Raw genomic sequence first — 72,089 nt, forward strand, 5'->3', positions numbered from 1 at the left:
AATTGGCCTCCTTCAAGTGGATGCGAGCTCCATGTCCTTTTTCTCAAGGGCCTTGTTCATGGTGTCGAAAGATATAGAAGCCCCGAGCCTCTTAACAGGTTGAAGATTTTTTCTACGAACATCTATCAAAATGAACTCTGTCGGACACGGAGAAAAAAGGACTAAGGCAGTAGGTCAAAATGCACTTACCCCTGAGTGAGTGTTTCTCTTGCGCCAAATGCGCGCCATTGGCCTTCTCAACCTCCAGGCTCATATGTAGGTCCTGCACCTCCTTCTCCATGGCACTGTAATGAGCCCTGTGATCATAGACACTCTGACAATAGGAAACAAAGACATGGGAACGATTCGAGTCAAACATAAAAAAAGAAACTCTAAGAATCCCACCGACAGAAACATTCGACGGTAGTGTAGGGGACTACACTGAGTGGGTACGCTCATCACGCCCCCACTAGAAATATAGATGGTGGAAGAACTTTGACAAGCTAAGCAATAGGTTCTACACCATAATGGTCAATGTCGAGAAGCTCTGGTCCATATACCATCACCGCATCCTCTTCAACAATTACCACTTCGGCTACTTCAACAAGCTAAGCAGTATGTTCTACATGGCTACTATCACAAGCTCAACAATAGGTTCTACACCCCGACGACCTACATCAAGTTCATAAAGACTCTAAGACTCCCATTGACTTCAACAATCAATGGTACTCTCGGAGACTACACCGAGTGGGTGCGCGCCCCCCACTTGAACTTCAGAACACCCAGTGGGTGTGCCCAATGCAAACCCACTCAGGAAACAAAAAAAGAGATCATGTGGAGACAAAAACTCCCGACTGAGGCTGGTACTTACGAGAGTACTTACTCACACATTCTTCTTTAGAGTCTCCCTGGCATCATACGCCTCCTTCAGCCGACCATTCATCAGCTTCGGCTCGATCAGGGCCTCGTTTCCCGTGCCCACCTGATCCTCCAGGATTTGGTGGACCATGAATATGTTGGCCACTAGAGAAGCCGATGAAGGAGCAGACGAGATGGCTTCGGTCCTCGAAGTTGTACCCTAAACTGGAGTCGAGGTCTTGGTAGGAGAAGTCCCGGTCACTTGGGTAGGAGACGTGTCCTGCATCACGACATCTGCATTAACTGAAGGCTTCGGTCGGTCATCCTTGTCATCCTCGTCAAGCTTAATCACCTCACGTGGCTCTGTAAGCATTGAAGATCACTCGAATGTTGGTGGCAGGAGAAAACATGACAATTGAATGGAATCCAAGCGAGTACGAATATTACCTTTTGAAGACGCAACGTCAGCCTCGGTCTGGCCCTTCTATGGAGCCTTAGGATCGAGTGAAGTGGTTGAGGTATCAACACTGCAACAAAGTCATCCGGAAAGTCATGTCACATGGCCAACCATAAAACATATAAATTGGAATGGAAGTGACTGGCGACAAAAGCACTTACGTTGACGCCACGGACACACTCACTTTGTTATTCAGTAGAACGACATTCTGAGGTTTGACCGCCAGGATCATGGGTTGCTTGGCCACCCTCTCGGGTGAATGTCCAGGTTTTCCATGTCTCCACTTCAAGCTATCGGTCGGAAGGGCCCATGCAGTCAGTTTGGAAACAGTCACCCCCTTTGGCACTGCTGTCATGGGCCCCTGGGTCCTGGCGTGCCTTGGAGCGACTTTCAGTCAGAACGGTCTCGGATGGAGAGCACTCTTCCTCATATCCCTCTCCCGGGTCACCACCATCCCCGTCAGTCTTGTCGTTGTCCTCCTCGTCCTCCGAGCCATCCTGATGCTTGGTGTCGCTCGCTATCTCAACGGGCGCACGATCAACAGCCAAAATCATACTGATCATCATCGTGAAACTCTACTGAGTTAGAAGAACACATTCAAGTCAAGAAACAGATAAGTAACAACAACGAAATCACTCAGATAAACCGAACTCTGGATTACCTCAATCGACGGACTCTCCATACAAAAAGGGGGACCATCCGGGTCCCCCTAGGATTGTCACGCGTTGGAGTAACGACCATGAGCTTCACCTCCAGCACCTTCGTCTCGAGCTCCTCTAGGTGAGTTTGCGTCGGGTCACTAGGCCCCTCATACATCCACGTAGGATGGCCCTGGTCTGCAAGGGATGAATCCTTCGCTGGAAGAACACCTCCAACAGGTCTATCCTGTTGACGCCTTTCCGTACCAAGGCAACCAGTGCAATCACCAAGATATCTACATATGTGCTCTCCTCCTTGGACACAGTTAGGGAAGGCGCCAACTGCACTCTCTGCGGCAAGTACGGTGCGAGGACGAATGACCATCTTCATCTGGGACGTCTTGGCACTAGAACCAAGATTCTTGCCAGCCCTACAACGAATCAGTAAATGACACGTCTCAAAAGATGCCCTTCCCCTAAGCTGGATACCGAAGCCCCCGCATAGCTGGACTACGTTTGTCTTCTCCCCTGCCCAGGAGAACTTCTTTACGGTCATCACTCGGCACGTAAGGAGATGTTTGAATAACCCCCAATGGGGAGGACATCCAAGGAAGTTTTCACAAAGGGAAACAAAGGCTGGAAGATAGGAAACAACATGGGGAGTAAGATGATGGAGTTGTGCCCCAAAAAAGTCAAGGAAACCATGGAAAATGTGTGTGGAGGCAAACAAAACCTTGCTCGATCTGAGTCACCAGGAGGACTCACTAATTGCCCTGTGGAGACGGCTCGATCTTGCCCTCCTCCAGCAGCTGCCAGCTCCCAGTGGCCACAAGCCATTGCCTCTCTAGCTCCAACAGGCGGCTCTTGGTGATGTGCGACACCGTCCAATCGCCTTGGATCTACCCCGTCGGCACCCCGACGCTTGAGGTGTACCCTCACAAGCTCTTCTTTGCCCGCTCAGCCTTCGCAGTAGCGCTTCTCATCATCTTTCATGGTCGGGCCTGATCAAGGAGAGAGGTGGCGAGAGGTAAATCATCTTAGCGACCGACAGAGTAGTGGAGGGGACGAACAAAGAGGAATTTGATCTTCGACTCTCTCTGTCTCTCCACACACTGTCCTTATAGCACTGACCGGCATATCCGCAACCATCAATTAGCAAACGGAAGGAGATCCGCAAGATCTCGTGAACAACACAGAAATCCTAGCATGGTAATCAAGTTGACGCACTAGTTTCCTCACTAACTGCGATGCCAACGCTTTCGCATGCATGCACGTTGCCCACGTTTCAAATCCATGATAATTCCACGGTGTTTTGGCTCGAGTGGATCCCGTGTCCACTGGCCAAAAACGACATGTTTCGGTCTGCCCAATACCCCCCTATGGGACCCGGTTCACTTGGACACATACAAACATGATCAAAAGAGTTCCTCTAGGATGCGAGAAGGATCAATCCTAACTTTTGCCCGATCACTCAGAGCCCCTAGCTCGCGCATACCTGAGTCATTAGGATGTCTATCCTAAGAGGTGACCCAATGCTCCTGGGTGGTGCATAGCTTCCAAGATAGTTCGATCATTCGGAAATCTTCAATGCAAATAATTGTGGCTTTATTTTGAGACCGAGTGAGAAATCTCCAAGGTACTTTCTGGACACCTCTGAAGCACCAGAGACACTGCAAAGTGTCTTTCACTTGACCAATTAAACCTTAACCGATTCGGGGGCTACTGATGGGGTCACCTATCAGGGGTAGGGTCATGGACCACACATCTAGGGCCGACCTAGGGCCCCACACGGCTATTAAAAGTCCCATGATTACCGATGCATATCCAGGTTTCACTCAGACCCATGGAGTGACTCGGGCATCTTCCAGCTATTCGGACATGCGCCAACACTCGGACAGAGGCAAGCGTGGACGAAGTAGTAGATTCGATGGCCAACAGACTTAAAACCATACATGAAGTGCATTCAAGGCCAACGTTACGAGTAACGACCCTAGTTTGTGATGCATTTTCTAGTAACACCAGCAATTACTCTTACTTAATGCCCTTGTAATGGCGCTCGGCGGGTCCTAACACACCCTCTATAAGACTCCCTTGAGATCTGTGGCAAGGGTTCAACACCCTGTTGTAATCACATCCCTAAGAGAAAACACAAGCCTCTCGGCATCAGATGTAGGTTCTTTACCTCTCCGAGAGGGGCCCAAACTTGCTAAATCCAAGTGTTACCCTGTGCCGTAGCTAGGCTTCGGCCCTCATTTGTACCCCTAATACTATTGTTACGATCGTTCCCTAGACATTCATCCCTCCACTAGATAGGCCTTTGAAGGTTTTGTGTGCATTGCTTAGATTCTGGCCAATTCCCAATGTAAGGCTATCATGACGCCATTAGTCATTTGTAGAACTGAGGCGCCACTCGCGTAGTTTGCCATGCCAAATTCTTGATCTGTCTTGTTCTAATACCTATCACTCTCGTCTCCATCCTAATGATTCCTTTCCCAGAAGAGTTCACATAACTATGCGAGAGCATCACAAGTTCTTCTACACATTTCGTCGGTGTCCAAGTCTACTGGTGCTCTTGCTGCTTTATTCATGGAACCTTCCTCCGTCGACCACCTGTCCCACTCATATATGTCACCTTCTTCATTAGAGCCAGTGGTCCCAAAGAAACAACCAAACCTCGTTGTGGAGGAGGAACCGATCATAAATGTGGTTGCACTCGAGGAGGAGGAGGAGGATGAGTAGGAGTAGACACACACATCCAAGGCGGGGAGTAAGGGAAAGGGGTACTGAAGGCCCCTCTTGGAGTTCATCGATGCTCAACAATCACTAGATAAAGGATATGATGGTGGTTGGGGTGTTCCCCTCTACTATTGCATGATGACGCCCTAGCGAGGAGATCGTCCGGGTGCCTCAGAAAAGAGAAAGGGTCATTTCACCAGCTTCTTCTACATGGGATTCTCCCTTCTGATCCACCCCTTCCCACGGGGATTGCTTTAGTACTATATGTTGTTGCTTTATCACTTTAACCCCAATAGCATGCTCGAGGTGGCTAGTTTCATTGCCTACTACAAGGGGTTTCTGGGGTTGAGTCCCATTTTTTCCTTTGGAAGGTTTGTACTACACCAAGCCCAACTTCTCCCACGCAAACATCTCCTATGTTGGGGGTGCCTGCTTCAAGAGAAGGTCTTGCAAGCCAGGAGTCGGGCACCCAAAATCATTGCCCGCTCATTGAATAAGGGATGGCATCATGATTGGTTGTATTGCTCCAATCCGAATCCCTCCCTGTCAGCTTTAGATGTTGATACGTGGCAATGATTGATTCATGGAGTGCCTTGATCACATTGGAGGAGACAACCACAGTGATGGATCTGGATCATACATCTCCTCTTTAGAAGACCAGGGGCTCTTTTGCAAAGCAGTCATGGCTACATTTATCAGGTGTCGGTTCAACCTGCCAAGCTCAGATGCCACCTGATGTGGGAGTACTCGAACTTGACATATACTACCCAAGAGCTACCCGAAGACCTTGGCGAGGAGGAGGTGTGCCGGTGCAATCTCAGGCTAGTGGCACCTAGCAATGTCAAGATGGATGGGCATCCTCGCGCCTTGTGTCATGACCAACAACCTAGCGATGTAAGGGTGATGATGTTCTTTGCAACCGTTCCTCTGCATTAGATACTTCTTTGCCTCCCTTATGTCAATTTAACCAACACAACAGGATTTATGTATCACCAAAAATATACTTCCTCTGTAACTAATATAGGAGTGTTTAGATCACTACTTTAGTGATCTAAACATTCTGATATTAGTTTACGGATAGAGTTCATTAGATACTTCTTTCAAATATGAATTTAGCGGTATACTTTATGAGACATATAACTCATATTTCATTAGCCAAATTCATGGTCTAGAGCATTGATGACTTGTAAAATGGAAGAGGGGGAGTATGATTTTGACATTCAAATGTCAAACTTGTCATATTTTCTGTAGTTTAGAGATAAAATATATACTTAATAAGTCAATAAAGGAGGTACTCGTATGAAATGTTTATTCTTCTACATATATGACTTTGAAATTGTTCAGACTTTAGAGTATTTTTTTGACATGGAGGCAAAAGCTTTGCTTCATCTCATTAATAAAGAAGAAGAGAATTGCCCGGTTGATTAATGGAAAAAACGGGCGAAAATCGTTACAACACACTCACACAGGATACACACGGCGGCTTGGCAACCCACACAAGAACGCACACACGTTGTCGAGGAGAGAACACAATCGAGGTTGCAACCCGGTGCCATCGCCATCACACCTCCATAAGGGAGACTCCGACTCCACCATCGATGACCATCGATGTAGCCCTCACTGCAGCAAACGCCGAGGGCTGTGCCGACCGATGCCAAATAGTTAACCACACATGCCAACTACCAAGCCGCTCCGACTGTGTCGATGAGGATTGCAGGAGAAAAGCACTGAGTCTGCGCCGAGCCAGCGCTAGAACCAACCACCCGCCTCGTGGCATCCACAACAGTTCCGACTCCAGAAAGACAAAGTGAGGCACGACAACCCCTCGAACACGTCGGATGATACCGACTACCAAAACCCAGGAGCAAACCAACTCCACTCAGAGCCGTCATCGTTACCACACAAGAAGTCATACCAACCATCCACATCGCCAGTCGGCTACGTGTCGACCATGAAGTTGTGTGTGTCCTTCTCCGAGAAAGCACGAAGGAGACCGATGATCCTCAAGGCAACGCCCCCAAGGGCGTAGCGACGTGGGAGAACGACGCTGTCACCCAACTCTCTTTGGAGTCTTAGGCTTTCGCCCGATAGCCATGGTCCGAAGGTGTTGGGCTAGGACTAGGAGATGGTCCATAACGACCGCCAAGGAGGAAAAATGACATCCACGGATGGCGTGCCATCTAGGATTTTGCCTGGAGCCACCTTGCCGAGCACCCCCATGCAACCGGTAATGTAGCACCACCTGTCCACACGCCCGCTGTCCCACACACCTCCTACACGATGACAGCGCAACCCCCACACAGGAGCCACCAACCTCACTGCCAGCAATCACCGGCGAGCCGGAGCCGGCCAAACTGGCCAGATTTGGTGCCCACCACCGCTCCGTCTCAGAGACCACCAAGCTTCATGATAAGGAAGGTGGGATGACACCACAGCCCCACACGTCGAAGAAACACCCAGCCGAAGCCTTCGGATCATCGACGCCGATGGAGGCGCTGTGAGGAAGCCATCATGATCGCCAGCACAACCCACTGGGTCGAGCTTTCCCAACACCACCACGCCGCCAGCCACGCCGGTCCGGCAAGGCCGGCCAGAGCCCCGACACCAAGCCAGGGAGGGGCCCATCGTCCCGCCCCATCCCGTCGAGCAGGAAGAACGGCCAAAACCGTCCATCCGCCCGCAGCCGCCGCCCCCCGGATGGGCCTCCGGCAAGCGCTTGAGCCGCCCGCACGCACCGCCATCCACCGAATCCACGCAGCCAGGAACCATCGGAGTGTCGCCAGGGGCTGAATCTACACCAGAGTCGCCGGAGCAGCCTCAGATCTGCATCACCCGAGCCTCTCAACCAGCTGCACGCGTGGGAGAATGGATCCCGCCGCCGTCCGCTGTCGGGGGTTTTGCCCGCAGGCGTACGACGACGACGGCGAGGTAGAGGACGGGGGGTTGGTGAGCGGAGGCGCAGGTGCCTAGTGTTCCGCCTGTGCCGCCCCCAAGGAGCAACGTGGGGGCCTTTGCGTTAAGGAATTCAGAGCATTTTTTGACAAAAACCTTTAGCATATACAAGTGAGAAATTGAGATTCTAACATGAAATTGACAGAAACCTTCAGCCTCCTACCGCCCAGTCCCACATCTGCGCCGCGGGCCGCTCCGGCCGCGGCGGCCACCAAGTACGCACTCATGGCGGGCATCGGCGGATCCCGCAGTCCCCCGCGGGGATCCCCTAGGAGTGCCCGGCGCGGCTCCCCGCCCCGCGGTCTGAGCAGCGCCGCGCGGTCGATTTCCCCACCTCGGCCTGCTCCGGATCCGGACCGGGCGCCGCGAATCCTGCAGCACGGCGGATGCACGACGTTCCCCGCCGGTCCGTCGGTGGAGCTAGGGCCTCTGCTGCTTCGGCAGGAGTCGGGTAGCTCGGGTACGCTCTCGGATCCGGTCGCAGCGGAGCGTCCTTCGCCGTTTAACTCCGACGTGACACAACCTCAGCCTGCGCCCCGCATCAAATCCATCGTCGTCGCGCCTCCTCCGGGCTGTAGGCTTTCCACTTCGGGCACGGAGCCAGGCTGGACCGTGGTAAGCACGAAGCCTGCTCGACCCACCGGTCCCTCGGGCGCGCCGTCTGCCGCACCGCTTGGACCCCCCGCAGACATTCATTGCCGGTACGTCCCCCCCCCCCCCCCGCTATATCTATTCTGAGGACGCTGCTTCTGTTGCCTGAGCAAGCGACACCGACTAGCGGACTGCCGGGATCCAATTCACTGCATCACTTGTAGGAGGGCTGGCCACATCGCGAAAAACTGCCCTCGGAATCCCCTTGTCCGAGGTCGGGGAGGCCAAGTTAGAGACAGGCTAGGTCCGGCTCCTCCCGAGCAACCACTGCACCAACGCATCCGCTTCCCACCACCAGCCGCTTCCTTCATGTCGCAGCTCTCCCCTGCCATGCTCCGCCACCTTGACCACGTGCAACGGTCGAGAGCGACCCGCTCTGTCGCCGTCCCTTCCTCGGCTGTTGACCAGGCGATCTTCTTCCTGCGCAGCCACGCCGTCACCCTGACTGCGGCAGACGGGGTGAACGCCACCTCTCCTATGGCTGTGAGCAGAGCACTGGAGGGGCTGGTGTCGGTGCTGATGCACTCGCTGCGAGTCACCGCGCATCACCCAGAACACTTCCTAGTGCTCTTCACGCAGCCCGCGCATCAAGTGAACGCACTGCGGAGAGGCTCCATCCGTGTCGAGGGTGCCTCCTTCAACATTGCATCCTGGCACGAGCATGACCATGCCATCTTTGGCTCCCTGCACCTGCATGTTCGCGTCGTCATTGAGATGGTTCCAATGCAGTTCTGGTCAGTGGAGGGGGCGGAGGAGATACTGGGGAAGCGGGTACGGATGGATCGTCTCGACAATCGGACGCTCGAGCGAGGTCACACTAAGACCTTTGCTTGCTGGATTTGGACGAGCGACATCGCCAACATCTCGACCTTGCATACCATTGCGGTCCTACCGCGGGGTGCGGGCCGGGTGGACGAGATGGAGGGCTTCTCCCCTCCCGACAGACGCGTCGCGCCGCCGCCAACAACGGCGGACTACACCATGCTGATACACGTGGATTGCATCGAAGATTGGGCGACGCCCTCCCCTCATTCCTCCCACTCTGTCCAGAGTGGCCTACCCTCGTCTGGATCCGACAACGACTCCGCCCCTTTCCCGTTGATGGCTCCCGCCACCTGGTCGATGGGGGTGGAGGACGGACGGGGGCCAGGGCGAAACCAGCGCCAGGCTCGCGCACCGGTGGCTGATCTAGGCTGCCGTGGCAAGCCGTCGGGTGGACACGCACGGGACCAAGACGGCGACGGACGCTCGTGGGGTGGCAACCAGAGTTCTTGGAGAGATGTCCTCCTTCGCCGGGGACGCTCTGATGCTCCTCCCAAGGCTGCCCCGGCTTCTCGCCATCGAAGCTGCTCCCCGCAGCCCCGCCGAAGGTCCGGGCACTCTTCTGGGCGTCGTCAGGGAGCCGGGAGGGCCTCGTCGAGGGTGAGGCCCCAGCCCCATCTGCCGCGGGCGTGCCCGTCCACTCCGCCTCCCTCTGCCGGGAGGTATGCCCCCTTGGCCAGCGATAGTCGAGAGGCAGGAGGCCCTGACGCCGGGCACACGGGAAAAGACCAGTGGAGGCTTTTTTCAACACAGCGCCGAAGCCCTACAGCACCTCCGCCGCCGTCGACAGTTTGGCGGCGGACGTCCACGCTGCCGCAGAAGCATTAGTCAACTCCCCGCTCGAGTTCGACGCAGCGAGGCTGCTAACCGACCCATCCGAGACAGTACAACTCGACGCCTTCAGCCCAACTCTGTCCGCCGTGGCGTTGGACATGGGTCAGTACTATAGAACTACCCCGACTACGGCATGCACAATGGAACTGCAGCTAGGTGCAGTCACCGGGCGTGTGACCAAGATGCAACTGGGAGCTGCCGCTAATCGGCCGGAGGCCCGGGGTCTCTTCCGCACCAGCAAGCAGGCCCTCATCTCGGCGGCTCCAGCCCCGGCCGCTCCTCGCCGCCAAGATGCACCTCCCAAGAGCAGGGCTTCCTCGACCCCGACCAGGCACATCGCCAGACAGGCGGCTAGCGGCTCGACGGTGCCAGTAGCCCAGCGCGCCTCGCTGGGCCTCGTGAAGGAGCTGGGGCTGCTGGGCCCTCGTGATAAGATGACCGAAGAGGTGGCGAGAGCACTACTGCAGCGTTTCGAGGAACCGTTGTCTGACTGTGACTTAGGAGTGATCGCCAAGCTGACTCGCCTGGATAGCGAGGCTCTGCGTGTGATGGCCGGCATGATCGGCCCTGATGGAGTTGCCGAGGAGGTAATGGTGTAACCTATGTTAGTTGACTCATGTATCCCGCTTCGTCGGCAACTAAGGATAGCTCGGTTTAGGTTTGTTTTAGGTTCGTCGAGAATTAGTTCGGGCAGAGAGGAGGCAACTCGTCGCCGGCGCATCTTGCGGGCTGTTGGTGGGCGCCGGCGCGCCATAGTTAAGCTGGCTGTGTGTGTCATGGGCCTGAGGCCGTTTAGTTATTTCCTTCGGAGCTTTCCTACGTTTCCAAATGAGTGAAAAGTTCCCCCCAATTATGTGTTGGAACGTACGCGGTCTTAACAGCCCAGCTAAGAGGGCGGCCGTCGGGGAGATGGCTAACAAACTACGGGCGGCTATCCTATGTCTCCAGGAGACTAAGATATCTGCTTGGTTGCCAGAACTAGTTAGGGATATCGGAGGAGCAAATCTAACCGGATGTATCACGTGTTGGGGAACATCGCATGGGAAACCAAAATTTTCCGACGCGCACGAAGACCTATCATGGTGATGTCCATCTATGAGAGGGGATGAGTGATCCACGTACCCTCGTAGACCGTACAACAGAAGCGTTAGAGAACGCGGTTGATGTAGTGGAACGTCCTCACGTCCCTCGATCCTCCCCGCGAACAATCCCGCGATCAGTCCCACGATCTAGTACCGAACGGACGGCACCTCCGCGTTCAGCACACGTACAACTCGACGATGATCTCGGCCTTCTTGATCCAGCAAGAGAGACGGAGAGGTAGAAGAGTTCTCCGGCAGCGTGACGGCGCTCCGGCGGTTGGTGATGACCTTGTCTCAGCAGGGCTCCGCCCGAGCTCCGCAGAAACGCGATCTAGAGGAAAAACCGTGGAGGTATGTGGTCAGGCTGCCGTGGAAAAGTCGTCTCAAATCAGCCCTAAAACCTCCGTATATATAGGTGGGAGGGAGGGGCCTTGCCTTGGGGCTCAAGGAGCCCCAAGGGGGTCGGCCGAGCCAAGGGGGAGGACTCTCCCCCCCCAAACCGAGTTGGACTAGGTTTGGTGGGAGGGAGTCCCCCTTCCTTCCCCCCCAAACCCATTCGTCATTCCCGGTACATTCCCGGTAACTCCGAAAACCTTCCGGTAATCAAATGAGGTCATCCTATATATCAATCTTCGTTTCCGGACAATTCCGGAAACCCTCGTGACGTCCGTGATCTCATCCGGGACTCCGAACAACATTCGGTAACCAACCATATAACTCAAATACGCATAAAACAACGTCGAACCTTAAGTGTGCAGACCCCGCGGGTTCGAGAACTATGTAGACATGACCCGAGAGACTCCTCGGTCAATATCTAATAGCGGGACCTGGATGCCCATATTGGATCCTACATATTCTACGAAGATCTTATTGTTTGAACCTCAGTGCCAAGGATTCGTATAATCCTGTATGTCATTCCCTTTGTCCTTCGGTATGTTACTTGCCCGAGATTCGATCGTCAGTATCCGCATACCTATTTCAATCTCGTTTATCGGCAAGTCTCTTTACTCGTTCCGTAATACAAGATCCTGCAACTTACACTAAGTTACATTTCTTGCAAGGCTTGTGTGTGATGTTGTATTACCGAGTGGGCCCCGAGATACCTCTCCGCCACACGGAGTGACAAATCACAGTCTTGATCCATACTAACTCAACTAACACCGTCGGAGATACCTGTAGAGCATCTTTATAGTCACCCTGTTACGTTGCGACGTTTGATACACACAAAGCATTCCTCCGGTGTTAGTGAGTTATATAATCTCATGGTCATAGGAATAAATACTTGACACGCAGAAAACAGTAGCAACAAAATGACACGATCAACATGCTACGTCTATTAGTTTGGGTCTAGTCCATCACGTGATTCTCCCAATGACGTGATCCAGTTATCAAGCAACAACACCTTGTTCATAATCAGAAGACACTGACTATCATCGATCAACTGGCTAGCCAACTAGAGGCATGCTAGGGACGGTGTTTTGTCTATGTATCCACACATGTAAATGAGTCTTCATACAATACAATTATAGCATGGATAATAAACTATTATCTTGATACAGGAATTATAATAATAACCATATTTATTATTGCCTCTAGGGCATAATTCCAACAGTCTCCCACTTGCATTAGAGTCAATAATCCAGCCCTCACATCACCATGTGAATTACATTGTAATAAATCTAACACCCATACAGTTCTGGTGTCGATCATGTTTTGGCCGTGGAAGAGGTTTAGTCTGCGGGTCTGCTACATTCAGATCCGTGTGCACTTTGCATATATTTACGTCCTCTTCCTCGACGTAGTCGCGGATGAGGTTGAAGCGTCGTTTGATGTGTCTGGTCTTCTTGTGAAACCGTGGTTCCTTTGCTAAGGCAATGGCATCCGTGTTGTCACAGAACAAGGTTATTGGATCCAGTGCACTTGGCACTACTCCAAGATCCGTCATGAACTGCTTCATCCAGACACCCTCCTTAGCTGCCTCCGAGGCAGCCATGTACTCCGCTTCACATGTAGAATCTGCTGCGACGCTTTTCTTGGAACTGCACCAGCTTACTGCACCCCCACTAAGAATAAATATGTATCCGGTTTGCGACTTAGAGTCGTCCGGATCTGTGTCAAAGCTTGCATCGACGTAACCTTTTACGGCGAGCTCTTCGTCACCTCCATACACGAGAAACATCTCCTTAGTCCTTTTCAGGTACTTCAGGATATTCTTGACCGTTGTCCAGTGATCCACTCCTGGATTACTCTAGAACCTACCTGCCATACTTATGGCCAGGCTAACATCCGGTCTAGTGCACAGCATTGCATACATGATAGAACCTATGGCTGAAGCATAGGGGACGGAGCGCATATGCTCTCTATCTTCATCAGTTGCTGGGCACTGAGTCTTACTCAATCTCGTACCTTGTAAAACTGGCAAGAAACCTTTCTTGGACTGTTCCATTTTGAACCTCTTCAAAACTTTATCAAGGTATGTGCTTTGTGAAAGTCCTATCAGGCGTTTTGATCTATCCCTATAGATCTTAATGCCTAGAATGTAAGGAGCTTCTCCTAGGTCCTTCATAGAGAAACTTTTATTCAAGTAACCTTTTATGCTCTCCAAAAGCTCTACGTTGTTTCCATTCAGTAATATGTCATCCACATATAATATTAGAAACGCCACAGAGCTCCCACTCACTTTCTTGTAAATACAAGATTCTCCAACCACTTGTATAAACCCAAATGCTTTGATCACCTCATCAAAACGTTTGTTCCAACTCCGAGATGCTTGCACCAGTCCATAAATGGATCGCTGGAGCTTGCACACCTTGTTAGCACTCTTAGGATCGACAAAACCTTCGGGTTGCATCATATACAACTCTTCCTTAAGGAAACCGTTAAGGAACGCCGTTTTGACATCCATCTGCCAGATTTCATAATCGAAAAATGCAGCTATTGCTAACATGATTCTGACGGGCTTAAGCATCGCTACGGGTGAGAAAGTCTCATCGTAGTCAACTCCTGGAACTTGTGAAAAACCCTTTGCCACAAGTCGAGCTTTATAAACGGTCACATTGCCGTCAGCGTCCGTCTTCTTCTTAAAGATCCATTTGTTCTGAATAGCCTTGCGGCCCTCAGGTAGTATCTCCAAAGTCCACACTTTGTTCTCATACATGGATCCTATCTCGGACTTCATGGCTTCCAGCCATTTGTTGGAATCTGGGCCCACCATTGCTTCTTCATAATTTGCAGGTTCATTGTTGTCTAACAACATGATTGATAAGACGGGATTACCGTACCACTCTGGAGCAGCGCATGATCTCGTCGACCTGCGTGGTTCAACAGAAACTTGAACTGGAGTATCATGATCACCATCATTAACTTCCTCCTCAACCGGCATCGCAACGACAGAGGTTTCCCCTTGCCCTGCGCCACCATCCAGAGGGATGAGAGGTTCGACAACCTCGTCAAGTTCTATCTTCCTCCCACTCAATTCTCTCGAGAGAAACTCCTTCTCGAGAAAAGCTCCGTTCTTAGCAACAAACACTTTGCCCTCGGATTTGAGATAGAAGGTGTACCCAACTGTCTCTTTTGGGTAACCTATGAAGACGCACTTTTCCGCTTTGGGTTCCAGCTTTTCAGGCTGAAGCTTTTTGACATAAGCATCACATCCCCAATCTTTAAGAAACGACAACTTTGGCCTTTTGCTATACCACAGTTCGTATGGTGTCGTCTCAACGGATTTTGATGGTGCCCTATTTAAAGTGAATGCAGCTGTTTCTAATGCATAACCCCAAAATGATAACGGCAAATCAGTAAGAGACATCATAGATCGCACCATCTCTAACAAAGTACGATTACGACGTTCGGACACACCATTACGCTGTGATGTTCCAGGCGGTGTTAACTGTGAAACAATTCCACATTGTCTTAAGTGAGCACCAAACTCGAAACTCAGATATTCACCCCCACGATCAGAACGTAGGAACTAGATCTTCTTGTTACGATGATTTTCCACTTCACTCTGAAATTGCTTGAACTTTTCAAATGTTTCAGACTTGTGCTTCATCAAGTAGACATAACCATATCTACTTAAATCGTCAGTGAAGGTGAGAAAATAACGATATCCGCCGCGTGCCTCCACGCTCATTGGACCACACACATCGGTATGTATGATTTCCAACAAGTCACTTGCACGCTCCATTGTTTCAGAGAACAGAGTCTTAGTAATCTTGCCCATGAGGCATGGTTCGCACGTGTCAAGTGAATCAAAGTCAAGTGACTCCAAAAGTCCATCAGCATGGAGTTTCTTCATGCGTTTTACACCAATATGACCCAAGCGGCAGTGCCACAAAAATATGGCGCTATCATTGTTTACTCTAACTCTTTTGGTCTCAATGTTATGTATATGCGTATCGCTATCAAGATTCAATATGAACAATCCTCTCACATTCGGTGCATGACCATAAAAGATGTTACTCATAGAAATAGAACAACCATTATTCTCAGACATAAAAGAGTAACCGTCTCGCAATAAACAAGATCCAGATATAATGTTCATGCTCAACGCAGGCACTAAATAACAATGATTTAAGTTCATCACTAATCCCGATGGTAGCTGAAGTGACACTGTGCCGACGGCGATTGCATCAACCTTGGAACCATTTCCTACGCGCATCGTCACTTCGTCTTTCGCTAGCCTTCGTCTATTCCGCAGTTCCTGCTTCGAGTTGCAAATATGAGCAACAGAACCGGTATCGAATACCCAGGCACTACTACGAGAGCCGGTTAAGTACACATCAATAACATCTATATCAAATATACCTGATTTTTCTTTGCCCGCCTTCTTATCTGCCATATACTTGGGGCAATTGCGCTTCGAGTGACCCATACCCTTGCAATAGTAGCACTCCGTTTCAGGCTTAGGTCCAGCCTTGGGTTTCTTCGGCGGATTGGCAACAGGCTTTCCGCTCTTCTTCGAATTGCCCTTCTTGCCTTTGCCGTTTCTCTTGAAACTAGTGGTCTTATTCACCATCAACACTTGATGCTCTTTACGGAGTTCAGACTCTGCGACTTTCAACATCGCAAACAACTCGCCGGGAGACTTGTTCATCCCTTGCATGTTGTAGTTCAACACAAAGCCTTTATAGCTTGGCGGCAGTGACTGAAGGATTCTGTCAGTGATAGCTTCTTGCGGGAGTTCAATCCCCACCTCAGCTAGACGGTTTGAGTACCCAGACATTTTGAGCACATGTTCACTGACAGATGAGTTTTCCTCCATCTTGCAAGCATAGAATTTATCGGAGGTCTCATACCTCTCAATCCGGGCGTTCTTCTGAAAGATAAACTCCAACTCCTGGAACATCTCAAATGCTCCATGACGCTCAAAGCGACATTGAAGTCCCGGTTCTAAGCCATACAAGACTGCACATTGAGCTATTTAGTAGTCCTCCTTACGTGCTAACCAAGCGTTCTTAACATCCTGATCAGCCGTAGCGGGTGGTTCATCTCCTAGCGCAGCATTAAGGACATAATCCTTCTTCCCAGCTTGTAAGATTAGCTTAAGATTACGAGCCCAGTCTACAAAGTTGCTTCCATCATCTTTCAACTTAGCTTTCTCTAGGAACGTATTAAAATTCAGGATGACTGTCGCGTGAGCCATGATCTACAACACAAATATATTCAAAGTGGACTTAGACTATGTTCAAGATAATTAGAGTTCAACTTAATCAAATTATATGCTAAACTCCCACTCAAAAAGTACATCTCTCTAGTCATTTGAGTGGTTCATGATCCACTTACACTATCCCAAGTCCGATCATCACGTGAGTTGGGTATAGTTTCAGTAGTAAGCATCCCTATGCTAATCATATCAACTATATGATTCACGATCGACCTTTCGGTCTCATGTGTTCCGAGGCCATGTCTGCACATGCTAGGCTCGTCAAGCTTAACCCGAGTGTTCCGCGTGCGCAACTGTTTTGCACCCGTTGTATGTGAACGTTGAGTCTATCACACCCGATCATCACGTGGTGTCTCGAAACGACGAACTGTAGCAACGGTGCACAGTCGGGGAGAACACAATTTCGTCTTGAAATTTTAGTGAGAGATCACCTCATAATGCTACCGTCGTTCTAAGCAAAATAAGGTGCATAAAAGGATTAACATCACATGCAATTCATAAGTGACATGATATGGCCATCATCACGTGCTTCTCGATCTCCATCACCAAAGCACCGGCACGATCTTCTTGTCACCGGCGCCACACCATGATCATCCATCAACGTGTTGCCATCGGGGTTGTCGTGCTACTTATGCTATTACTACTAAAGCTACATCCTAGCAAAATAGCAAACGCATCTGCAAGCACAAACGTTAGTATAAAGACAACCCTATGGCTCCTGCCGGTTGCCGTACCATCGACGTGCAAGTCGATATTTCTATTACAATATGATCATCTCATACATCCAATATATCACATCACATCGTTGGCCATATCACATCACAATCATACCCTGCAAAAACAAGTTAGACGTCCTCTAATTTTGTTGTTGCATGTTTTACGTGGTGACCAAGGGTATCTAGTAGGATCGCATCTTACTTACGCAAACACCACAACGGAGATATATGAGTTGCTATTTAACCTCATCCAAGGACCTCCTCGGTCAAATCTGATTCAACTAAAGTTGGAGAAACCGACACTTGCCAGTCATCTTTAAGCAAAGGGGGTTACTCGTAACGATGAAACCAGTCTCTCGTAAGCGTACGAGTAATGTCGGTCCAAGCCGCTTCAATCCAACAATACCGCGGAATCAAGAAAAGACTAAGGAGGGCAGCAAAACGTACATCACCGCCCACAAAAACTTTTGTGTTCTACTCGAGAAGACATCTACGCATGAACCTGGCTCTGATACCACTGTTGGGGAACGTCGCATGGGAAACAAAAATTTTCCTACGCGCACGAAGACCTATCATGGTGATGTCCATCTACGAGAGGGGATGAGTGATCTACGTACCCTCGTAGACCGTACAGCAGAAGCGTTAGAGAACGCGGTTGATGTAGTGGAACGTCCTCACGTCCCTCGATCGGCCCCGCGAACAATCCCGCGATCAGTCCCACGATCTAGTACCGAACGGACGGCACCTCCGCGTTTAGCACACGTACAGCTCGACGATGATCTCGGCCTTCTTGATCCAGCAAGAGAGACGGAGAGGTAGAAGAGTTCTCCGGCAGCGTGACGGCGCTTCGGAGGTTGGTGATGACCTTGTCTCCGCAGGGCTCCGCCCGAGCTCCGCAGAAACGCGATCTAGAGGAAAAACCGTGGAGGTATGTGGTCGGGCTGCCGTGGAAAAGTCGTCTCAAATCAGCCCTAAAACCTCCGTATATATAGGTGGGAGGGAGGGGGCCTTGCCTTGGGGCTCAAGGAGCCCCAAGGGGGTCGGCCGAGCCAAGGGGGAGGACTCTCCCCCCCCCAAACCGAGTTGGACTAGGTTTGGTGGGAGGGAGTCCCCCTTCCTTCCCACCTCCTCCTTTTTTTTCTTTCTCTCTTGATTTTCTTCTCCTTGGCGCATAGGGCACTTGTGGGCTGTCCCACCAGCCCACTAAGGGCTGGTGTGGCTCCCCCAATGCCTATGGGCTTCCCCGGGGTGGGTTGCCCCCCCGGTGAACTCCCGGAACCCATTCGTCATTCCCGGTACATTCCCGGTAACTCCGAAAACCTTCCGGTAATCAAATGAGGTCATCCTATATATCAATCTTCGTTTCCGGACCATTCCGGAAACCCTCGTGACGTCCGTGATCTCATCCGGGACTCCGAACAACATTCGGTAACCAACCATATAACTCAAATACGCATAAAACAACGTCGAACCTTAAGTGTGCAGACCCTGCGTGTTCGAGAACTATGTAGACATGACCCGAGAGACTCCTCGGTCAATATCCAATAGCGGGACCTGGATGCCCATATTGGATCCGACATATTCTACGAAGATCTTATCGTTTGAACCTCAGTGCCAAGGATTCATATAATCCCGTATGTCATTCCCTTTGTCCTTCGGTATGTTACTTGCCCGAGATTCGATCGTCAGTATCCGCATACCTATTTCAATCTCGTTTATCGGCAAGTCTCTTTACTCGTTCCGTAATACAAGATCCCGCAACTTACACTAAGTTACATTGCTTGCAAGGCTTGTGTGTGATGTTGTATTACCGAGTGGGCCCCGAGATACCTCTCCGTCACACGGAGTGACAAATCCCAGTCTTGATCCATACTAACTCAACTAACACCTTCGGAGATACCTGTAGAGCATCTTTATAGTCACCTAGTTACGTTGCGACGTTTGATACACACAAAGCATTCCTCCGGTGTCAGTGAGTTATATGATCTCATGGTCATAGGAATAAATACTTGACACGCAGAAAACAGTAGCAACAAAATGACACGATCAACATGCTACGTCTATTAGTTTGGGTCTAGTCCATCACGTGATTCTCCCAATGACGTGATCCAGTTATCAAGCAACAACACCTTGTTCATAATCAGAAGACACTGACTATCATCGATCAACTGGCTAGCCAACTAGAGGCATGCTAGGGGCGGTGTTTTGTCTATGTATCCACACATGTAAATGAGTCTTCATTCAATACAATTATAGCATGGATAATAAAATATTATCTTGATACAGGAATTATAATAATAACCATATTTATTATTGCCTCTAGGGCATAATTCCAACATCGCGCTGCCGGCCATAGGCACCTGTGGAGGAGCAGCTATCCTTTGGGATAAAAACCTTGCCACCATCACCTCCCATGCAATAGGAGTCTTTGCCATCACGGCCAAGGTTACTCTGCTGGGGCACCAACATAGCTTCTGGCTGTCCTTCGTTTACGGCCCGGCGGACGATGTTAGAAAGGAAAATTTCCTAAGGGAAGTCTCCTCCTCCGCACCACCGGCGACTGAGCCATGGCTCATCAATGGAGATTTTAATCTCATATACGAAGCGCGCGACAAGAATAACCTTATCCTCAACCGTAGGTTAATGGGTAGGTTTAGATCGGCAATCGACTCGGCGGGACTAAAAGAGATTAGATGCACTAACCACAAATACACATGGAGCAATGAGCGTCAGGATCCCACCCTCGTCAGCATCGACAAGTTTTTCTGCAACATCCCCTGGGACAACTGCTTCCCCTCGGTGTTCCTGCATGCAGCATCAACTGCAACATCGGACCATTGCCCGTTACTACTTCTGGACACCACGGCCACCACTAGGCAGGCACAATTCAGATTTGAGAACTTTTGGCCTAGCTTCCCACGCTTCCACGCCACGGTCGAAAAGGCATGGAATAGACCAGTGCAATCTTCTTGTCCTTTCAAAAGAATTAGCACTAAGTTGACTAGGACGGCGCGTGATTTGAAGACTTGGAGCAAGGGTTTCTTCAGCCAGGCAAAGCTCCAATTTCATCTTGCAGCGGAAGTAGTGCTTCGACTGGACGTAGCACAAGAGAGGCGTCAACTCTCAGATGCAGAATTCCATCTCCGTAAACTGCTAAAGCTGCGGCTGCTAGGGCTAGCGGCACTAGAACGAGCTCGACGACGGCAAGCATCACGCCTCACCTGGATGAGACTAGGTGATGCGGGAACAAAATTCTTTCACGCAAGGCCACGGCACGTAAGCGAAAAAATTACATCACTGCTTACAAATAGGCTCCACTGTAGCATCCTCGCACGAGCATAAGGAAGAGGCCATCTTCAGTCATTTCCAGCAAAATTGGGGTACTAGGGCAGATAGACCTTTATCGATAGACTCGTCGATTCTAGACGTTCCGTCAGTGCAAAACAGGGGGTTAGATAACCCTTTCTCTCACGAAGAGGTTTGGGAGGCGATAAAAGCGTCACCGGCAGAAAAGGCACCTGGCCCTGATGGCTTCACAAGGACTTTCCTCAGGTCCTGCTGGTCCATTATTAAGGAGAACGTAATGAGTGTGTTTAGTAGCTTCTACAATTTAGCGAGGGGAGATTTCGGCAGGCTAAACACAGCTACTGTAATTCTGATTCCTAAGAAAGAGGTAGCCGAAAGGGTGGAGGACTTTCAACCAATTAGCCTAATCCACTCGGTGGCGAAACTAATCACCAAAGTTCTATCCCGACGGCTAGCGGCACAGATTAACACCATCATCTCCTCGGCGCAATCAGCTTTCTTGCGCTCCAAGTCTACTCAGGACAGTTTCCTCTATGTGCAAAACAAAGTGAGATCACTACATAAGAGGAAAGTTCCGGCCCTGCTACTTAAACTGGATATAGCAAAGGCCTTCGACAACGTATCATGGGAGTATCTGCTAGATATACTGCAGCAACTGGGATTTCCAGCTCGTTGGCGTGACTGGATGGCGCTTCTTTTTAGCACTGCATCGTCATCGGTCATGCTAAACGGCTCGGCCGGCCGCTCTTTCTACCACCAAAGGGGACATAGACAAGGAGACTCCCTATCGCCGCTTCTTTTCATCATAACAATAGATTCACTTCATCGCGTGTTGGAAAAAGCAACGGAGCTACACCTCCTAGACCCATTGCCGGGGGGGACTTCTCTCTCCGGGTCAGCCTATACGCCGACGATGCGGTCATTTTTGCCAACCCAACCAAAACTGAGATAGACTCACTGATGGTGATTCTCCGTAACTTCGGGCACGCATCGGGTCTCCGCATTAACCCGGCAAAGTCTTCCGCCTCGGCCATCCGTTGCGAGGGGATCAACGTCCATGACATCCTGGCTAAATAAAGGGCTTCCCGCTGAAATATTTAGGGCTGCCGGTCACCCTGGCACGACTACGGTTAGTCCACATACAATTCATTCTGGATAGGATTAGGGCTAGACTAGAAGGATGGAAGGGTAGACTTCTAAACATCGTGGGAAGGAGCGTCCTAGTTCGCAGCGTTCTGAACGCCCTACCAACCTTCGCATTGGCGGTTCTTAGGACGCCCAAGAAATTCATTGCCGAGGTAGACAAGGTTAGGCGTCGCTTCCTTTGGGCACAGGACGATGAACCTACCGGTGGAAAATGCAAAGTTAACTGGCCGACAGTATGCTCCCCTGTGGAAAACGGAGGCTTAGGAATCTTGGAACTGAATCACTTCAGTAGAGCGCTTAGACTGCGATGGCTATGGCTATCATGGACAAGCAATGAGAGGCCGTGGCATGGCATGGCTCTGCCATGCGACGAGGCCGACAGGGCCCTTTTTCATGCGTCCACAACGGTAACCCTAGGAACTGGAGGAACGGCAACATTCTGGCTCTGCTCCTGGACGGGATCGGGAAGCCTAAAGACGTCCTTCCCAAATATTTTTAGACACTCCACGCGGAAAAACAGATCGGTCTGAGATGCCCTCACAAACAGCACTTGGCTATCGGACCTCGCCCATGGGCACACGGAGCAACTTTGGGAGGAGGCAATCAGGCTGCACAGATGGGTCCAAGACAAGGACATCCAATTGCAAGAAGGAATTCAGGACACAATCTCGTGGAATCTGGAACCTTCAGGAGTATACTCAGCCAGATCGGCTTACAAGGCCCAGTTCCAAGGTCACCTGAGATGTGACTACAAGAAGCTAATATGGACAACTTGGGCGCCTGCACGGCTCAAGATCTTCATCTGGTTGCTGCTGAAGAACAGACTCTGGTGTAACGATCGTCTTCAACGCAGAGGCTGGCCCAATGGCTATTTCTGCCAATTGTGCCACCGAAATCTAGAATCAGCTAAGCACATGTTCTGGCAATGCCCGCTATCCATACAAATTTGGACACACGCAGCATCGCATAACGGATATGCATCGCTGCACCCGGGAGCATGGGTGGATAGTGAAAACTCAGCAGAATCTCTAAATTTGATGATCAACTCAGCCTTGCCGAAGTACAAAAAAGCAGTCAAGACAATCGTCTTTTTGATCCTCTCAGAGATTTGGAAGGAAAGAAACGCATGCACCTTCAGGGACAAGTCTGCAGATTTCCAAAGTTTGAAACATGCTATCAACAGCACCGTAGAACTTTGGAGGCAAGCCGGAGCCACAGTTTTGGAGCCCCCGTTCTGGGATCCTCCATGAGATATCTACCCCTGTAACCACCCTCATTGTGTTGGGGGTGTTTGTTTTTTCCTTTGTTTTCCTTTTTCTCCTTGATCACTATGATCACCACCCCCCCCCCCACGCCCACGTTTGTCACGTTTTTTCCCTCGGCGCTGCTTCCTGCTTCAAATCAATATATGCCAGCCTCAGGCTGGATCTTTCAAAAAAAAACATGAATTACATCCGAATCCCGGTTTATAAGAAAAACTTGACGGAAAACCACATTATAAACAAGAAAAGTAGGACAAAGAACAACAGGGAACTTCAAATTCATATCCTTGCGCTGAGCGAAAAAATTTATCAGCACTTTCTCGTGATGCTAGATGGATGGTTGCAATGAGTCAAAGCAGTAAGAAGGGTCCATAAACTTACTTTCGCCTTAGGCCCTGTTTGGAACCACCTAGATTATATAATCCAGTTTTTATAACCTATTATGTTTTCAAACAGGACAACTTATAGTGTAGATTATAAAACTAGATGGATAGATTATTAAAAACTCATAATCTACTTTATACCAGCTAAAATCAGATTACGGATTGCTAATGACCCATTACCCTTGTAAAGTTGGAGATAATAACATTTCTACCACCGCTACCCTCCTCTTTTAAAAAAAACAGAAGGTAGATAGGTCATTATGCAATGTAAAACCTGGATTACAGTTTATATAATCTGGCCTCCAAATATGTTCACCTAGATTATTTTTATAAACCACATTATATAATTTATCTTTATAATCCAGATTATCATAATCTATTATGGTTCCAAACAGGGCCTTATTCTCTTTGAGCGATGTTGGAGGGCTTGTATGCACCAAAGCAGTAAGGGCCCATAGAGCAAATACTTTCTCGTACTAACAAGTGCTCCCTAATCCCTCTTGTGATTATCTGAAACAATAATGATGTCTTAGTGGGAGAAAAGCATAATACTATACGTGATCAACATGGGATCGATATGATTACAAGAAAGATAATGTTTTTCTTGTGAAAAATGAAATAAAAGGTAGCTTTTGTAACGGATGAATAAGTATGAGTTACACGATATACGACTGGCCCTGGCCGGCCTATCAAAAATATGGATGGTTGCTTCGAAAAATATTTTCGAGGACCTCTCAGTTTAAGCTGATGAATTAACAAAATCTATAAAGTTTAATGTACTGTTATTACTTCTATGTCTTCCCGACGTACAATTTCTTTAGCGAGGATCTTTTTTGCATATTAGGTCGATAAAGCCAACATCTTTCAAATTTTGAAAAGGAAGGATCTTTTTGTGTGCATGCGGACCCACTTGCGCTATTGCTGTATTATACAAATCAGTCGACTGATTTCTCCCAGAAATCATTAGTCGGCTTGCTAACCGTTCGTTCTATTTTGATTTTCCCGCGTTCCATCGTTAGATACAAGAACACACAAGAGGGATGCTTCGTCCTCCTTACCTCGTGATAAAAAATGTAGAGAAATCTCCTTGCAGCTCACTCTCACCACGGCCAAGTGGAAATGGCGGACCCTGATGGCGGCGAGCTCCGGCGAGTGATTCGGCAACGTCCTCATAGCCTCCCCTGCTACGGCGCAGCTCCAAGACCGCCGGCGACTATCGCAATGCAGCACCAGGACTCCAGGAGTCACCGGGACGATAATTCCTAGCAACACCGAGGGCCGCAAAAAAGCTTCAAACGCAGCACAGATGACGCCTCCGGCAACACTTCAGTGCACCTCGGACCGTGCTTCTGTGCAGCTCCAACGACGCTTCAGTGTAGTTCCGGCGGCACTCCGTTCCAGTCCCGGGCGGCGCTCCATTGCAACTCCATCGACGCAAAAAAAGCTCCAATGCAGCACCGACGCGAGCAGCCCAGCCTCCTCCCCGCGTGCTGTAGTGCATCACCGGCGACGAGCGGCGCTCAACTACACTCCAGCGTCCGTGCTGGGTTGCAACACCAGCAGCGAGCAGCCCAACCTCCCATGCGTCTGCGTTGCAGCACCGGCGGGCGCCCGAGCGCAGCGCTGATGATGAGGAGCGTCCCCTTGCAACGCCTGTAGCATTGTCGAGTCGTCGAATCGCAGCATCAGGCGTCGGCATGACCGTCGAGTTGTCGGGTCGCAATGCCAACAACATCCAAGTCAACGACGAGGCTATGTTGGAGCAGTAGCTCTCGTCGACAAAAATCACCATTTCACAGTGCCATGATGTGGACCTTGAGCACCAGGTGGTGGAGCTTGGGCACATGCCACGACGAACGGGACTTGGACAGGAGGACCTTGAGTAGCAGGTGGTGGAGCTTAGGGGCATGTCATGGCGGACGAGACTTGGACGGGAGAACTTGAGCAGCAGCAGGTGGAGTACTCCATGGTGAGCCATGACGGACGTAACTTGCACGGACGGCCATGGTGAAGGGGATCTAGCTCGGTGGATTTTGACTTGTTCTTGCTCGAGATGAGCAGTTCACAAGGACACGTGGCAGCTGTAGCGCACGGTTTAAGCGAGAGAAAGATCACCCAATCGAAAATAAACGTTTTCCATTTTCTAAAACATGATACACATACATAGCGTTTAAACACACGGATGATCACTTTCGAGAGAATGAGTTGACATATAATGAACTTTTTAAATTGACAAAGGCTCTGTATGCTGCTAAATGCCTAACCCACTTATTGCAAATTCTTTTGCCAGCTTAATTTAACACTACATGATGCATGATTATTTGTACGGGCGCATAGAGCAGAATCTCCACGGTTATTTGGCTGCATTAGTTTCTGTAGTGCATTCCTGGGTACTTGCGGGGGAAGCAAGTATCGGATCTTCTACAGATTAAATTTTGGATTTTATTTTATTTTATTTAGAGATAGTACAAGAAGGCGCATGGTGCCTTGTTTTGTTGCATCGATTCATGCTGAGGCTTGGAACACAGGATGGATGAACTGTCAACACACACTTTCTCAAATGCGTGTGTTCTGATTAAATAAGGGTATAAGACACGCTGTGATAGTCCTAACTCCTTTACCCTCGCCACGAGGCATAGGGCCCCTACTTTTTCAGATTAGTAATTACTCTAAATGATTATTTTCTGTTTGTTGGATGATGCAGGGTCTTTAGGCCTAACGTGCATGCTAGATATACGTATAGCCTTTTCAGTTTGGAATAACTTGCGCGTGGAAGTTTAAATATATGTTATATTCACTTACACTCGTCCATATATTTTTGAATTCGCACAGTTGGGAAAGTTCTATTTTATAGTTCTTAGCACAATTTAATTGAGTATATATTTGACATCGGTGGTTAAAGATACTAACCACTTATCTCAAAGTAAATGTATAAGATCATCTACAACTGGACATCCCAAATGGCTTCGAACGTCCGGACGTCACTGACAGGTCACCAAAGTATGACCCACACGGACACCTTAAACGGTTTAAACGCTCGGCTTCATCGGCATCCCTCATATGCAGCCTAAATATGGGGGCAGATATAGGGCGACCGGGTGAGTCCGCCACGTCGGACCCTAATATTTCTTCAACATATCTATTTTTCTGAACACTTTTATTCTTGCTTTGATCTCTAATTTACATGATTTGAACGAAACTAATCCGGACTGATGCTGTTTTCAGCAAAACTGTCATGGTGTTGTTTTTTATTCAGTAATAAAGCTTTCCGGAATTGGATGAAACTTTCTGAAGATTTTTTATGGAGTATATAAAAAAATACTAGAGCGAAGATCCACAACAGGGGCGCTAGTTGTTCACAAGGCAACAATGGGAGCGCCCTGAAGCCTTGTGGGTCCCACATAACTCCGCGGACCCTAATTCCAATCCTATATATTCCTATGCATTAAAAAAATAGGAGAGGTTTTTTCATCGGATTCTACGAGACGAAACCGCAGCCACCTCGTGTTCTTCCTCGGGAGGGCTGATCTCCAGCCTGTTTGGGTTCCAAAAAGGGGGATTCGTCATCGTCGTCATAACCAACTCTACTCCATCAACAACTCCATGATGCTCACGACTGCGAGTGAGTAATTCATTTGTAGGCTTGCTGGTCGGTGACGGAACTGGATGAAATTTCTCATGAAATCGAGTTATTTTTATAAGGCTTGATCCCTAGTATCCACTATGTTTTGAGATTGAAGGTGCTATGAATTTGGTATGCTTAATAATTGTCACTAGGGCCCGAGTGCCAGGATTTCAGATCTGAACCTATTATGTTTTCATGAATATGAGATTGTTTTGGATCCTATCTGTCATGTTCTATGCACCTATTACGTGTCATGATCCGCATACTCCATGGTGACAATAATTGGGATTCTCTCCGGTGATTACCATAGTTTGAGGAGTTCATGACTATGTGTTAATGCTTTGTTTCGGTTCTCTATTAAAAGGATACTTTATTATTCCTTAGTTTCCTTATGGACCCCTGCCATGGGAGGGTAGGACAAAATATGTCATGCAAGTTCTTATTATAAGCACGTATGACTATATATGGAATACAAGCCCACATTACATTGATGAATTAGAGCTAGTTCCGTGTCGCTCTAGTGTGTAACTCTTACATGATGAATGTTATCCAATATACTTATTCATCACTAATTCAATGCCTACACTTTTCATATATTGATCATTGCTAAGTTACTATTGATGTTGTTGCTATTACAATCACTACAAAAGCTATTGCTATTACTATTACTTTTACTACTACTATTTTGCCATGCTACTAAACTTTTGTTGTAGAGAGAAGTCCCACGTGTAGTAGAATTGACAACTCAACTACGAATACCAATAAATATTCTTTGGCTTCCTTTATGTAGGATCAATAAATTATGGTGTAATACTACTCGCGAAGACTGTTGCGATCCCCTATACTTGTGGGTTGTGAAAGCATTTTTCTGGCGCCGTTACCGGGGAGCATAGCTCTATTTATTGTTTTCACTTTGGATATGCAATTGTTCCTATGAAGAATATGAAAGATAAAAGAACTAAGATCATACCCTTCTAAGACGAGGGGAGGTAAGGAACTACCATCTACCTCTGCACTTGATTCACCTTCTGCTTTGAGTAGGCTTGCAGGCACCACCACTTGTTGTTCATTTTGATATGTCGCAAGTTCTTGATGATGCTACTTCTAAATTTCATGAGAGTCATGATGATGCTACTACTATTCTAGATGGAACTGAAACTATGCCACTGAATGAATTGCTTGATGCGCATATTGCTAGATCTAAAGAAATTGAAAATGCTGAAACTGATGAAAACTATGATTCACCTATTATGCCTAGCTCTCCTACTAGAATTACTATGCGTGATGTACCTGAGGATTATGTTATGGATGGCGAGATAGCTAGAGACTTTTTTGCTTGTAATGCATAGAGATGATTTAAGAAACTTGTTATGTAAACTGAAAGAAAGATCTACGATGGAGAAAACAAAACATGATCCTAAATTAGCTACTTCTCCTATACATGTGATTGATAAGGACTTTGATTTCTTTGTTGATCTTGAATTAATCACTTTGGTAGAATATATGATCCTTTTCATAATTATGAAACATAAACTATTGTGCATACCTTTTCAAATTGCATGATATTGCCACCCTATTTTCTTATGAAGAAAAGATTTGTTATTACTATATGCTTAAACTCTTACTCACTAAAGGGTTATGCTAATAAATGATTTCATATTCTTGCTCTTGGTTGTATGCGTAGTCCCGAGTATATGATACATTACTTCTCTGATTTTTTTCTATCCGTAAGAAACAAGCTGCTTTACAGGAACTATTTAACTTTGTGCAAATTGAAGAATTTAATATCCCTCAATGTTGGGGGAGGCTTGTCCAGCTACTTAAAGCTTTGCCTAATCATCCTCTTAAGAAAAAAGAAATACTTGATATCTTCCATAATGGACTAACCAATGTTTCTAGGGATTACCTAGATAGTTGTGCTGGTTGTGTTTTCTGAGAACGAACTACTGGACAAGTTGAAGAATTATTGAATAATTTATTGAAGAATGCTAATGATTGTACACTTCCTAAATCATTCCCAAAACCTATTCAGAAGAAGAGAGGTATTCTATTCCCAAAACCTATGCAAGAAAAAGGTATTAAATCTGAAGATATCAAGAATTTACCACCTATTGAAGAAATACATGGACTTGATATCCCTAGACAAGTAGTAGAGGTAAATTCTCTATGTAGATTTGATAATTCTGATATACATTATACTAATACACCTAGTCAATGCAGGATGAATTTGATAATTACATTGTTAAGAAAAATATATTTTAATATGTATGTGAAGGACCAATTACAATGAAATGCTATGTTGATTAATCATTTGAGTGGATTGATGTTCATAATTGCTAATGTTGTTAATGGTCTTGGTAAATATGAATCCATGGTTCATACCCAACTTGACCAAGTTGCTAAATCAAAAAATGATCTGCTTGCTGAAATGAATGATGAACCGAATGGTCATTCTGTTAGAGTAATGACTACAAGGGGTAGAATAACTCAGGAAACTCTCTGTTCTAAAGGTCACCCTAAAAGAATAGAACAAGATTCTCAAAGAGTTAATAATGATGCACCTATTACTTCTAAAAATAAGAATAAAAATAAAAATGATAGGACTTTGCATGCTTCTAGTGAACCAGTTATAGAAAAACCTACTGAGAATCATAACGATGTTTCAATTTCTGATGCCGAGATACAACCTCGTAGGGAACATTCACCTAGTGATAATGATAATGATAATGATAATAATGAAGTTCACATAGATGCTCAACCATATAATGATAAAGAACCTGAAAGTGCATTATATCGACTAGAGTGGGGTGAATAGGCGATTTTTGTGAATTCTTCACTAAGGAATTTCCTTGTGAGGAAATTGCTTAGTCACAAACAACGAGCAGTGGAATATGTACTTAGGAGAACGTGCAACACAATAACAACATAGTCTTCATAATGAAATGAAACAGACGATTGGCACAAGTAGCGTGATCAGGATACACATGTGAAGAACAAGTGAAGTGAAGAATTTGGGATGAGGAATTTGTGAAAGTCTTCAATCAAAATCTTCAAACAACAACGATCAATTTCACCAACACATAAATGAGGAAATAGAAGGGTGGAGGAATAGAACGAGGTACTCGGTGAAGACAATGATTTGGACCCAGTTCCAACTTCTATGACACTCGTACGTCTCGTTTGGAGCGGCATGATATTTAAACCAAAGGACACACAGTCCGAGGACACTAAGTCCTTACCGTATTCTCCCTTTGCTAAGGACACACAATCCTAGCCCAACACTCGTGGGAAGTCTTTATGGTAGACTTCCAAACCCTCACAAACTTGGTCACCCGACGATCCTCAATTTACTAGTGGATGCTCTAGAATAGTGATGCCTAACCATCTGGAAGATGCACAGTCTTCAAGGGTAACAAGCATGAGTCCCACACAGGAACAATCTCTTCAGTGATGCTTAATCATTTTGGGTTTTGGGTTTTGGGTTGGGTGATTGGGGTTTTTCCTCAAAGGATTGGGTATGTGCAGGCTTTGAGATGAGCATCACTTGGAAACTTTTCCTTACTTTTACCTCGACCCCCTTTAACAGTACGGTGATCCTATGACTCAAAAGAAAGGACTAAAAGTCGTCATGCTTCAAAGTCCTCGCATCAATTTCTTCAAGGACACACAAATTTCCTCTCTTTCAAAGTCTTTGAGGAATTACCAAAGTTTACAATCAAATACATTCATTTTTAGGGGTCAATATCCTTTGAATAACTCAAACTCCTCAGCGACTTATAGAGTGTGTGTACACTCACAAACACATTAGTCTCTTAACCTACAAGTCTTCAATAAACCTAAATCACTAAGGGGCACTAGATGCACTTACAATCTCCCCCTTTTTGGTGATTGATGAGAAATAGGTTAAGTTTTCAACGGGGATAATAATAGGAAGTGTAAGTACAACGTTTTAGGAATTTGATTGCAAGATATAGAGAAACTCCCCATCAAAATGTGTATATTTATGGAATTTTCTTTGGACCAGAAATGCACATTGTAGATTCATACCATGGAGATCTGCAAATATATCTTGTAATCCATGCAAGAATTTAACATATATCATGAGGAAATTGAAATGCATGATGGAAAGTGGTGTCTGACGAATTTTAGCATGCATGCATTAATCAACGTGAGGAATAAGCATGTGAAGGAAACGGTTCAACATTGGGAGACCACCACCGGGCATAAGTTTACAACTAATACAACCTAATACTTTAGAAGAACGAGAGTCGCAACTTAAAAAAATAGCCATAAGGTAGACCCGCTTGAAGACTAACTCAGATCCCCCCTCTCTCATCAAAAGACGAAAAGGGAAGAAACTGAGGACTAACGCCCGTGAAGAACTTCAACTTGTTGGCGGAGGAGGATGATACGTCTCCATTGTATCTACTTTTCCTAACACTTTTACTCTTGTTTTGGATTCTAATTTCCATGATTTGAATGAAACTAACCCGGAATGACGCTGTTTTCAGCAAAACTACCATGGTGTTGTATTTGTGCAGAAATAAAAGTTCTCGGAATGGAACAAAACTTTTTGGAGAATAATTTCAGAATAAACGAAAAAACTGGAGCCAAGAACCATTGGAAGTGGGGCCCTGGGTGAGCACAACCCACTAGGGCACCCCCCCTCCTGGCCTGCCCACGTGGCTTGTGCCCACCTGCTAGCCCCGCTCACCCTATCTCCGATGCTATAAAATCATATTTTCAGAGAAAAAATCATGGTGGCAGAATTATCTCATTTCACAATACGGAGCCGCCGCCGCCTCCTATTCTTCATTGGGAGGCCAGATCTGGAGTCCGTTTGGGCTTCCGGGGAGGGAATCATTGGTATTTGTCATAACCAACCCTCCTTTATCGCCAATTCCATGATGCTCCTCATCGGGAGTGAGTAATTCCTTCATAGGCTCGTTGGTCTGGGAGTAATTGGATGAGATTTATCGTGTAATCGAGTTAGTTTTGTTAGGGCTTGATCCCCAATATCCATCATATTCTGAGATTGATGTTGCTATGACTTTGACATGCTTAATGCTTGTCACTTTGGGCCGGGTGCCATGATTTCACATCTGAAATGTTTATGTTATCACCATTACATCTATGTTATAGATCCGATCTTGCAAGTTATAGTCGCCTATTACGTGTTATGATCCTTACACCCCGGAGTGACAGTATTCGGGATACTTTCCGGTGATGACCATAGTTTGAGGAGTTAATGTATTCACTATGTGCTAATGTTTTGTTCCGGTTCTCTATTAAAAGGAGGCCTTAATATCCCTTAGTTTCCTTATGGACCCTGCTTCCACGGGAGGGTAGAACAAAAGATGTGATACTAGTTCTTTCCATAAGCACATATGACTATTTGCGGAATACATGCCTACATTATATTTATGAACTAGAGCTAGTTTTGTATCGCCCTGGGTTATGACTATCACATGATGAATATCATCCAACGAATCCACCGATCCAATGCCTATGAATTTCCTACATATTTTTCTTGCTAAGTTGTTACCGTTACTACTGTTGTTACCGCTACTATCCAAACTATCATATTACTGTGCTACTGATCATTTGCTGCAAATATTTATTCTCCAGGTGTGGATGAATTGACAACTCAGTTGCTAATACTTGCAAATATTCTTTGGCTCCCCTTGTGTCGAGTCTATAAATTTGGATTGAATACTCTACCCTCGAAAACTGTTGTGATCCCCTATACATGTGGGTTATCAAGACCTTTTTCTGGCGCCGTTGCCGAGGAGCATAGCTATATTTGTTGAGTCATCTGGGATTATTATATATTTATCACTGTGAAGAATCTGAAGGATGATAGAACCAAGATCTTTCCATCTAAGATGAGGTGTCGTGGTTTTGTCACGGCAGATGTCCTCGTGAAAGGACTTAGTGTTGGAGCCATCACACCTTGGTGGCGACTCAAAGGGGTTGAAGAGGAGCGAGACAGAGATTTACCCAGGTTCGGCCCCTCGTGAGGAGGTAAAATCCTACGTCCTACTTTGTGTTGTATTGATGGAGTTTCGATTACAAGGAGGGCATAACTCGCCTGACCTAGCACGCGATGATTTCTAACCTGCCCTCTTCTTCCCTGGGACTCGCCTTTATATATAGGTCGAGTCCTTAGGGTTTACAAGGGTCCTTTCGTTTACACAAATCGTGACTCTTGTGATCTCTAAGTCGCCATCTTTACAAGGGTCCTTCTCTATTATGGACTCTTTTCGGAAGTCGTAAACCGCCATACAACTTTCTGTCTTACCAGGCCAAGGCCCGAACCACATTTTAGACGAATCACCAGCTTTGGTGACCCAACCCAACTAGGGCGGGTTGTCAACAGATAATATCCCCAACATTAGGCCCCAGATTGACTTGAATTTCCTTCACGCCAATATCCTTACTCAATTAGGGGCGATTCATCTTCACTCCTCTTATGCACCATGCACTTAAACCGCCATCTGTTGCGGAAAAACTTGAGTCGCCAAACCATTTCTTGTTGGCACCTCCTTATCCCTTGAATCCCGGAAAGGATAATGACGTAATCCCCAACGGATCCTTCGATATCGTTATCCAAAAATTTCGGGGCGCCATCATAGCGAATCTTTATCTTTTGGTAGTTCCCGCTCGTGGCGCCTCGGTCCTGGCGCCTGGCCCGATAAATAGGCGGGAGGAAAGGACTGGGCGCATTTCACCTACCTGTCTTGTCGCCCTTCTCCTCCCCACCATCGCCACCCGAGAGCTCCGCCGCCACCCGAAGACCTTGTCGCCACCCAAAAGCTTCGGTGCCGCCCGAAGACTTCGTCGCCGCCGAACACCTCGTCGTGGCCGAGCAGTTCGTCCCCGTCGAACGCCTTGCCGCCGTCGAGCACCTTGTCGCCGTCGAACACCTCGTCACCGTCGAACATCTCATCGCCACCCGAAGTTTTCGCATCCGTCCGAGACCTTCGTCGCCGTCCGCGCAACGCTCGCGGCGAACCCTTGTTCGGACTTCTCTAGCCGTATCCACCAGGTTAGCTTCCGCCATTTAAAAGCAGATCCAAGTTCTTTCGAGATTCATACCTACTGTGTTCTTGGTATCTCCCAAATGGCTTTATTTGTTCCTGATTAGTTGGCGGTGATGATAGCGAGCACAACAATGTTTTTCATACCTTTATTTGTTCGGCCTTGACTCATATACTTAGAAAACGGCTTCACCAAATCAACAATACTGTCCCCACCTTAGTCGCAGGTCGTTCTATCCATACATTTTTTGCACTCATTTCCGTCTGCCCGGTAGATCCATAATCTATCGCTTATCAAGTGAAATATGTTTATAGTCTCATACTTCACCATTTTGACAAATACTACTGATGCTCCGAAACACCTCTCCTTTAAGTAGGAAGAGTTTCATAAGTCGCCCTGGCAACCTGACCCAGACCTTCGTTGGCGGGTCAAAAAACTTCCACAACCATCAGGCAAATTGTTTGGCGAGTCAAATGAACTTGTTTCACTATTTTCAGTAGATGCTTGGCATGTCAATTCACCCGTAATTTTATCCTTTTGTAGCATGGGCGCTGTTTTCAAAAGTGACTGGCTCCCAACCAAGGTTAATGATGCTATACTTAATGATTATGTGAAAACGGGGAACCTGGACCCTCAAGAGGTTATTGGTTGGCGCACCGGGTTAGGAGAAGAAGTCCCCAATCCCAAGGAAGGGGAGATAGTTGTTTCTGTTGAACACCTTGAGAGGGGCTTTAAGCCGCCCGGATCGAAATTCCTCAAAGACGCCATGTCTTTTATGAATGTTCGCCTTCAAGATCTAGGGCCCAACTCGATAAGCAATCTATGCCAGTTCCAGGTGTTTTGTGAGGCTTACTTGTGGATGGAACCCTTAGTTCCCTTATTCTGGTACTTCTTCGACTTGAATCGCCAAACGGAATTTCACAATGGCCCCAGCCTGGAGCTTGGTGGTGTCAATGTTCAGCGCCGCAGAGATAGCTCATTCCCGTCACTCGCGATGCCAAGCCATCCCAATGGCCGGGGCGAGTCTTGGTTTTACTGCGAGGAGACTTCGCCTGAAGGCGAGAACAAGCTTATGGGTTATAGGAAAGATCGCCTTCCAACAAATTTCAAACTCCCAGACAAGCTCACCGAAGAGGAGCAGTCAGACTTTATCCCAGTATTGTCCGAGTTAAGATCTTTGACAAACAACGGCCTTACTGGAGTTGACTTGATCCGCTGCTGGGTCGAATGACGTATCCTCCCTTTAAGTCGCCGGGACGGGTTAATGTGTGAATTCGACGGCACCCTAGACCATCCTCAGTGCTACTTCCACACGGCTCTGACGGAAAATGATATTGTAACCATCATCAAGAAGCTGACCGGCGAACCCACGGCAAAATGCGGCCAAATAGGTCTTAAACCTTTCTTCAAGATTAACCCGGCACCAAAGGTAAATAACCTTTTTATTCCTTTTTATTCCTTACGTCTTACTTAAATTTTGGTCTAAGAGGCCCAAAAAGTCAGCCATGAAGCAAGCGAGGCCGCCTCCAAAGAAGAAATCCAAGGGCAAGGGCAAAGCTGCCGTTACCGAGCCATGTGAAGCCGATGAATCCCAAGTCGGCGACGTACTTTCGGAGGTAAAAAATCCATCCTCTTTTAACTCGCCATCCATTACTGATAGTTTTGTGTTTATACCTTTGTATCTCTTGTGTAGAATGAAGACAATGAAAGCCAGGAGGATTCTGTAGAGGTAATTTATGTTTCCTCCGACTCATCTCCTTCTCCACCTAAGCCGGCCACGCGAATTTGTGGGAAAGTTCCCTTCTCACACCCAAATGCTTGTTTGGATCCAAATTTTCTTCTGAAGAAAGCACAACACGCCTCAAATCGGAAAACTCGAAGTCATTCTGGAGACCTGGTGTTCGGATTACCAACAAGAAACAAGAAAAGGCAAAATGAGGTATCTTTCAATAACACTTCTTGAGGTCCTTTTGGATCGCATTTGTAGCTCGCTCATATCTTCGAAGTATAATTTTTTGCAGAGTTCTCCTCCCACATCTGGCGACTCAGTGATGTCGGCACTTCCACCGATGATCCGTGTCCCTGGGTAAGCCTTTAGTCTGATGGGGATAATATTTACCTTTAGTCTGATGGGGATAATATCCATTCCTTTAAACACGCCCCTTCTCCATTCAGGGCACAGGCGAAGAAACGGAAAACTGGCGGGTCAACTCCCATTACAACTTCGGAGCCTATCAAAAAATCGGCGCCGATCCAGGATAACCCGGACCAAGAAAAACCTGAAGATCAAGTGGATCTCCCCAGCTCGCCCAAGGAAACTATGGAAGCGCCTAACCCGCCAAGTCCATTGACAACAGTAGAAGACCCGGACGCTGTAGTTATCACCGGTACTCGCTTCTCTAAACCGGCCACAACGGTTTTATCGAAGCATGTATCATCATCAGCTCAACCTGTTTTTGAGCATGAACTCTCCAAGGCTAAGCTCTCCCAATATGAGAAGCTCGAATTCAAAGAACTTTGCTCTAGCTTTGCAAGTCGCTTGGAGGCGAGTTATGAGATGGAGAAGAGCCTGCTTCGAATGCTGAAGAACAACCATGAGGTACGTTTTGTTGTACACTGTATTATCCTCATTAACCCCCAAGGGTCGGGTCATCAGTAAAAAGATGAGCCGGGTCTTGATGATTGAAAAACTTTCGACCTGTAACCCCGAAGGGCCGGGTCATCAGTAAAAAAAATGAGTCGGGTCTTGATAATTGAAAAACTTTCAACCTGTAACCCCCAAGGGCCGGGTCATCAGTAAAAATATGAGCCGGGTCTTGATAATTGAAAAACTTTCAACCTGTAACCCCCAAGGGCCGGGTCATCAGAAAAAAGATGAGCCGGGTCTTGATACTTTATAATTTTGTCTAAGAAATTATACATTAGCCCCCAAGTGTCAGGGATGTTGCTTGCAATAACTCTGAGACTTGCCCCTTAACTATATATTTCAACAGGAATCTCTTATCCAACCTGAATCAGCACTTGGCGACTTGAGGAAAAGTTTAACCGATCAGCAGGATGCCCGGGCAAAATCAGAAGAGAAGTATCAACTGATCTTATCTGAGATGGAGAAGCTAAAAGCCGACTTAAAAAGGGCTCAAGCTGATCAAGATGCTTTAACAAAGCGAGCAGAAAAAGCTGAAGCCAAGTTGGATACTGTGCAACAGGAGCTGTCCAGCTTAAAGCGACATATCTCAAACATGGCGCAAGCTGTCTTTGGTAAAAACCAACTCTTGACCTTTGTAAACAAATAGCTTTGTATAAATCGCTGACTATCATTACCTCTTATACAGGTCCGAGAGCCGCCAACCTTCAGGATGATTGCGTCCTGGTGCCGAAGGCGATTTACACGTTGACGGAGCAGCTGTATACCGGGAGTGTGCTGACCGTGAAAGAAATGATGGGTGCCAAGGAACCTATAACATCAATAAGAAGATGCTTGGATGCTTATCTACTCTTCCTCCTCAAATTGGCGAGCTAACTCGGTCAGCCGCCCGGAAAGGAGCACTGACTACACTGAGTCGGTGCTTAGCATATGCTCCAGAAATAAGCCGAGAAGAACTAGCGGCGGGCTTTCCTCAGCTCAAGGATGACGGGTCAGAATTTGCCGAAGAGGACTACTAGCGTGTTGTTAAAGACTCCCGTTTGGCGGCGACTCGGCTTGCTGCAAGCTTGGATTTATCAAAATACCTAGCCGCCTATGACAACAAAAACAAGAAGGTTAACCCGCCAACCTTTGTGACGACCAGCTTAACTCCGCGTCGACCGAAGAATCCTTTTGACTTGGAAGCGGATCTCTCATCTGTGCTAAACGATGAAGATGAGTTCGCCGCGCTATCGAAGTGTAACTGGGTACTGGGCGACTTGCAAATTGAAGTCAGCCAAAGCTCGCAACAGGCTGATCCAAGGGCATCAGCAGAATAACACTTCATAGATTTGGCCATGAGAGCCATGTAATAAGTCTCTTTAGGAATCAAACTGCTTCTGTGATATCTCGAAAAATCCTTATGTCGCCCTTAAGGCATTTTGAAATGCTTGAACCGCCGTTTGAGGCATTTATTATGATACTTGACCCGCCATTAAGGCGTTTTCATGATGCTTGATCTGCCATGGCTAGAGTGATTTTGATCAGCAACCTGTTTTAAGCTTGAAAACATATATCAAACCATCTCAGTGAGTAATGGGTGATAACAAATAGCAGTCGCCCGAAGATATTTTGAGGCGAGTCAGAAAAAAGTCTGAAAAACCTTGTGGCAGTGCCAGGGAGGTAAAAAATAACAATTTCGTCGGCTCATCAGGTCGCTACAGGATAGGGCGAGTTAAACAAACTCAAGCGCCACCCAAGGGAGACTTTTGTATCAAAGGCTCAAGTATTTAGACCGGCTGATCAGGCACAAGTCAAGCTTCAGTGAAGCGGGTTCGATGAACCAATGGTTTCTCTATTTTCCATGTGAGGCGCTTGCCGGTACCAGACATGTTTTAACCAAGGCAAGTTCAGGGTCCATGATCGAAATAACTCGCCAAGAGTTCATGGGTCGATATGGCGATTCGGCCAACACACAGTCTAGTATAACCATTTGTAATGCGGTAATTTTTCGCAGGCCAAATGGGTAGTAAGGCTGATCTCAGTGAGAGGAAGCCCCCAAGTGACCTATGATTAAGGGAAAGACCGTCATAGGATTGTAGAAGCGTATACGCAATTACCACAAAACGACTTGGGAAGACACTGTCCTCAACTAAGTCAGTCTAATCCACAGAATCATATAAGGCGCCTATGTTTGAATCGCACGCTTGTGGCGACTTCGATCCTCTTTGGCTTATCGATACCTAGTTTTGTAATAAGCGCATCGTGGCGACTTAAGCTCTTTGGTGTGGATAGCGTCCATGTTTGGGCGACTTGTTGATGAAAGAATAAAGATCCATACCTTTCAATAAGATGAATTAGCAGGAAAGCCCCCAAGTCGGGAGGCGTTTAATTTTATTGCTTTATAAGAAATGAAAAACTTACAAAACGTAGAGCTTAATAGCTCAAGTGTAATAAGGCCGCAAGTGGGCAATATTCCAGGGGCGAGTCGACTCAGCCTCCGTGGTTGGCCGATCTGGCCGTAGATCCACCAAATAGTAAGACCCGCTACGAAGGTTTTTGCTGACTAAGAACGGTCCTTCCCATGGTGATGATAACTTATGCATGCCAGTGCGATCTTGTATCAGCCGAAGCACTAAGTTGCCTTCCTGAAAGGTTCGGCGCTTGACCCGGTGGCTGTGATAACGCCGTAAGTCCTGCTGATAAATGGCCGATCGGGCTGCAGCCAAATCACGAGCTTCCTCTAAGGCATCCAAAGAGTCTTGACGCGCCAGTTCGTTGTCCTGTTCCACATAAGCGGCGACTCTAGGTGAGTCATGCCTTATGTGAGTGGGAAGAACAACTTCTGCTCCATAGACCAGAAAGAAAGGGGTAAAACCCGTAGACCGTTTCGGGGTGGTCCGGATGCTCCATAGTACCGAAGGCAACTCCTCAACCCAACACCCCGGGGTTCGTTCCAAGGGAACCATGAGTCGGGGTTTGATTCCCCGCAAAACTTCCTGGTTCGCCCGCTCCGCCTGTCCATTAGATTGTGGGTGAGCAACCGCCGAAACATCAAGCCGGATGTGCTCACGACGGCAAAACTCCTGCATCGCCCCTTGAGACAGATTAGTCCCATTATCAGTAATGATACTGCGCGGATATCCGAACTGTAAGATCAATTTTTTCAAGAATTTGACCGCTGTCTCCGCATCGCAAGCTCCAACAGGCCCTACCTCAACCCACTTGGTGAATTTATCAACCGCCACCAGCAAATGGGTTTTCTTGTTGGATGACATCTTAAAGGGGCCAACCATGTCTAACCCCCAGACCGCGAAAGGCCAAGTGATGGGTATCATCCTTAGTTCTTGAGCCGGCACATGAGCCTGTCGCCCATAACGCTGGCATCCATCGCATCGACGAACTATTTCCTCTGCATCTGCATGGGCCGTCAACCAAAAGAAACCATGACAGAACGCCTTTGAGACCAAGGAACGTGATCCGGCGTGATGCCCACAATCTCCGGAATGAATGTCATTTAGAATTATACACCCTTCTTCGGAGGAAACACATCTTTGAAAACCCCCGGAAGTGCTTCGCTTATATAGTTCGCCATCGATGATCACCATGGATTTGCTTCGCCGAATGATTTGGCGAGCCAACACTTCATCCGTAGGTAACTCGCCTCGGGCGAGATAGGCCAGATACGGAAGAACCCAATCCAGCGTAATGGGGAGAGCCGCCACGAACTGGGACTCATGATCTGGTATCGCCAACTCCTCCTCTGAAGGCAAACTTACGGAAGGATTATACAAGGTATCAAGAAAAACATTGGGGGGAACCGGCTTTCGCTAGGTATCGAGACGTGAAAGGGCATCAGCTGCCTCGTTAAGGCGCTGGTCAATGTGATCAACCTGATAGCCATGGAAATGACCCGCCACATTGGACACAGCCCTCCTGTAAGCCACCATTACGGGGTCCCGAGAATCCTAAGTGCCTGAAACTTGCTAAGCCACCAGATCAGAGTCGCCAAAACATCTGACCCGCGTAAGGTTCATCTCCTTGGCGATTCGCAAGCCGTGAAGTAAAACTTCGTATTCCGTAGCATTGTTGGTACATGGAAACATGAGTCGGAGGACGTAACAGAATTTGTCTCCTTGAGGAGATACCAGCACCACGCCAACCCCCGAGCCTTCCAACTGTCTAGATCCGTCAAAATAAATAGTCCAGTATGTAAGATCAGGCCTATCTTCCGGGACCTGTAACTCGGTCCAATCATTGACGAAATCAACCAAGGCCTGAGATTTGATAGCTGTGCGAGGGGTGTACCGCACGTGGTGCGGCCGAAGTTCAATCGCCCACTTGGCAATCCGCCCCGTCGCCTCCCGATTCTGGATGATGTCCCCGAGGGGAGCGGAACTAACCACCGTGATGGGATGCTCTTGAAAATAATGTTTAAGCTTCCGGCTTGCCATAAACACCCCATACACTAATTTCTGCCAGTGTGGGTATCGCTGCTTGGAAAGAGTTAGCACCTCGCTGATAAAATACACCGGGCGCTGCACGGGGTATTCCTTTCCTTCCTCCTTCCTTTCAATGACCACCGCCGCACTCACCGCTTTGGAGTTTGCCGCAATATATAAAAGCATGGGTTCTTTCTCAGTCAGGGCGGCCAAGACCGGCGGGTTGACAAGTTGCCGTTTTAGGGCTTCGAAAGCTTCATCGGCTTCATCTGTCCAAACAAAATGGTCAGATTTCTTTAGCAATTGATAAAGGGGAATAGCCTTTTCTCCCAGACGGCTTATGAAGCGACTTAAGGCTGCAATGCGACCCGCCATCCGTTGGACTTGATTAACATTCGCTGGCTTCCTAAGGGAGGTAACCGCTTCGATCTTGTCTGGGTTAGCTTCGATGCCGCGCTCAGACACCAGGAAGCCCAACAACTTCCCTGCAGGAACACCAAAGACACACTTGGTGGGATTCAGCTTCATCTGATATACCCGCAGATTATCAAAAGTTTCCTGGAGATCTTCCAATAGCGTTTCGCTCCGGTGGGTTTTAACCACAATGTCATCGACATAGGCATGGATGTTGCGTCCGATTTGGCCACAGAGGCTATTTTGGATGCAGCGCTGATAAGTCACCCCTGCACTCTTGAGTCCGAATGGCACGGACACATAGCAAGAAGCCCCAAAGGGGGTTATAAAAGTTGTTTTCTCTTAATCCTCCACGGCCATCTTGATTTGGTGATATCCAGAATAAGCGTCCAAGAAGCACAAACGTTCGCATCCCGCCACTGAATCAATAATTTGGTCGATGCGGGGAAGAGCGAAAGGATCCTTTGGACAAGCTCTGTTAAGGTCCGTGTAATCAATGCACATACGAAAGGTACCATTCTTCTTGAGCACCAAGACTGGGTTAGCCAACCATTTGGGGTGGAAAACCTCTATGTTGAATTCGGCAACCAAGAGACGGGCAACCTCCTCCCCGATCGCCTTGCGTCGTTCCTCATTGAACCTACGAAGATATTGCTGGATAGGTTTTGCATTTGGGTCAACATTAAGATGGTGCTCAGCGAATTCTCTCGGCACACCAGGCATGTCAGAAGGTTTCCATGCGAAGATGTACCGATTCTCACGGATGAATTCGATGAGCGCGCTTTCCATTTGGGATCCAGACCCGTCCCAATAGTGAACTACTTGGTTGAGTCGCGAGGGACGAAATCCACCATTTTCGTGTCATCTATTGCCTTGAACTTGAGGGGCGGCTCAACATCTGTCGTTGGCTTTTTTAGGGGTGACATATCAGCCGGATCAACATTGGCCTGGTGGTATTTGAGCTCCTCTGCAGCACAAGCAACTTCTACGTAAGCCGCATCCCCTTCTTCACATTCTCTTGCAATCCTCCTATCACCATCAACCGTGATGGGTCCTTTAGGGCCAGGCATCTTGAGTTTAAGGTAAAGATAGCATGGGCGAGCCATGAAACGGGCGTAAGCCGGCCGCCCAAATAGCGCATGATAGGAGCTTTTTAACTTGACCACCTCAAACATCAGCGACTCACTCTTGTAATTAGATGTTGTTCCAAATGCAACTGTGAGCCTGACTCGGCCTATGGGGTATGCCGATTTGCCTGGGACGATTCCGTGGAACACCGTGGTTGAAGGCATCAAATCTTTCTCCAACAGGTTCATCCTTTGGAAAGTGTCGAAGTACAAAATGTTGATGCTACTGCCACCATCCATCAGTACCTTCGACAAGGTATATCCCCCAACTTGGGGAGCCACGACCAACGCTAAGTCGCCGGGATTGTCAACTCTTGGCGGGTGATCCTCCCTACTCCATGATATGATCTGCTCGGATCAGTGGAGGTATCTAGGGAGTGCCGGCTCTAACACACTGTACGCTCGGTGACTCACCTTTTTATCACGCCTGCAAGCATTGGTGGTGAAAACTTGGTACTGTCCATTGCTTAATTGCTTGGGATTATTGCGGAAGCCGCCATTATCATCCTGCCCTTGCGAAGCCCCCTGTGGGGGTGGTTGCTGAAAAACTCCGTGCGAGTTATACCGTCGCTGGTGATGCACCGGATACTGGCCGCTGCTTGGCTGCGAGCCACCCTGAGCCGCAGTTTCGGAGAAACCGCCGAAGGGGTTCTGGCGTTGATTGGGTGCGCCGAACTGTTCCTACCGTTGGTCCGGGTCCCCGCTTTGCCCTTTTTAGATCGCCTCCGCCCGAAATTCCCGCATCACGTAACAGTCCTCCCAGGAATGAGTGGCCGGTCCGTCTGCCATGGCGTGGTGCGGGCAGGGGCACTTGAGTAACTCATTATAGTTGCACGGCTTTTTGCCACTGTAACCCCTACTTTTTTTCTGGCGCTGGTTGCCATTATTGGTGTTGGTGTTGGCAACTATGTCCGAAGATTCTTCCTACTGCCTTCTCTTGCTATTCGTTCCCTGATTATGGCGTGCGCGTCCCTGGAACCGGGTATGATTTTTGGATGACTCGCCATCCTCGCCGGGATCTTTGGTGTCGTCCGCCTCACCGTACCTAGTGAGGGTGTCCATTGGCTCCCCCATGTCTTGGACCTTTCGCTTGAGTCGCCCCAACTTCTGCACCAAAGGCTCGTAGTGGCAGTTCTGCTTGAGGATCAGCACAGCCTGAGCCGCCGTAATACCGTCCGACGAGTGAATGACTTCCGCGACCCGCCGAGACCAGTGGTGGGCCGACTCATCGGGGCGTTGAATGCAGTGCTGCAGATCAACTATTGTCATCGGACGCTTGCAGGTTCCTCGGAAGTTTTTCACGAAACGCTCTTTCAATTCAGCCCAAGTCTGGATGGAGTTGGGGGGTAAGTTCTTTAACCAAGTACGCGCCATCCCTTCGATCATCATTGTGAAGTATCTGGCGCAAACTGCTTCGCTTACATCGAGCATGTCCATGGTTATTTCATAACTCTCGACCCACGACGCCGGCTCAAGGTCCGGAGTGTAGTTAGGCACCTTTCTTGGGCCCTTAAAATCCTTGGGCATTCGCTCGTTGCGAAGGGCGGGGGCCAAGCATGGCACCCCCACTTGTCTGCTGCTCACAACAAGAGGCGTTGGGGCGACTTGGGTGTCCGGGTGATCCCGACCTTGCGGGTCTCGATGATCAGGCGAGTTGTCCTGGGGGAAGGGCCGCGGTCCGCTGGTTATAGCGGGCTGGTCCTCTGGCCGACTCCTGGTGCGGCTTGCCTGGGGAGTGGAATGCAGCTATCTAGGCTGTGTGAGAACTGGGCATTTTGAACCACGACCGTCTTCAACATCTCAATGGCGTTCCTTGCCTCTATCTCGGCAGGAGTGTTGCTGTGAATCGGAAGGGATTCCAAATGGTGAGTTGCGGCAAGGATGTTGTCCACCGGGTTGGAAAAGTGACCTTGAGGTGTATGGAATCGGGGAACATGATCCACAGCTGGCTGAAATGGCGGGTTCGGTGGCTGGCCCGGGAGTTCGCGGAGTGTCGAACAGGCGGGTCGGGTTGAGATCAGGGGGCAGGCGACCCTGGTACCTCCGCTGATGGACGGCGTGAGACGCGCGCTGGTGCCTTTCGAGCCGCCAGTTATCGGTATTCAAGTGAGCTATCTCAGCGGTAATTTGAGCTTGTCGGGTCTCGATCCTGGCGGACTCCACCTCGGCATCCTGCTGAGCCTTTGCCACCCATTCTCTTAGCTTCGTCAATTCCGTGTTTACTGCCTCCTGGTTTTCCGGTGTGACGGGGGTCGCCATGAGCGTTGTTATTTCCGCTGCTAACCCCACCAAAATCGCTGTCGGGCTTCTAGACGTCTCGCCAGTTCCAACTCCGCCTGCCGGGTTTGGCGAGGGTTGAGTCGCCCCTGCCATGTAAACGGCGATCTAACGGCGAGTCCGGTCAAGAACTTCGGGGTCCATCGCCAGTGACAAGCCCCCAAGGCAGCCCCCGTGTAGAGACTGGATCGAATCTGAATCGCCCATGGACGATTCGTCATCAGTATTGACCGGCGTGGTTTCCTGGGTCGCTGAGTGTTCTGGTTCCTCAGATCCCTGCGTGAATCCAAGTAAGACCACGCAGGTTAGGTTTGGCGTCACGACCGGGCGTACGTACCTCGCCGGCTCGACGATGTCGGAGGAGGTATCCGGCTCAGGCACGGGCGATCCAATCATGCCGATGAAAACACTGATCTTGCCGAAGGGGACCCTGTAACCAGATTCGATCGAATCCGCCTCGGGCCCCCATAGCAAGTTGTTGATGTAGTACTTCCCACGGCGGCTCCGGGTCATGAGCCCCGTCGCGTAGCTCCCAAACCCTGGTAGGACTCCCTTTGAGAACTCAATTCCACCGGGGGCAGGCCGCACGGTGGGCGCCAACTGTCGTGGTTTTGTCACGGCAGATGTTCTCGTGAAAGGACTTAGTGTTGGAGCCATCGCACCTTGGTGGCGACTCAAAGGGGTTGAACAGGAGCGAGACAGAGATTTACCCAGGTTCGGCCCCTCGTGAGGAGGTAAAAGCCTACGTCCTGCTTTGTGTTGTATTGATGGAGTTTCGATTACAAGGAGGGCGTAACTCGCCTGACCTAGCACTCGATGATTTCTAACCTGCCCTCTTCTTCCCTGGGACTCGCCTTTATATACAGGTCGAGTCCTTAGGGTTTACAAGGGTCCTTTCCTTTACACAAATCATGACTCTTGGGATCTCTAAGTCGCCATCTTTCAAAGGCTTGGAGACCTTCTCTATTATGGACTCTTTCCGGAAGTCGCAAACCGCCATACAACTTTCGGTCTTACCAGGCCAAGGCCCGAACCACATTTTAGACGAATCGCCAGCTTTGGTGACCCGGCCCAACTAGGGCGGGTTATCAACAGATAATATCCCCAACACGAGGGGAGGTAAGGAATTGTCATCTAGCTCTGCACTTGATTCTCCTTTGGTTATAAGTAAACTTGCAACACCACCATCTACTATTACTACTGATATGTCGCAAGTTATTGTTTATGCTATTTCTTCTATGAATGATGCTTATGATGATGCTAGTACCTTGCTTGATAAGGCTGTGCCATTAGTTGAACTACTGGATGAATAACTTTCTGGATTTAAAGATATTGCGAATGCTTAAACTGATGAAGCACTTGAAGGTGAAAACCGTGAAACACCTGTTAGATCTAGCTCTCCTAGATATGAATTACCCAAGGTACCCAAAGGTTATATTATGGATGACGAGACATCTAGAAACTTTCTTGCTTGCAATGATAGAGCTGATCTTGAGAAATCACTATGCAAACTGAAAGAAAAATATTTGAATGCTAGAATGAAATGTGATCCTCAGTTTTCTACTTCACCTATCTGTGTTATTGATCAGGATTATGAATTCTCTGTCGACCCATAGTTAATTACTTTAGTAGAATCTGATCCTTTCCATGGCTATGAAGCTGAAATCATAGTGGCACATCTTACTAAACTCAATGATATAGCCACCCTATTTGCCCATGATGAGAAAGCTCGCTTCTACTTTATCCTCAAATTATTTCCGTTCTCATTAAAGGGTGATGCTAAATCTTGGTACAATACTCTTGCTCCTCGTTGTGTGCGTAGTCCCCAAGGATATTATTTATTACTTATGTGAAAAATATCTTCCCGTTTATAAGAAACAAGCTTCCTTGGAGGAAATATTTAACTTTGTGCAAATTGAAGAAGAGAGTCTCCCACAAGCTTGGGGGTGGCTTCTTCGATTGCTTAATGCTTTGCGTGATCCACTTAAGAAAAGTGAAATACTTGATATCTTCTATAATGGACTAACCGATGCTTCTAGGGACTTCCTAGATAGTTGTGTTGGTTGTGTTTTCACGTAACGAACCGTTGAACAAGCAGATGAATTAATGAATAATATATTGAAGAATTATGATGATTGGGCTCTTCTTGAACCACCGCATAAGGCCACTCCAAAGAAGAGGGTTATCTTATATCTAAGTCTTGAAGATATGCAAGTGGCAAAGAAATGTATGAAGGAAAAAGTTATTAAAGCCGAGGATGTTAAGAATTTACCACCTATTGAAGTAATACATGAAATTGACATACCACCACCAAAGGTGGTAGAGGTAAATTCTTTAATGAAATTTGATGAAAGTGATATCCCTTGCAATAAACATCCTAGCCAATGCCTTTTTCTGTTTGAGAACTACATCATAAAACAAGATCACTTCGATGCCAACGTCATGAAACAATTGAAATAAAAATCTGATATGATTGCTCCCTTGAGTGACTTGTTATTTAGAATTTTTAATGATGTTAGAGGTGCAGGAAAACATGCCTCTATGGTTCAAACTCAGTTAGAACAAGTTGCTAAATCTCAAAGAGAACTGCTTGATGAAATAAAAATAATATGAGTAATGATGCTATTAGAGTAGTAACTCGAGGAGGTAGAATGACTCACGAACCACTTTATCCTAAGGGAAACCCTAAGAGAATCGAACAAGATTCACAAAGAGTTAACACCAATGCACCTAGTCCTTCTAGAAAGAAAAAGCAAAAGAAACATTATAGGACTCTAGATACCTCTGGTGAACGTGAATATGAAAACCTCCCTGAAAGTAGTAATGATGTCTCTATCCCTAATGCTGAAACCCAAATTGGAAATGAACATTCATCCAGTGATAATGAAGAGGATGATGACGTTGTTCATAAAGACACTCAACTAGACAATGATAAACAACCAAATAATGATGTTGAGATAGAACCTGCTATTGATCTTGATACCCCACAACCCAAAAAAAGTATGATAAAAGAGACTTTATTGCTAGAAAACATGGTAAAGAAAGAGAACCATGGGTACAAAAACCCATGCCATTTCTAGCTAAGTCAACTAAGAAAAAAGGTGATGAAGAATTTGAACGCTTTGCTGAAATGCTTAGGCTAGTCTTTTTGCGCACTCGCTTAACTGATATTTTAAAGATTTCCCCTTATGCAAAATACATGAAAGACACCATCAGTAATAAAAGAGAAATATAGGAAGCTGAAATCTCCACCATGGTTGCTAACTACTCTTTTAAGACTGGAGTACCTAAGAAACTCCGAGATCCGGGAAAACCAACTATACCTTGCTCCATAAAATAAACTATCTTAAGACTGCTTGATATGTTTTGGGAGTTGGTGTTAGTGTTATGCCTTTCTATTTTTTTAAAAGACTTGATTTGAGTAAAGTCACACCTACCAAAATGTATTTGCAAATGGCTGATAAATCAGCTGCCATACCTATCGGGATTTGTGAGAATGTGCCCATTGTTGTTGCAAATGTTACTATCTTAACTAACTTTGTTATACTTGAGATGCCCGAGGACGACAACATGTCGATTATGCTTGGTAGACCCTTTTTGAATACTGCAGGGGCTGTTATTGATTGCAATAAAAGCAATGTCACTTTTCATATCAATGGTAATGAGCATATGGTGCATTTCCTAAAGAAAAAATTCCAAGTGAATAGTATAAATGTTATTGAAACATCTCCGACACTCACTATTGGAAGTTTTCAACTACGTCTACCTACTGCCAAAAAGAAATATGAAATTCTTATTGTTGGGGACATACATATCCCCATTGAGGTAACTTAGTGTCTTAAGAAAGTTCTTCAGTTTCATGCTAGTCGAAGGTGGTTGTTAATAACACTTGATCAACCCTATTAATGGATCATTTTTGAGAAGTATGAAGTAGATGAATTTAGTAAGCACAACCTTCTACCCTAATTTTTATTTTTTGTTTTCCTTAGTTAAATAATATAAAATTCCAATAACACGAATTTCCCGTGCAATATAAAATTCCAATCATGCTTCGTGTGCTTTCTGAATTTCCCGTGCAATACAAAATGACCCAAAAATAAAAGTTCTCAGAATTCCCTAAAAATTTAACACGATGTTTTGAGTTTTTTTTTAATTTTTAATGCCAATAACATGAGAGGTTGCACCACGTGGGCACAACCCACCTGGGCGCGCCAGCAGCCCCAGGAACGCCTTGATGGGTTGTGGTCCCCACATGGCCCCCCTCACTGATCTCTTTAGGCTACTCCTTCTTCTACCTCCAGAATTTTTTTGCCATTGCTCTCTCTCTCTCTCTCCCTCTCTCGTGTTCATTCCCTCAAACCCGTGGATTTCAATCTCTTTGCTCGAAACGCCATTTCCAAAACTTTTTTGGGGGATTGCTACTTGGTATGTAACTCCTCCATTCATCCAATTAGTTTTTGCTTTAGTGATATATATTTCGAATAATTAGCTACTTTTGGTGCTGCTCTAGATGAGCTTGCATCATGAATTCTTAGAGTTATAAGTAGTTTGAATGCTCAAAATGGTCTCTATGCATGCTCTTGAGTAGTCATTGTTAATATTGTGAAGTTTTGTTGACAAAAATTCTATGGACCAAACATTTCAGAAGTTGTACACAAATAAAATGTGCTTATTTGGAAGGAGTTCTTCGAGGAGGAGGTCCTGAGAAGCATCATTCAATAGTGGCTCGATACGTCGGTCTTATGTTGAACCAAGCACAAGCTCAATACGAGAGGCCGCTATCAAATCCTGCCTATGGATGTGCGACGAGTTCACGGTGAGTGCAGGTATTAAATAAGAATTTGAGCAATTTATCAACAACGCCGAGCTTGGTCTCTACATCGAAGATAAGTGTAGCCAACATCCCTGCCACACAGAAATGTTTACTAAAGAGTTTAAATTTCATCATCGCCGGTCTAGAGTTTTGTTTAAACTTTATGATAATTCTTTCACCTTACCTCTAGAGACTTTTTCTTACTTTTGCAAAATTCCATTTTGGGGTTCGCTGGATGAGGCATCAAGATATGAGTATGAGTAATTCTTAATGAATCTTTGCTACGATGAGGATAGAGGAGTGACATAAGGTAGAATAAAAAGTATTCATTTCCCATCAATTCAATACTTTGCACTGTTTAATGGAAAATGCATCATAGGCAAACAAGACTATAGTACACTATGTGATCCTGACTTGATCCTCATACACGCTGCTCTCTCTAGTATTAAAAGTTATAATGTTGGAGCGATTGTTGCACGCATATTAAAACATAACACTGGTAGTGGATATTTCTACGGTGGTATTTATGCTTCACGTTTAGCAAAGGAATTGGCTGTGTCACATTGGCCTAATGACCCCATCTTACCTACTTACTACTTAGACTATGAGGCCATGAAGCGCCATAAGTTCCTGAAGGGCAAGACTACTGATTACACTTATAACCTATGGGTCAATAAAGAAACCATTGTGCATACCTTTTTTTGTTGGAAATATGCCCTAGAGGCAATAATAAATTAGTTATTATTATATTTCTTAGTTCATGATAATCGTTTATTATCCATGCTATAATTGTATTGATTGGAAACACAATACTTGTGTGGATACATAGACAAAACACTGTCCCTAGTAAGCCTCTAGTTGACTCGCTCGTTGATCAAAGATGGTCAAGGTTTCCTGGCCATAGGCAAGTGTTGTCACTTGATAACGGGATCACATCATTAGGAGAATCATGTGATGGACTAGACCCAAACAAATAGACGTAGCATGTTGATCGTGTCATTTGGTTGCTACTGTTTTCTGCGTGTCAAGTATTTGTTCCTATGACCATGAGATCATATAACTCACGGACACCGGAGGAATGCTTTGTGTGTATCAAACGTTGCAACGTAACTGGGTGACTATAAAGATGCTCTACAGGTATCTCCGAAGGTGTTCGTTGAGTTAGTATGGATCGAGACTGGGATTTGTCACTCTGTGTGACGGAGAGGTATCTCGGGGCCCACTCGGTAATACAACATCACACACAAGCCTTGCAAGCAATGTGACTTAGTGTAAGTTGCGGGATCTTGTATTACGGAATGAGTAAAGAGACTTGCCGGTAAACGAGATTGAAATAGGTATGAGGATACTAACGATCGAATCTCGGGCAAGTAACATACCGAAGGACAAAGGGAATGACATACGGGATTATATGAATCCTTGGCACTGAGGTTCAAACGATAAGATCTTCGTAGAATATGTAGGATCCAATATGGCCATCCAGGTCCCGCTATTGGATATTGACCGAGGAGTCTCTCGGGTCATGTCTACATAGTTCTCGAACCCGCAGGGTCTGCACACTTAAGGTTCGACGTTGTTTTATGCGTATTTGAGTTATATGGTTGGTTACCGAATGTTGTTCGGAGTCCCGGATGAGATCACGGACGTCACGAGGGTTTCCGGAATGGTCCGAAAACGAAGATTGATATATAGGATGACCTCATTTGGTTACCGGAAGGTTTTCGTGCATTACCGGAAAAGTTTCGGGCTCATTGGTAGTGTACCGGGAGTGCCGGGAGGGGTGCCGGGGACCATCGGGAGGGGTTGTCAGGCCCCAAGGGGTCTCATGGGCTATGGGAAGAGATAAACCAGCCCCTAGTGGGCTGGAATAAGTTCCCACTAAGGCCCATAAGGTTTGAGAAGGAAAAAACACAAGGTGGAAAGAGTTTCCAAGTGGGAAGGTGGAATCCTACTCCAACTAGGATTGGAGTAGGACTCCTCCACCTCCAATTTCGACCAAACCTTGAGGGTTTGAGGCTGCCTCTTCCCTCCCCCTCCCTCCTATATATACTGAGGTATTAGGGCTGATTTGAGACGACATTTCCACGGCAGCCCGACCATATACCTCCACAGTTTTTCCTCTAGATCGCGTTTCTGCGGAGCTCGGGCGGAGCCCTGCTGAGACAAGGTCATCACCAACCTCCGGAGCGCCGTCACGCTGCCGGAGAACTCTTCTACCTCTCCATCTCTCTTGCTGGATCAAGAAGGCCGAGATCATCGTCGAGCTGTACGTGTGCTGAACGCGGAAGTGCCGTCCGTTTGGTACTAGATCGTGGGACTGATCGCGGGATTGTTCGCGGGGCGGATCGAGGGACGTGAGGACGTTCCACTACATCAACCGCGTTCTCTAACGCTTCTGCTGTACGGTCTACAAGGGTACGTAGATCACTCATCCCCTCTCGTAGATGAACATCACCATGATAGGTCTTCGTGCGCGTAGGAAAATTTTGTTTCCCATGCGACGTTCCCCAACAGTGGCATCATGAGCTAGGTTCATGCGTAGATGTCTTCTCGAGTAGAACACAAAAGTTTTTGTGGGCGGTGATGTGCGTTTTTCTGCCCTCCTTATTCTTTTCTTGATTCCGCGGTATTGTTGGATTGAAGCGGCTTGGACCGACATTACTCGTACGCTTACGAGAGACTGGTTTCATCGTTACGAGTAACCCCCTTTGCTCAAAGATGACTGGCAAGTGACGGTTTCTCCAACTTTAGTTGAATCGGATTTGACCGAGGAGGTCCTTGGATGAGGTTAAATAGCAACTCATATATCTCCGTTGTGGTGTTTGCGTAAGTAAGATGCGATCCTACTAGATACCCTTGGTCACCACGTAAAACATGCAACAACAAAATTAGAGGACGTCTAACTTGTTTTTGCAGGGTATGCTTGTGATGTGATATGGCCAACGATGTGATGTGATATATTGGATGTATGAGATGATCAAGTTGTAATAGTTAATATCGACTTGCACGTCGATGGTACGGCAACCGGCAGGAGCCATAGGGTTGTCTTTATAACTAACGTTTGTGCTTGCAGATGCGTTTACTATTTTGCTAGGACGTAGCTTTAGTAGTAATAGCATGAGTAGCACGACAACCCCGATGGCGACACGTTGATGGAGATCATGATGATGGAGATCATGGTGTGACGCCGGTGACAAGAAGATCGTGCCGGTGTTTTGGTGATGGAGATCAAGAAGCACGTGATGATGGCCATATCATGTCACTTATGAATTGCATGTGATGTTAATCCTTTTATGCACCTTATTTTGCTTAGAACGACGGTAGCATTATGAGGTGATCTCTCACTAAAATTTCAAGACGAAATTGTGTTCTCCCCGACTGTGCACCTTTGCTACAGTTCGTCGTTTCGAGACACCACGTGATGATCGGGTGTGATAGACTCAACGTTCACATACAACGGGTGCAAAACAGTTGCGCACGCGGAACACTTGGGTTAAGCTTGACGAGCCTAGCATGTGCAGACATGGCCTCGGAACACAGGAGACCGAAAGGTCGAGCATGAATCGTATAGTTGATATGATTAGCATAGAGATGCTTACCACTGAAACTATTCTCGACTCACGTGATGATCGGACTTGAGATAGCGGATTTGGATCATGTACCACTCAAATGACTAGAGAGATGTACTTTTTGAGTGGGAGTTCTTAATTAATATGATTAATTGAACTAATTGTCATGAACATAGTCTAATGGTCTTTGCGAATTACGATGTAGCTTGCGCTATAGCTCTACTGTTTTTTATATGTTCCTAGAGAAAATTTAGTTGAAAATTGATAGTAGCAAACTTTGCAGACTAAGTCTGTAAAACCGAGGATTTTCCTCGTTGCTGTGCAGAAGGCTTATGTCCTTAATGCACCACTCGGTGTGCTGCACCTCGAGCGTCGTCTGAGGATGCTGTGAACATCCGACATACACGTTTCTGATGACTACACGATAGTTCAGTGCAAAGTACTTAATGGCTTAGAAGCAAAGCACCGAAAACGTTTTAAAACGTCACGGAACATAAGTGATGTTCTAAAGAGATGAAATTGTGATTTCATGCTTGTGCCCTTGTTAAGAGGTACGAGACCTCCAACAAGATTCTTTGACCACAAAGTAAAGGAGAAAAGCTCAATCGTTGAGCGTGTGCTCAGATTGTCTGAGTACGACAATCACTTGAATCAAGTGGGAGCTAATCTTCCAGATGAGATAGTGATGGTTCTCCAAAAGTCACTGCCACCAAGCTTTGAGAGCTTCGTGATGAACTATAACATATCAAGGATAGATACAATGATCCTTGAGCGATTCGCGACGTTTGACACTGCGAAAGTAGAAATCAAGAAGGAGCATCAATATTGATGGTTTGAAAAACCACTAAGTTTCAAGAAAGGCGAGGGCTAGAAGGGATACTTCGTGAAACGGCAAAACAGTTGCTGCGCTAATGAAGAGACCCAAGAGTAAACCCAAACCCGAGACTAAGTGCTTCTGTAATAAGGGGAACAGTCACTGAGGCGGAGCAACTCTAGATACTTGGTAGATAAGAAGGCTGGCAAAAGTCGAGAGAAGTATATTTGATATACATAATGTTGATGTGTACTTTACTAGTACTCCTAGTAGCACGAGGGTATTGGATACCGGTTCGGTTGCTAAGTGATTAGTAACACGAAATGAAAGCTACGGCATAAACGGAGACTAGCTAAAGGCGAGGTGACGATACGTGTTGGAAGTGTTTCCAAGGTTGATATGATCAAACGTCGCACGCTCCCTCTACCATCGGGATTGGTGTTAAAACTAAATAATTATTATTTGGTGCTTGCGTTAAGCATGAACATGATTGGATCGTGTTTATTGCAATACGATTATTCATTTAAGGAGAATAATGGTTACTCTATTTTCTTGAATATTCACCTTCAATGGTTTATTGAATCTTGATCGTAGTGTCACACATGTTCATGATATTGGTGCCAAAAGATACGTGTTAATGATGATAGTACCACTTACTTGTGGCACTGCCGCTTGAGTCATGTTAGTATAAATTGCATGAAGAGGCTCCATGCTGATGGATCTTTGTACTCACCTGATTTCGAATCACTAGTGACATGCAAATCATACCACATGAGCAAGGCCTTGTTTTCATTGAGATGAAATAAGATAGTAACTTGTTGGAAGTAATACATTTTGATGTATGCAGTCCAATGGGTGCTGAGGCACGTAGTGGATATCATTATGTTCTTACTTCACTGACGATTTGAGTAGATACAGGAGTATTTACTTAATGAATCACAAGTCTGAAATGTTGAAAAGTTCAATTCCGTTTTAGAGTGAAGTTTGTCGTAACAAGAGGATAAACTGTCTACGATATGATCATGGAAATGAATATCTGAGTTACGAGTTTTGGTACGCAGTTAAGACAATGTGGAAATTGTTTCGCAGTTCATGCCACCTGGAACATCATAGTCTGATGATGTATCTGAACGTCATAGCCATGCACTATTTGGTATGGTGCATACTATGATGTCTCTTATCGAATTACCACTATCGTTTATGGGTTATGCATTAGAGACAACCGCACTCACTTTAAATAGGGCACCGCGTGTTTCCGTTGAGATGACACAGTATAGACTGAGGTTTAGAGAAATCTAAACTGTCGTTTCTTGAAAGTTTGGGGCTTCGACACTTATGTGAAAAAGTTTCAGTCTGATAAGCTCGAACCCAAAGCGGATAAATGCATCTTCATAGGATATCCAAAACAGTTGGGTACATCTCCTATCTCAGATCCGAAAGCAAAGTGTTTGTTTCTTTAAACGGATCCTTTCTCAAGGAAAGGTTTCTCTCGAAAGAATTGAGTGGGAGGGTAGTAGAACTTGATGAGGTTATTGAACCATCACTTCAACCAGTGTGTAGCAGGGTGCAGGAAGTTGTTCCTGTGGCACCTACACCAATTGAAGTGGAAGCTGATGATGGTGATCATCAAGCACCGGATCAAGTTACTACAAGCCTCGTAGGTTGACAAGGTCACATACTACTACAGAGTGGTACGGTAACCCTGTCTTGGAGGTCATGTTGTTGAACAACAGTGAACCTACGAGTTATGGAGAAAGCGATGGTGGGCCCAGATTCCGACAAATGGCTGGAAGCCATGAAATCCGAGAGAGGATCCATGTATGAAAACAAAGTGTAGACTTTGAAAGAACTACTTGATGGTCATAAGACTATTGAGTAAAGATGGATCTTTAAAAGAAGACAGACGATGATGGTGAGAAGTCACTATTAAGAAAAGCTCGACTTGTCGCAAAGATGTTTTCGACAAGATCAAACAGTTGACTATGATGAGACTTTCTCACTCGTAGCGATGCTAAAGGTCTGTTAGAATTATGTTTGGTTTTGATGCATTATTTATGAAATATTGCACGTAGGATGTCAAAACATTGTTTTCTCGACAGTTTTCTTGAGGAAACATTGTATGTGATACAACCAGAAGGTTTTGTCGATCCTAAAGATACTAGCAAGTATGCAAGCTCAGTGATCCTTCAATGGACTGGTGCAAGCATCTCGGAGTTGGAATATACACTTTGATGAGATGATCAAAGATTTTGGGTTTGTACAAGGTTTATGAGAAACTTGTATTTCCAAAAGAAGTGAGTGGGAGCACTGTAGAATTTCTGATAAGTGTATGTGGTAGACATATTGTTGATCAGAAGTAATGTAGAATTTCTGTAAAGCATATAAGGTTGTTTGAAAGGAGTTTTCAAAGGAATACCTGCATTGAGCTACTTGAACGTTGAGCATCAAAGATCTATGGAGATAGATCGAAAGTGCTTAATGGAAGTTTCGACAAGATACATGCCTTGACAAGTTTTTGAAGGAGTTCAAAATAGATCAGCAAAGAAGGAGTTCTTGGTTGCGTTGTGAGCTGTGAATTTGAGTAAGACTCAAAACCCGACCCCGGCAGAATAAAGAGAATAGACGAAGGTCGTCTTCTATGCCTTAGCCGTAGAATCTAAAGTATGCCATGCTGTGTACCGCACCTGATGTGTGCCTTGACTCAAAGTATGTTCAGAGGTACAGAGAGTGATCCATGATTGAATCACTAGCAGCGGTCAAAATTTATCCTTAGTAACTAATGGACTAAGGAATTTTTCTCGATTATGGAGGTGGTTAAAGAGTTCGTCATAAAGGGTTACGTCGATGCAAGCTTTGACACTAATCCGATTAACTATGAGTAGTGAAACGGATTCATATAGTAGAGTAGATATTTGGAGCATTTCCGAATAGCACGTAGTAGCAGCATCTATAGGATGACATAAAGATTTGTAAAGAACGCACGGATCTGAAAGTTTCAGAACCGTTGACTAAAACCTCTCTCACGAGTAAGACGTGACCAGACCCCAGAACTATATGGGTGTTGGATTCGTTGGAATCACATGGTGATGTGAACTAGATTATTGACTCTAGTGCAAGTGGGAGACTGTTGGAAATATGCCCTAGAGGCAATAATAAATTAGTTATTATTATATTTCTTAGTTCATGATAATCGTTTATTATCCATGCTATAATTGTATTGATTGGAAACACAATACTTGTGTGGATACATAGACAAAACACTGTCCCTAGTAAGCCTCTAGTTGACTAGCTCGTTGATCAAAGATGGTCAAGGTTTCCTGGCCATAGGCAAGTGTTGTCACTTGATAACGGGATCACATCATTAGGAGAATCATGTGATGGACTAGACCCAAACAAATAGACGTAGCATGTTGATCGTGTCATTTGGTTGCTACTGTTTTCTGCGTGTCAAGTATTTGTTCCTATGACCATGAGATCATATAACTCACGGACACCGGAGGAATGCTTTGTGTGTATCAAACGTCGCAACGTAACTGGGTGACTATAAAGATGCTCTACAGGTATCTCCGAAGGTGTTCGTTGAGTTAGTATAGATCGAGACTGGGATTTGTCACTCCGTGTGACGGAGAGGTATCTCGGGGCCCACTCGGTAATACAACATCACACACAAGCCTTGCAAGCAATGTGACTTAGTGTAAGTTGCGGGATCTTGTATTACGGAACGAGTAAAGAGACTTGCCGGTAAACGAGATTGAAATAGGTATGCGGATACTAACGATCGAATCTCGGGCAAGTAACATAGCGAAGGACAAAGGGAATGACATACGGGATTATATGAATCCTTGGCACTGAGGTTCAAACGATAAGATCTTCGTAGAATATGTAGGATCCAATATGGGCATCCAGGTCCCGCTATTGGATATTGACCGAGGAGTCTCTCGGGTCATGTCTACATAGTTCTCGAACCCGCAGGTTCTGCACACTTAAGGTTCGACGTTGTTTTATGCGTATTTGAGTTATATGGTTGGTTACCGAATGTTGTTCGGAGTCCCGGATGAGATCACAGACGTCACGAGGGTTTCCGGAATGGTCCGGAAACAAAGATTGATATATAGGATGACCTCATTTGGTTACCGGAAGGTTTTCGTGCATTACCCGAAAAGTTTCGGGCTCATCGATAGTGTACCGGGAGTGCCGGGAGGGGTGCCGGGGACCATCGGGAGGGGTTGTCACGCCCCAAGGGGTCTCATGGGCTATGGGAAGAGATAAACCAGCCCCTAGTGGGCTGGAATAAGTTCCCACTAAGGCCCATAAGGTTTAAGAAGGAAAAAAACAGAAGGTGGAAAGAGTTTCCAAGTGGGAAGGTGGAATCCTACTCCAACTAGGATTGGAGTAGGACTCCTCCACCTCCAATTTCGGCCAAACCTTGAGGGTTTGAGGCTGCCTCTTCCCTCCCCCTCCCTCCTATATATACTGAGGTATTAGGGCTGATTTGAGACGACTTTTCCACGGCAGCCCGACCACATACCTCCACAGTTTTTCCTCTAGATCGCGTTTCTGCGGAGCTCGGGCGGAGCCCTGCTGAGACAAGGTCATCACCAACCTCCGGAGCGCCGTCACGCTGCCGGAGAACTCTTCTACCTCTCCGTCTCTTTTGCTGGATCAAGAAGGCCGAGATCATCGTCGAGCTGTACGTGTGCTGAACGCGGAGGTGCCGTCCGTTTGGTACTAGATCGTGGGACTGATCGCGGGATTGTTCGCGGGGCGGATCGAGGGACGTCAGGACGTTCCACTACATCAACCGCGTTCTCTAACGCTTCTGCTGTACGGTCTACAAGGGTACGTAGATCACTCATCCCCTCTCGTAGATGAACATCACCATGATAGGTCTTCGTGCGCGTAGGAAAATTTTTGTTTCCCATGCGACGTTCCCCAACATTTTTCTTGTGCCTGCTCTATTTGATTTTCACAACAAAGGAATATATTATGTTCTTGAGAGCGAGGCCCGCACGCAATGCGAAGGTTGTGGCTGCACGACAGGATGAGGAGGCTGCACCGAGAGCCTCGTGAGCTACCACTCTGACTTCTATACCGGGCACTGATGGTGATTGTTGGAAATATGCCCTAGAGGCAATAATAAATTGGTTATTATGATATTTCCATGTTCATGATAATCGTTTGTTATCCATGCTAGAATTGTATTGAATGGAAACTCATATACATGTGTGGATACATAGACAACACATTGTCCCTAGTGTGCCTCTAGTTGACTAGCTTGTTGATCAAACATGGTCAAGGTTTCCTGGCCATAGACAAGTGTTGTCACTTGATAACGGGATCACATCATTAGGAGAATGATGTGATGGACAAGACCCAAACTATGAACATATCATATGATCGTGTGAGTTTATTGATACTGTTTTCTGCATGTCAGTATATCTGTTCCTACGACCATGAGATCATGCAACTCCGGGACATCGGAGGATTACCTTGTGTGTATCAAACGTTGCAACGTAACTGGGTGACTATAAAGGTGCTCTACATGTATCACCGAAGGTGTCTGTTGGGTTGGCATGAATCGAGACTCGGATTTGTCTGTCCGTATGACGGATATGTATTTCGGGGCCCACTCGGTAATACAACATCACAATAAGCCTTGCATGCAATCTGAGTTGGTCACGGGATCTTCTATTACGAAAAAAGTAAAGAGACTTGCTAGTAACGAGATTGAACTAGGTATAGAGATACCGACGATCGAATCTCGGGCAAGTAACATACGAAGGACAAAGAGAATAGCATACAGGATTAACTGAATCCTTGAGATAGAGGTTCAATCAATAAAGATCTTCGTAGAATATGTAAGAGCCAGTATGGACATATAGGTCCCGCTATTGGTTATTGACCCGAGAGAGTCTCAAGTCATGTCTATATGGTTCTCGAACCCGCAGGGTTTGCACACTTAAGGTTCGGTGATGTTTCGGTATAGTTGAGTTATAGGTGTTGGTAACCCAAAAGTAGTTCGAGGTCTCAGATGAGATCTCAGACGTTACGAGGATGTTCGGAATGGTTTGGAGGTAAATATTGATATATAGGATGTCCTGGTTTGGTCACCGGAAAAGTTTTGGGTACTTCGGTAGTGTACCACGAGTGTCGGGAGGTTACCGGGGACCATCGGGAGGGGTGTCACGCCCCGAGACAAACCAGCCCCTAGTGGACTGTACTAAGACCTTACTAAGGCCCATGAGGTTTGATAAGGAAAAAACCCAAAGGTGGAAGAGGAGGAAAGGGTTTCCAAGCGGAGAGGAGGAATCCTACTCCTAGTAGGATTGGAGTAGGACTCCACCTCCAATTTCGGCCAAACCTTGAGGGTTTGAGTCTGCCTCTTCCCCTCCCTCCCTCCTATATATACTAGAGGAATTAGAGGCATCCCTAAACCTAATTGCCACGTGCTCCCTCTACTTATCTCTAGATCTGTTTCTCCTCTACTCTAGTTCGGCGGTGCTTACGCGAAGCCCTGTTGGATTAGTTCACCACCACCACCACCACGCCGCCGTGCTGGAGAACTCATCTACCTCTCCGACCCTCTTTCTGGATCAAGACGGCGGGGATCGTCATCGAGATGTACGTGTGCTGAACGCGGAGGTGCTGTTCGTTCGGCACTAGATCGGGATGGATCGTGATGGGATCGTGGGACGGATCATGAAGAGATCGCGGGACGGGCTGTGATTTGGACCACGAAGATGTTCCACTACATGAACCGCGTTATATACGCTTCCGCTTAGCGATCTACAAGGGTATGTAGATTCACTCTCCCCTCTCGTAGATGATCATCACCATGGATAGGTATTGCGTGTGCGTAGGAATTTTTTTGTTTCCCATGCAATGTTCCCCAAAAGTGGCATCATGAGCTAGGTCTATGCGTAGATGACATCTCCAGTAGAACACAAAGGAGTTTGTGGGTGTTGATGTTCATATTGCTGCCCTCCTTAGTTTTTTTGATTCGGCGTTATTGTTGGATTGAAGCGGTCTGGACCAACATTACTCGTATGCTTACGAGAGACCGATTTCATCGACTAACATGCAACTTGTTGCATAAAGATGACTGGAAGGTGTGTTTTTCTTCCACTTTAGTTGAATTGGATTTGACCGAGGCGGTCCTTGGAGAAGGTTAAATAGAAACTTGCATATCATCATTGTGGCTTTGCGTAAGTAAGATGCGATCATACTAGATACCCATAGCAGCCATGTAAAATTTGCAACAAAAAATGAGAGGACGTCTAACTTGTTTTTCCAGGGTATGCATGTGATGTGATATGGCCAAAGACATGATATGATATATTGGATGTATGAGATGATCATGTTTCAATAGTTAAATATCGACTTGCACGTTGATGCTACGGCAACCGGCAGGAGCCATAGGGTTGTCTTTAATTATTTTCAGCTTGGTGATGCTTTGCTTTATCACTAGTAGTAGCTTTAGTAGTAACAACATAGGAAGTGCGACAACCTCGACGACACCATAATGATGGAGGTCATAATGATAGAGATCATGGTGTGGCGCCGGTGACGATGGAGATCATGCCGGTGCTTTGGTGATGGACATCAAGAAGCACAAGTTCACGGCCATATCATGTCACTTATGATTTGCATGTGATGTTAATTCTTTTATGCACTTTATTTTGGTTAGGATGACAGTAGCATTATAAGGTGATACCTCACTAAAATTTCAAGATAAATTTGTGTTCTCCCCGACTGTGCACCGTTGCGACAGTTTGTCGTTTCGAGACACCACATGATGATCGGGTGTGATAGACTCTACGTTCACATACAACAGGTGCAAAACAGTTGCACATGCGGAACACTCGGGTTAAACTTGATGAGCCTAGCATGTACAGACATGGCCTCAGAACACAAGAGACGGAAAGGTCGAGCATGAATCATATAGTTGATATGATCAACATGGAGATGTTCACCATTGAAACTAAACTCAACTCACGTGATGATCGGACTTGATTTAGTGAATTTGAATCATGCGACACTCGAATGACTAGAGGGCTGTAACATCCCAAATTTCCCAATTTGGAATGTTTTACAAATGTAGCTAAGCATCTATGCATTTTGGGTGCAATAAAGATTTGCCTTTGATTTCTCTCAAATATTTTCTTTTGCTTTTCTATTTTTTCTTCCCCGAGAAAATACCCCAAAGATAATTCTTGCACGCAAGAAAGAGCGGAGGAAAATGACCCTCCCAAGCCAGGGGTGTTTTTGAAAATCTTTGAGCCAAGAAAAACCAATGTTTATGGGGAAAATATTTGCCAAAAAGAAAATATAGCATAAGGGGTTTTTCTGAAAAAAATACATTTTTTTAGAAAAGTTTTTATTTTGGTTTCGGAAAAATGATAAACAATTAGGAAATATTTTTCTGATCATTTTGGTATATAATACCCTATATTAATTGTTTTATTTTATTTCTTTTTTTTATTTACTTGCTGTTTTTAAAAAAAATACAAAATCGGGAAACATATTTTTTTTAAAGGAAAGCGCCGCCGACGGTTTATAGCCGAATCGGCCCAATCCCACCTGGCCCGGGATCCAGATCCCCAGCCGACCGAGGCCTCCCGCGCCCCCACTCGCTGACCCGTGGGACCCCCTCCCCCGACCGGCCCCTTCTTCCTCCTTCCTTCTCCCCCTCCTCTCTCTTTCCTTCCCACGCCAGATCCCCTACCATCCACGCCGGCCGGCCGATCTCGCCTCGGACCCCACTCCTCCTACCATCCCGAGCACCCCCTCCCCCCCTATATAAGCCGCCGCCCGGGCCCCCCCTCGGCCCCTCCTCCCCACGCCGCCACACCATCTCGCCGCCCCAGCCCCCTGCTGCCTCGCCGGAGCCAGGCTCTAGAGAAATCGCCCCCGCCACCCCCCGCGCCACCGCTCGCCTCCCCGTCCCAACCAACGCCGCCACGAGCTCCCCCACCGCCCCCGCAACCCATTTTCCCCCTAGCCCAAGCCCTCGCCGCCTCCTATCCACCCCTCGCCACCTCGCCGGAGTTGGAGCCGGCCAAAGCTCCCCAAGCTCCCCTGCTTACCCCGGCCACCGAACTGCCCCTCCGCCGCCACCAACCGACGGAGGAGTTTCCCCGCAACATCCCCCTCACCTCGGACGCCGCCGGAGCCCGCCAGAGGCCCCTCCCCGCCGACCACCACCTCCTACCTCGCTGGAGTTCACCCCAACCTCCTGCAACCCACGGTGAGCTACACCATCTCTTCTGTAGCCGTAGGATCTGTCATCTACGTTGTAGATTAGAAACAGATACCCCTTCGGGTATAGTTAAAAGACCGAGCCGATTTTTACCCCACTTAATCTTAGCCGAAGCATTTTTATTAGAACTCGGTCGTTTTCTAGTAACTACCGCAGCAAACACACTCCCAACCAATCAGAGAGCGCCACGTGTACCCTGTCCGATTAGAAGCAAATTTTCTTTTTCTGTTTTAATTCCAAAACAGAGAGAGTTTCGAAATTGTTTTGATCATAACTTTTGATCCACAACTCCAATGGAGTTGAAACTTGTTCCAGTAGATCACAATGTTTCTGTAGTTTTCAAAAACATATGAATTGTCTACGTTTGAAAGTTTCAAATTTGAATTAGATCAGATTTAGTTTAAACCTTGTTTTGCTTATTCCAGGAGTTTAAAAATAGATTTTTATTTGATTCTTTTTGCTACTCCTTCCTTGTGATTATATCTTTCTGTACTATAAGTTTCAAATGTTTTCAAATTTTTTTACTTGGGGTTTTAGCAAAAATAGTTTCTGCCTTAGTTAGGTGAAGTGAATTCTTTCACTTTATCCCATAGCTACTTTATGCTTGTGATGTTATTTTACTTGTTGATGATTGTAGTGCTTATGGTGTTTATTTGTTTGTATCGGTAGATCACCCGAAGTGCGAAGCTTGCTACTTAGAAGCGCTCGATCAAGACAACTATCAGCAAGGCAAGTCATTTTGATCATACTATCGCCTATGTTTTCTATGCATGGTAGTTTCACCATTCTTTGCCCAATTGCATGCTGAGTAGGTACTTGGAAATTATAGTTATAGGTTGTAGTATCATGTGGTAGGCACACAACAACCCCGATACTTGGCCCGGGATGACAAATTTCATATTGCTATGCTTGAGTAGACGGGATTCTGGTTGAGTGCATAACACGAGTGATGCGAGAATAATTAAATAACCAAGATCGGTTAAGTCAAGATTTCAAGACCTCGTGAAGCAATGCAACTTTGGGTGAAGGAAGGTTTTGATGGGCTCCCTGGAGAAACGAGTGGACAACCCCGGGATGCTTGGAGACGTGCCATGACATCTTGCGGAAAGCTTCACCCAGGCTCGAAGAGACGAACGGAGGCTTCAAGACCCAAGGCTTACCTGCACAGCCACAAGTCATTATGGGCTCTGGCTTGGTTGGACAACATGGCGACTCTGGACGGGCGGTGCTAGCAGATGTAGAAGAACGGTAGGATTGGATGGGCACCGACAGGGATTCAGAGGGACCCGTTGAAATACCATGTTTTGATCATCCGGTCTTCAAACCCCCTGAAGTGCGAGGACATACACGGAGGTGATCAAATCTTGTGGGGAACGTGTGCAAAACTCTGCAGAGTGCCCAAACCTAATCGATTAGCCGTGTCCACGGTCATGGACAACTTGAGCCGAAGGCATTGAAATTTCCCTGAACTCTCAACACAATTTAAAATGATGTGGGTATTATCAATAACTCGGGTACGAGAATTGGTTGGCGGAACCATCTCGTTAACAACAAAACAATGTAGTAAAATTTTGCTTTTAGCCCTCTCTTGTTGTAGGAGAAAATTTACTTGATGCTAAAACTTATAGCCCCACCTGCCATATATGCATGTAGAAATAGTTGGATATTATTTCACCCCCTCTCTTTGATGACTTGCCGGCATACTCCATATGCTGACCTACACGGCTGCAACGTATCATGTTGCAGAGTACTTTTCCGGCCAGGAGTGAGGCTACGATCTACGCTCGGTGACATGCCCTGGAGTCGGATGGACTCGTCTACCTGATGCTTCCGCTAGTATTCGTTAGATATCTCATGAGATGGCCTTCAGCCACTTTATTGTAATTCATTATTGTAATAAAGTACTCGATATGAGATTTCGATTAATAAAGCTGTGTGATTGAACTCTTGATATATACATTGATGTACTGAGTGTGTACCAGCATGATCTTGGGATGGTACGGAAACACCAGGGACTTGGCCGTTTCAGGTCGGGTCGCTACAGAAATGGTATTCAGAGCACACGCTGACCGTAGGACGTAACCTCTAGGAATGGAAAAGCCTTAGGAAGAAAACTATTTTCTTATGTCTATAAACCTTCTATTTCCTCTTCTTCTCATTTCTGATTTCTTTCCGATTTTCCAATGTTTTAGATGGCCACCTTCATCCCCGTTAAGTTCACGGAGTTTTGCCAGCCCGACACCACTATGCCTTTCGGAAAGGAGCTGATGCAGATCACCAAGGACTTGAGGATTGCTCTGCCGACTATCACACGGAAGCCTACTTCGTCTTACCCGGAGGATTCACACTACAGGATTGAGGTGCACGTCCCCGAACGGACATTCGAGCCGCGCACTGAGCCTGTGGACTTCAAGTTCATCGCACCCAACTGGATTCTCGGAAGGGACATGGCGGTCCATTGTGCACTCGGACGTATCAAGGAAGTGTACAGAGGCTGCCCTATTTCACCGGACCTATTCACGGTATCCCGAAGAGGAGAAGATGGAGAAATCATCTCAAGCAAGGCCAAGGACGCTCTCCTGTCCTATGCCCAGACCTTGGAGAAGAACATCGGGACTCTGGAGCATCGTGTGATCAAGGACGCCAGGAAGATCAAGCAACTGTCGCTCCGCGAACTCAAACTCGGAGAAGCAGCCCGGGAAGCCCACTATGAGCACGAATTGGAGGTGAAGGACTTCCTGGAGAGGATCGAGAAGCTGAAGACTCGTGTCACGTACCTGGAGGAAAAACTGGACATGGGCGAGAACCTTCATCCCGAAGGAGACGTAGCCCCCTTGATCAGCAATGAGGAGGACTATGAAGCAAGCTCCACCGAAGGACCCACCACCATGCTTTTCTGAGGAGGACACTTAGACTAGTCCACCAATTTATCTTATCGTTAAACCCTTAGGACGATGTTTAGGTTATCAATCTTGTATCCCCGTGTGTGAACCTTATGTGATGGTATTGAATAAAATGTGTGGTGTGATACTTGTTTGTTGCATTTCATATGGGTAGTGTAATTACTCTTTAGACCATTGTTCCATGCTAATCCCATCCCTCTACAAACACGAGATGCCTCCGAGACGTGCCCCTGCTTCCAACTTTCTGCCGGAACTCACTCACTTGATTCAACATCAGAATACCCTCATGCAGCTGATCATCCAGAACCAGAACAATAACAACAACAATCATCCACCCCAGGCCGAGAATCTCACCAGTTTCCTGAGGTTGAACCCTCCGACTTTCTCCAGCAGCATAGAGCCCATTGTGGCAGATGATTGGCTCCGCAAGATGGAGCGGGAACTAATCACTGCTGGATGTACTGAAGCTAAGAAGGTGCGCTTTTCTGCGCATCAACTTGAAGGTCCTGCAGCTGCATGGTGGGAGAACTACACCCCCACGTACCCCATTGCTGGAGTCACTTGGGAGCAGTTCAAGCAAGCCTTCCGCACCGCTCATGTCTCAGCTGGGGCCAGGAGTCTGAAGAAGCGTGAGTTTCACAACTTACGCCAGGGAAATCGCTCTGTGGCACAGTACATTGATGAGTTCAGTATGCTTGCCCGTTATGTACCTGGAGATGTGGCCGATGATACGGCCAAGCAGGAAAAGTTCTTGGAGGGACTCAATGATGAGCTGAGCATCCAACTGACTATAGCCAACTTCAACAACTACCAGGAGCTGGTAGATAAGGCCCTCATCTTGGAGGGGAAACATCAGCAGATGGAGAACCGCAAGCGGAAGTATGGAAATGGGAAGTTCAACTCCGGCACTCAGCACAAGCCTCGCTACACCCCCTATTCAGGGAATACCGGGACTGGATCCGGAATGTTTGGAGGACATGTCCAGCATAACCACCCAGTGCACAACCATGGAGGCCACAACCATGGAGGAAACGGGAACCACCGCAACAACAGCAACTTCAAGAATGGCGGTACCGGCACTCAGCATCATTCCGCTCTAGCTCAGAAGGACCTGACTCATATCACCTGCTTCAAGTGTCAGAAGATGGGACACTATGCCACTGAATGTCCCCAGAACAAGCAGGGAAATGGAAACGGCAACGGCAACTCAACAGCCAAGAAGCCCAATTCTTTTCCTCGAGCTCAGGTGAAACACATTGATGTTGATGAGGTCTATGATCACCCCGATACTATGGTTTGTAAGTTTTTGCTAAATTCACGTCCAGTATTGGTAATTTTTGATTCTGGTGCAACGCATTCATTCATATCAAGGGTAGTTGTGGAAAAGTATAGTTTGCCAACTAGAACCCTTAGCCTGCCTATTAAGGTCAGTTCCCCAGGAGGCATGATGACAGCCGGGATAGGATGCCATGCTTTGAGTCTCAACATCGGGAACCATAAGTTTCCCACCGACCTCATCGTATTAGAGTCTCAGGGATTGGATGTAATCCTAGGCATGCATTGGTTGGCCAAGTATAAAGGGAATATTGATTGTGCCCTTAAGTCTATTTTGCTCACCACCCCCGAGTAAAAGCGGATTAAGTACGTATCCCAGCGCCCGACACGGAGTAAACGAGTAAATTCTCTCACGGGAGTAGTCTAGGAGGAAGTACCGATTGTGCAAGAATACCGAGATGTATTTTTGGTAGAATTGCCGGGCATGCCACCGGATAGAGAGATTGAGTTCCTGATTGAGCTATTACCCAAAACAGCCCCGATATCCAAGAGACCCTATCGGATGCCCACGAATGATTTAGAAGAAATCAAGAAGAAAATTAAGGAGTTGTTGGACAAAGGGTATATTCGCCCGAGTTCTTCACCTTGGGGAGCCCCAGTGCTCTTGGTTGAAAATAAAGATAAGTCCTTGAGAATGGTTGTCGATTATCGTGCATTGAACGAGGCGACCATCAAGAAAACGAATCCTTTGCCTATGATCAATGACTTGTTTGGCCATTTAGTTGGAGCCCGAGTATTCTCCAAGATCGATCTTCGATCCGGGTATCATCAGCTGAAGATTCGTGAACAAGATATACCCAAGACAGCTTTCACCACTCGGTACGGCTTGTATGAGTACACGGTCATGTCGTTTGGACTGACTAATGCTCCGGCATACTTTATGAACCTGATGAGCAAGGTATTTATGGAATACTTGGACAAGTTTGTCGTGGTGTTCATCGATGACATACTAATATTCTCCAAGAACGAGGAAGAACACAACGAACATCTGCGTCTAGTTTTGGAGAAACTTCGAGAGCATCAGCTATATGCGAAGTTCAGCAAATGTGAATTTTGGTTGAAGGAAGTCGGATTCCTTGGACATGTCATTTCAGGAGAAGGAATTGTTGGGGAACGTCGCATGGGAAACAAAAAATTTCCTACGCGCACGAAGACCTATCATGGTGATGTCCATCTACGAGAGGGGATGAGTGATCTATGTACCCTTGTAGATTGTACAGCAGAAGCGTTAGTGAACGCGGTTGATGTAGTGGAACGTCCTCACGTCCCTCGATCCGCCCCGCGAACAATCCCGCGATCAGTCCCACGATCTAGTACCGAACGGACGGCACCTCCGCATTCAGCACACGTACAGCTCGACGATGATCTCAGCCTTCTTGATCCAGCAAGAGAGACGGAGAGGTAGAAGAGTTCTCCGGCAGCGTGACGGCGCTTCGGAGGTTGGTGATGACCTTGTCTCAGCAGGGCTCCGCCCGAGCTCCGCAGAAACGCGATCTAGAGGAAAAACCGTGGAGGTATGTGGTCGGGCTGCCGTGGAAAAGTCGTCTCAAATCAGCCCTAAAACCTCCGTATATATAGGTGGGAGGGAGGGGAGGAGGCAGCCTCAAAACCTAAAGGTTTGGCCGAAATTGGAGGTGGAGGAGTCCTACTCCAATCCTACTTGGAGTAGGATTCCACCTTCCCACTTGGAAACTCTTTCCACCTTGTGTTTTTTCCTTCTCAAACATTATGGGCCTTAGTGGGAACTTATTCCAGCCCACTAGGGGCTGGTTTATCTCTTCCCATAGCCCATGAGACCCCTTGGGGCGTGACACCCCTCCCGATGGTCCCCGGCACCCCTCCCGGCACTCCCGGTACACTACCGATGAGCCCGAAACTTTTCCGGTAATGCACGAAAACCTTCCGGTAACCAAATGAGGTCATCCTATATATCAATCTTCGTTTCCGGACCATTCCGGAAACGCTCGTGACGTCCGTGATCTCATCCGGGACTCCGAACAACATTCGGTAACCAACCATATAACTGAAATACGCATAAAACAACGTCAAACCTTAAGTGTGCAGACCCTGCGGGTTCGAGAACTATGTAGACATGACCCGAGAGACTCCTCGGTCAATATCCAATAGCGGGACCTGGATGCCCATATTGGATCCTACATATTCTACGAAGATCTTATCGTTTGAACCTCAGTGCCAAGGATTCATATAATCCTGTATGACATTCCCTTTGTCCTTCGGTATGTTACTTGCCCGAGATTCGATCGTTAGTATCCGCATACCTATTTCAATCTCGTTTACCGGCAAGTCTCTTTACTCGTTCCGTAATACAAGATCCCGCAACTTACATTAAGTGACATTGCTTGCAAGGCTTGTGTGTGATGTTGTATTACCGAGTGGGCCCCGAGATACCTCTCCGTCACACGGAGTGACAAATCCCAGTCTCGATCTATACTAACTCAACGAACACCTTCGGAGATACCTGTAGAGCATCTTTATAGTCACCCAGTTACGTTGCGACGTTTGATACACAAAGCATTCCTCCGGTGTCCGTGAGTTATATGATCTCATGGTCATAGGAACAAATACTTGACACGCAGAAAACAGTAGCAAAAAAATGACACGATCAACATGCTACGTCTATTAGTTTGGGCCTAGTCCATCACATGATTCTCCTAATGATGTGATCCCGTTATCAAGTGACAACACTTGCCTATGGCCAGGAAACCTTGACCATCTTTGATCAACGAGCTAGTCAACTAGAGGCTTACTAGGGACAGTGTTTTGTCTATGTATCCACACAAGTATTGTGTTTCCAATCAATACAATTATAGCATGGATAATAAACGATTATCATGAACTAAGAAATATAATAATAACTAATTTATTATTGCCTCTAGGGCATATTTCCAACAGTCTCCCACTTGCACTAGAGTCAATAATCTAGTTCACATCACCATGTGATTCCAACGAATCCAACACCCATATAGTTATGGGGTCTGATCACGTCTTGCTCGTGAGAGAGGTTTTAGTCAACGGTTCTGAAACTTTCAGATTCGTGCGTTCTTTACAAATCTTTATGTCATCTTATAGATGCTGCTACTACGTGCTATTCGGAAATGCTCCAAATATCTACTCTACTATACGAATCCGTTTCACTACTCATAGTTATCCGGATTAGTGTCAAAGCTTGCATTGACGTAACCCTTTATGACAAACTCTTTAACCACCTCCATAATCGAGAAAAATTCCTTAGTCCATTAGTTACTAAGGATAAATTTCGACCGCTGCTACTGATTCAATCATGGATCACTCTCTGTACCTCTCAACATACTTTGAGTCAAGGCACACTTCAGGTGCGCACAGCATGGCATACTTTAGATTCTACGGCTAAGGCATAGAAGACGACCTTCGTCTATTCTCTTTATTCTGCCGTGGTCGGGTTTTGAGTCTTACTCAAATTCACACCTCACAACGCAACCAAGAACTCCTTCTTTGCTGGTCTATTTTGAACTCTTTCAAAAACTTGTCAAGGCATGCATCTTGTTGAAACTTCTATTAAGCGCTTTCGATCTATCTCCATAGATCTTTGATGCTCAACGTTCAAGTAGCGTAATCCAGGTACTCCTTTGAAAACTTCTTTCAAACAACCTTGTATGCTTTACAGAAATTCTACATTACTTCTGATCCACAATATGTCAACCACATATACCTATAAGAAATTCTATAGTGCTCCCACTCACTTCTTTGGAAATACAAGTTTCTCATAAACCTTGTACAAACCCAAAATCTTTGATCATCTCATCAAAGTGTATATTCCAACTCCGAGATGCTTGCACCAGTCCATTGAAGGATCACTGGAGCTTGCATACTTGCTAGTATCTTTAGGATCGACAAAACCTTCTGGTTGTATCACATACAATGTTTGCTCAAGGAAACCATCGAGAAAACAATGTTTTGACATCCTACGTGCAATATTTCATAAATAATGCATCAACAACTAACATAATTCTAATAGACTTTTAGCATCGCTACGAGTGAGAAAGTCTCATCATAGTCAACTGTTTGATCTTATCGAAAACATCTTTGCGACAAGTCGAGCTTTTCTTAATAGTGACTTATCACCATCATCGTCTGTCTTCTTTTAAAGATCCATTTTTACTCAATAGTCCTATGACCATCAAGTAGTTCTACCAAAGTCTACACTTTGTTTTCACACATGGATCCTCTCTCGGATTTCATGGCTTCCAGCCATTTGTCAGAATCTGGGCCCACCATCGCTTTCTCCATAACTCGTAGGTTCACTGTTGCTCAACAACATGACCTCCAAGACAGGGTTACTGTACTACTCTGCAGCAGTACG

Source organism: Hordeum vulgare, chromosome 3H (genome assembly GCF_904849725.1).
Source record: "Hordeum vulgare subsp. vulgare chromosome 3H, MorexV3_pseudomolecules_assembly, whole genome shotgun sequence".
Taxonomy (NCBI): domain Eukaryota; kingdom Viridiplantae; phylum Streptophyta; class Magnoliopsida; order Poales; family Poaceae; genus Hordeum; species Hordeum vulgare.